Here is a 60,948-nt window from a genome sequence, read left to right on the forward strand (position 1 = left end):
CTTATCTTTTATACTATTATCTCTTTTTCTTTCCATCTTTTTTCCTGTGTTTTCATTTCAATGTATTTTGTAATTTGTCTTCAAGTTCAGTAATCCTGTGCTCAGCTGTGTTCAATCTGCTATTAAACTCATCCAATGAGTTCTTGATTTCCATTAGTAGACTTTATAAGTTCTAGAGTGTGCATTTTATTTCTATTTTTATTTGTTGTAGATTCCACGTATCCAGTGACATTTCCTTTCCTTTTATCTATTTTACCTACCTCTTCTTCTGTTTTATTCAACATATTAATTGAGGATATTTTGAATTTTCAAAGTATAACACACATGCAATGGTGCATGAAGTATGCTAATCGTGAATGCATAGTTTGATGAATTTTCATACTTGTATATACCCATGTAACCATCACCCAAATCAAGATACATAATATTTCTGGTACTTCCTTCCCTCTCAGGCATCGCTCCCTTGCCCCAAAGAGATAACCACTATTCTGACTTCTATCACCATCAATTGGTTTTACTATTTACTGGACCTCATATATGTTGTCTTTTCCATCTGGCTCCTTTCACTTAATATAATGTCTGTGAGATTTATTCATGTTGCTTATGTATCAGTACATCATTCTTATTTATTGCAGTATAGTATTCCATTGTATGAATAGACCACAATTTATGTATTCATTCTCCAGTTCATAAACATTTTGGTTGTTTCCACGTTTAGGCCATTATGACTAAAGCTGCTATAAATATTTTTATATATGTTTTTTGGTGAACATAGTTGCTCATTTCTCTTAAGTATGTACCTAGAAGTAGAAATGTTGAATCAGAAGGTAGATGTATGTTTAGCTATAGTAGGTTCTACTTTCAAGGCTGATTGTGCCAGTTATCAATTTATCACCGTTCAGTGCCAAACCCATCCTTATTACCTGCCTGTGATAATGAAGCTGGACCCTGTAAACATTTTTCTTCTGCCATCTGGCACATTGTTAAGCTTTGTCAGGAAAGGGTACTGACTGCCACTGCAGGAGAAAGTGGCTTCTCTTCCTGGCTCTGATGTGCTCACTTGCTGGGTTCCTACAGCACATGGCTCCTCCACACGTGGCAGCCAGAAACACACAGCACGTCTCCACTGACAGCTTCCTCCATCACCACAGAGGTCAGCTTTTGAATGAATCATTCCCGTGGGAAGTTTTCCAGCAAATTCCATAGTGCAGCACCTTTCCCTGGATGGCTTCCCTCAGTACCCAAGAGGAATGCTTTCCTTGCATTCCATCTGCATGGAACTTCAGCAAACTTCTTCATCATCCAGGGAGTCATGGCTACACTGTCTCCAACAAGGTATGGACCTCAGCCTGGGGGTAGAGTGTGAGGAGGGACCTCATACAGGTTTGTTCCTTCTTTGGGTTCTCTGCTTCAGCCCCAGAGGCTACTCCCTGTATCTGCTATAATTATATTCCTTAGAATTCTCCTTTCCTCTTAGCACCTTTTATACTTAATAATTCTTTACGTTAAAATTTCCTTGTCCAAATTACTGTGTGGTTTCTGTATCCTGAGTGAATGCTGGCTGATACATGGATATACAATTTTACACCTCTACCACCAATGTCTGAGAGTTCCAGTGCTTCTATAATCAGTTATTTTAGAGTCCTATCTACTAACTCCTACATCTGAAAGATCTGTGTGTCTGCTTCTATTGTCTATTTTTTCTCTTATCAGTTATCATTTCCTGCCTCTTCACCCGATTATTTTTTATTATATGCAGACATTGTATGTAAGAGGTATAGGGACTGCAGATGATATAATTTGCTACACAGAATGTTCCTTCTTTCCTCTGTTAAGCAGATGACCATGAGGGATGATTGTCTCAGTCTGGTGAAGGATTAAGCTGAGTTGAGGCTGGATTTCAGTTTTTGCAAAACAATCTATCTCTCTTTACCCCTATTCCTCACACGTGGATTTTGATTGAGAGACTTGCAGGTCTCTGTACCCTCAGCCATGAGGGACGGTGGAGATTCAGTTGTGCCCTTCAGAGGTTCCTAATCCAACTGTCTAGATTCTGTCCCCTTGTAGATTCAAAATCTGGCAAATGTCACAAGGTAGGAGCTGGCCTTGTGTTTGAGGCAGGCCCTTTCTTCTTGGTGAGACTTTGTTTTCTAAGTTCTGTAAGACTGTGGAAGATTTCACTCTGCTTTTTAGATGGGGAACTCAGCAAATGTCCTGTGGAGAAAATGGGGTTGTGTTTTTAAAGCCTCCATGTTCCCATTTTTCATTCTAGTACCATGTAGCCACTAATAGCTTTACTGGTTTCCTTTCCTCCATTAGAGATCTTTCTTTTGGGCAAAGCTTGATTGTTAGGAATGCCCCAAATTGGCAAATGTCCAGGGAGATGAGTGAGGGGCCAGCTGGAGAGACTCATCTCATTTTGTTGCGGTAGGACCATTGGCCTGCCACAACCTACTACATCCTGCCTAGAAGAGGAGATCTAGGCTTTTTTTTTTTTTTCTAAAGATTTTATTTATTTATTTGAGAGAGAGAGAGAGATAGCGAGAGAGAGCATGAGCAGGGGAGGGTGGGTGGGGAGAAGGAGAAGCAGACTCCTTGCTGAGCAGGGAGCCCGATGTAGGACTTGATCCCAGGACCCCAGGATCATGACCTGAGCTGAAGGCAGACGCTTCACTGACTGAGCCACCCAGGTGCCCCAGAAATCTAGGCTTTTGAGATTCAAAATTTTTTTCTTTTTGAACTTCTGTCTGTAGCATGTATTTCAAAATCTTAGAGTTGACTTTTCTTTCTTGACAAATTTGTGCTGTAATATCCCTAACTGGAGGCTCTGAATGTCAAAATATCTGGGCTCAATGTTCTTCAAACTGTAGGTCACAACCCATTAATGGGGCATGAAATCAATTTAATAGGTCTTGATAGCATTTTTAAATGAAACAGAATAGAATAGAATATATCACATATAGTAAAGATAAGTATTGTTTCATTAAATTTTTGTTTCACTTGTGTGTGTATGTGTTTGGTTTCCAGTGTAAAACCTATTTGTTTCTATGGGTTGCAGCCAAAAATGTTTAAAAGCCACTGGACTTTAGTTTAAACAGAGGAAGAGCTAAGGGGGAGAAAAACAAATGATCAGAAACAAATGTATTAATTGAGTATGGACACCTTTTTGGAGAAGTGTGGCCATGCCTGGGAAATGGACTGATTCTCTTCTGGCCCCAGTGAGCAAGAGGGAGTCCATGAGAGGGATAAACCACAAGCATCAGGAACCATAAGCATCAGAGAAGAAAATCCTATGAGGTCTATCTCCTCAGGGGGCTGGGCAGTTGGGGATGTGCAGAGGGGGTAGCAGGGAGAATTGAAGATGAGAGATGACCGAATTTGGATTGGTACGAGCCATGAGAACCCTGAGAGAAGACCGTGTCATTCTTGGTGCCATATCATGGGCAGCCCAGGGAACAAAAGCCTGTGCTTGGCCCAGAAGAAAAGTCAGCTGAGGGGATAAACAGGCATGGGGGTGGGGTGAGGCTCTTCTGCTAACCCATGGTTGGTGCTTTGGGGTCAGCAAAAGATCTAAGTCTAGCCACAAGCCTGAGGAGACTAGTATCCACTTCACCTTCTCCCTGCTTTCCTAACACCAAACACAAACACAATTGACCTGCCTGTCGAGGCCACCAGACATAGGAGAAAGAATATGGGCTCTGTGGTCAGAACCCTGACTCTGAGTCTACTGGCTGGATGGGATTGGGCTTGTGTCTCCTTATATCTAAGACACGGTAGGTAAGACCAGCACAGGTCGTTGGGAGATGTGCAGACTCATCATTATGCCCATGTCCAGCACGCAGTGAGTGCTCAGGAGTTCAGAGCTGCTTTTGCCCCCAGAGACCACAGTGGGGCAGAGAGTTCTGGAAGAACATTGTGCCGCAATGACCAGGCTGGCTCCTGGCCCTTGAAATCCCCAGGCCCTCTAGGCTTGTGCACTGAACCCCCAGGCACCAGTTTGGGTCTGCTCTGAGGCATGGCACTCAGCAAGCGTTGGGGCAGAGAGACCAGCCCAAGACACTGCAGTGGATGTGGTACATTTGCTTGTGTCTCTGAGCCGGAAAGTTCTGCTCTGGGTCAGGCAAGCAACTCTCGTCTTTGCCCTATTGCAAGAGCTGGCTCCTGGCCCTGTGGCTGGCCTTGGACTTCAGGCCCTGAAACTTGGGCCTGAGCCCAGTCTGGGTTTTCGGCCAGGAGTCATTTGGGCCAGGAGTCTGGCCTTCTACCATGCTGCAAACACACCTGGTCAGCCACGCGGATCTGCGGGAGTTTTGCAAGACTTCAGCTCAGTCATACCTCAGCATATAAGGGTTTCTCCTTTCTCAGTCTAGCTGAGCGTTATTTGTCCCTCAAGCCCTGGCTCAACCATCACCTCTCACAGAAAGCCTGTGCTGGGCACCCACACCCTCCCCACTCTGGGTTGGGTGCCCTTCCTCTGGGCCCCCACAGGCCCCGGGACGTCTCTCTTCCACACCATTTACCCTCGGCTGGCACTCACAGTTTGCTGGCGGCAGGCCTCTGCACAGCACCCGGCACACAGTAGGTGCTATGGCAGTGTTTACTGACGGAACTGTCAAACTCAGGCCTCATTGTCCTGCTCAGTGCCCCTGTCTGCCAGCAACTGAGCCATACTTTATTTCAGGGTTCAAACAGCAGAGGAGGCAGCCCAAATGGGACAAGGGCCCTGTTGTAAGCCCTCAGCCACAACCTGCATTAGAGAATCCCAGGTACCTGTGTGTGATTACTAGCTGTTTCAGTTCCATTTCTGAGGAGATGGATTTTTATTTTTTTTATTTATTTTTTTAAAAGATTTTATTTATTTATTTGACAGAGAGAGAGAGAGAGACACAGCGAGAGAGGGAACACAAGCAGGGGGAGTGGGAGAGGGAGAAGCAGGCTCCCCGCCGAGCAGGGAGCCCGATGCGGGGCTCGATCCCAGGACCCTGCAGTCTCAGGCACTGTCTCAGCTCAAGCTGAGGGCAACAGAGCCCTGTGCCAGGCAGGGCCCGGGAGAGGATGTTTCTTGACAGACGGAGCCCAGGAGGGGCTGACAGACAACCAGGACACACAGACCTCTGCCAGTCTCCCCCCAAGGCTTGTGGTAAATGGAAGGAAGAGGAAGAAGCAGGTTCAGAGCAAGACCCAGCCGGTCACGATGAGCATCTCTCCCTCAAGCCCCCTCCTCAGCCAGCTCTTTTACTCCCTACCAAGGTGCGATACTTGATAGCACCTAAAGCATGGGGACTCTTGGGGTCCACGGGGACGTCAGAGCAGCAAGTGGAAGTGGGGGGACACAACGGCTCTCACCAAATGGCTGCATGGGTACCTGGGAGGCCAATCAAAACCTGCATCGGATTGGAAGCCCCAGCACGGCAGGAGGCAGGAAGGACTCGGTAGTAAGCTCCCCCTGGGCTTGGGGTAGAAGGTGAAGCTCTCAAAATGACAAGCAGGTGAGGGGCGCCTGAGTGGCTCAGTCAGTTGAGTGTCTGCCTTCGGCTAGGGTCAGGATCTCAGAGTCCTGGGATCGAGTCCCACAGGGGCTCCCTGCTCCGCGGGGAGTCTGCTTCTCTCTCTGCACTCACCCAGCTTGTGCTCTCTCTCTCTCTAATAAATAAATAAAATCTTTTTTAAAAATGACAAGGGGATGAGTTCCCTGGATGTGTAAAACGGTTCCAAGTCATCATCAAGGTCCACCCACAAGAAAGTCCTGAAAAATGACACCAGTTATCAAAATTACAATGAGCTATCACTTCACTCCCAGTAGGGTGGCTATAATCAAAAAGACAGCATTGGCAAGGATGCGGAGCCATCGGTCCTCTCGCACATCCTTGGTAGGAATGTGGTGCAGGTGCTCTGGAAAGCAGTCGGGGGTTCCTCAAAATGTTAAACATAGCTAAGCATATGACCCACAGTTCTATTTCTACTTCAGTTCTACTCTAGTTCTACTCCTAGGCATACCACCAAGAAAAGTGAAAACACATGTTCCTATAAAGATTGTACACGAATGATCACAGGAGCTGTTATTCCTAACAGCCCCAAAATACAAACAACCTAACTGCCCATCACCTGAAATGGAGAAACAAAATGCGGTGTATATATACATTGGAATATTATTTGGTCATAAAAAGGAATGAGGTGCTGCTTCATGCTGCTACATGGATGAACGCTGAAAACATAATGCTAAGTGAAAGAAGCTGGTCACAAAACACCACATGTGGTAGGATTCCATCTATATGAAATGTCCTGAGTAGGCAAATCCATGGAGACAGAAAGTAGATGAGTGGTTTCCAGCGACCGGGTGTGTGTGGGGGGGGTGACCGCAAATGGGTAAGGTATTTTGGAGGGGGGCAGCATGAAAATGTTCTGGAATTAAAAATCGTGATGGTCCAGCAACTTTGCTGATATACTAAAAACCACGTAATCGTACAGTTTTAAAGGCTTGTTTTATGGTATGTGAATTATATTTCCATTTTCTTAAAATAAGGAAAAAATGTCATCGATGGAGAGGAGTTAGCAGAACTGAAACAATGACATGGAGCACGAGTGTCGCCTGTGCCCGTCCTATCCATCTGAACGAACTTGGGGCGCAGGAATGGTGCACCAAGAAGGCCTGGGGGTAAGACACGCTGGGTCAGGATCTAGGAAGAAACACGTCCCGGGATTCGAAACGAATGCGGTTGAGGTGACGGCCGGCATCGCTAAGGACTGGGGAGGCGTCGGGAGGCTCAGAAGTTGGTCGGGCCAGAGCGGAGACTCCAAGGTTGGGGCACAGAGGCTCTTAAAGAGGCCCGAGCGATTTCCCATTCGGCGTCCACTTTAAAGCCAGCGCCGCGGAGCTAGGCTCTGACCCGGTAAGTGCGCGGGGTCGCGGGGGAGGCGGCTGGGGCCCGGCTCGGAGCCGGGGGCGGGGGCGCTGGGCGGCGGGGGAATCAGCGCGGGTGGCCAGGACTGAGCGGGCCGCGCGTCCCGGGGCCCGGGTGCGCGCGGGGGCGGCGGGGTCGCGGCGCCGCCCCCCCACCCCCCCACCCCCACCGCCGGCGCCCGCCGCGGCGCTCTATTTTTAGCAGGCGCTGTTGCAATATAAGGAATGCGCGGCGCGCGAGGCGCTCGGGGCGCGCGCGGGCTGCGCGGTCGCTTTAAGGAGGCGCCGGGGCGGGGACGGGCCGGAGCGGCCAGAGGGCCGGCGGGCCGGGAGCCGCCAGTCCGGCGGCAGCGGGGCCGGCCGGGCGCGGCGCTGCCTCCTCGGCCGCGCGAGCGTGAAGGAGGCGGCCTGAGGGCCGGAGCCGAGCCGGGGCTGGAGCGCGGGGTGAGTGGTCGCAGCCGCCCGGGAGGGGAGGAGGGTCCCGCCCGGCGCTTTGTTCGGGCGGGAGGTGTGGCCGCCCCCGGGCCCTGCCGCACTCGCGGCGCGCGGAGTGCGCCCGGGGACTGGCGGGGAGCGGCCTTTTGCCCCCCATTGCAGGCTCCGGCGTAACGTTGTGCGATCGAGAAATCCGCCACAATAGAGACCCCAAGCGGGGAGGGCCTGTCCACCGCCCAAAGAGCCCCTTTCATGGAACCGCCCTTCGGTTTCTTGTCTGCCTCGGCGAGGACCAGCAGGGGGGTGGGCGGCAGGACTGGAGTGGCGGGGGGGGGGGGGGGTACTCTTTCTCCCGTTTTAAAATGGCGTTAACGTGGGCAGGGATCCGCCGCGGGTGTTGTCAAATTTATCTCAATAATAAAAAGCAGCCTGCCGCACAAACAACCCTTCACTGCGCCCGGGGCTTGGGGTTCTGCTCACCACTGGGGCCCGGCTCATTCATTGACCGGACCTGGCTGGGGCAACTGAGTGGGGCACGGTGCCCGTTCCTGCTCTGCGGGGAAGGTAAGGACAAAAAAATGAGCGACAGCGCAGTGTGGTCAACAACAGGATCAGGGAAGAGAAGAGGTTGTGGGACAGACAGCGTGGAAGGTCAGGGAAGGCCTCCTAGAGGAGGTGATGCCTGGCAGGAGCGTGGGCGCTCAACACCCAATTACACTCTGTGGCTGGAACTGAGATCTGTGCTGGCCTTGGAGAAAGCTGAGTCTGGAGAGATGGACAAGGGCCACTTCATGGGGCCCTGATCTCAGAGCTCTGGGATTCCCCTACCACCCCCACCACCCCCACGGGCCCCTGCTGGTACCGAACCTCCTTGAGTTAAATGGTTCTTGCATCTACAAGACACACACTCTATCCTGGACCTGATCAGAGAGAATGACTGACAAGGCTCAGAATTCTAGCCTCAAAAGAGTAATAAGGGAGATCTTACTTAAAAACCCTGAAGCCCCGGGTGCCTGGGTGGCTCAGTTGGTTAAGCGACTGCCTTCGGCTCAGGTCATGATCCTGGAGTCCCTGGATCGAGTCCGGCATCGAGCTCCCTGCTCGGCAGGGAGTCTGCTTCTCCCTCTGACCCTCCCCCCTCTCATGTGCTCTCTCTCATTCTCTCTCTCAAATAAATAAATAAAATCTTAAAAAAAAACAAAACAAAACCCTGAAGCCCCACTGTAATAGCTGCACCAGCAGGGCTCACACAGACCGGGCACTTGACCAGAGTGTGCTTGCTCTTGCTGGTCACTTGACAAGACTCTCCCAGAAGTTTATTGTAATCCCCACATGCAGATGGGAAGCTGTGGCTAGAAAGTATCAGTAACTTGCCCAAGATCCTACCTTGAGACCACGTGGCTCTTCAGGCCCCTCACCTTAGAGTCGGGCTGTCCAGGCTTGAGGGTTCCAGGTGCAGCCTGTCCTAAGCTTTTGCTCTGTTGACAAGCACGGGTTGGTTGAAGTGTGGGGTGGTGACCTCTTGGTATTAATAACTGACACGTGTCAGGGGCTTTGCAGTGAACAAAGCACTTCACGGAGACAGTTCTTAGAGTTTCTTCTGCTTCTCTTCCCAGGGAAGAAACTTGAGCTGCCTAACATTTTATAAATCTCCTAATTTCCTGTAAATTGCAAGTCCCTGCTGACTGGGGCTGAAAATGTTTCGGGCCCTGGCTTTCAACCTTGGGTCTGTTCTCACTCTCAGCAGCCAGTGAGTTTCTCTGTCTGCGGTTTATGGTGTAGTTTGTACTTTCTCTGCCAGGTCAGGAGGTATTGGGCTTTGATGATCTGGGGTTTTCAAGGCTGCAGGGTCTGCCAGCCTCTTGCGGAGGCGGGTGGTGTTGAGTAAGCCAGGTGCTCTGGTAGAAACTGCCCCCACCCCCGACCCCTGGCCTCAACATTTCTTTATGGAGAAGAGGATCAGAGCCCCCTGCTGAACCCCAGTGAGGCTGGGGTTTGCCTGCTTTGCTCTCGCAAAAGGCAGTTTGCACTTTCTGCTACTCATACTTTCACCTACAGAAGACATTTTTGTGGCGGGTATAACTTTTATTATTAGCTCTAACCATAGGTATTTCACAGTTTGAGTGGATCTGAGCTGCTTATAAAGTGACAGATCTCTGGGGTTGGTTCTGAGTTTGAGTGATTACCTGGAACCAGGGAGGACTACCAAACTCGGATGAACTGAGCTAGCTCCTGGGGTGACTGGTCCTCACATCAAGTCAGATTTGCGTGGTGACCAGCCCGCTGGATCAAGTGAGTTCTCAGGGAACATGACCTCTGCTTTATATCTCACACCTGGTGTAATCAGTTCTACCAGTGAAATGCCCCCACACAGAGTGTTCCTCCCTGCAAGTGATTGAAAACGTACTGCTCATGCACTCTATATAGTTTGTACAAACCACACTTATGTGACCTAAATGCAAAGCTGGAATATTCTCAAGCATCAGGGTGTGCACGGAGTCGCAGAGGTTCTGTACCTGTCAGGCTCAAGGCACGGAAGAGGTGCAGTTACCCTTGTGTGGGGATGGGACAGAGGAAGAAGCTGGGAGAGCACCCTGTGCCCTGGGGCATCTGGCAAGTATCCATTGTCTAGGGACTATGCAGAAAATTCAGGGTCTGAGAGGAATTTTGTTGGTGGACTCTGAGGCCTTGCCAAACTTCATCGTCTTGGTGTTACCACTAGGCCTTATGGTACTGGATCGGTGGGGCTGCTTTTGGCTGCAAATAACAAAACCCAAGGAATAGTACGTTAAGCAGAGTTTAGATCTTCCAAGGATGCCGAAGCTGTGAAGTTGCTGTACAAAGACACTGGATATTAGTGCCACTTCCAGCGAGCTCTTGCATGGGAAAGGCAGCCAGGAAGGCTGAGGGTCTGGTGACCAGAGCAATGGTTTTACCTTATTGGGTCACAGCCTCTTCAGTATGCCAGTGAGAAGCCCAGAGAAGAGTTGCCTGGATGTACAGAGTGGGCATACAATTCAGGGGATTCACGGATCTCTGAAAACAAGCCCTAGATTCCAGGTTAGATGCCCTGGTCTAAGCCACGTTGTGTCACTAGTGGTTCCTGAGGACCCACTCTAGGCTCTGCGGCTCTGCCCTCACAGCTAGGCTATCGGCCTGGGATGGTAGAGTCAGGTGTTAAGAGTGAAAATGAGCAGGCCAGTTGTTGGTGCCGACTTCAGACAACAGAGCTGAGCTGAGGGGAGAGGACCGCTGTGTTGCCCCCCTCGGCGCCTGCTGTGCATACTTCGGTGCTCATCTGCCGTCTTCTGGGTGGTGTTTCTGTTGCACGTGATGAGATTGGCATCGCCTGCTCCCAGAGACTCCACCCCCGGGCCCCCACCACTGAGCGCTGGGTTGGCACCATCCAAGGCAGCTTTCTGCAGCCATCCCTCTTGGAGGGTTCATGAAGTAGCAGTGTGTATTTAACTTCTTAATGTCCCTCTCATTGACCTTTGGTATTTTGGGGTAGCTTTTCTAGGTGGGGCCTGCTGATGGCCAGAAGGCCAAATGACAATGTAGGTCATTGCAGGTTGCTGAAGTGTTATTGTGGGTCTCAGAGGGCATATTTTCATCTCTAGAGCTTGGCATCTGGCTACCTAGATGGATAAAACACCATGATTTACATCTGGGTTGTGGTGCTAATGAGATTTGGGAGAGCACCAAGGATGGATTTGAGTTTGGCTGTGCAGCGGTGTGGTGGTAGCATGAGGAGAGGATGGAGAGGTGGGGGCTCTGCGCCCTGGTTCTGGTCTTCTGTGACTATCTAGAGGGCCTTGGGCACATCCCATGCTACAGGGACCCAGGCGCCATCTGTGACTTATCTGCCTGCCCTCAGGGTTGTCATGGGATTAGATGAAAGACACAGAAGAGAACATGCTTGGGAAACCAGAAAGAGCCATAAGGATTAAGAGCATCATCAATATTCAAGCAACCTCAGATAACAGAATCATAGATCCAGAAGGGACCCCTGGAGCGTAGTTAGTCTAGATTCAGATCCTGTAGAGCACATTTCTCAGAGCGGTCAGGGAGATAATTTTAGGTGGGGCACATTCAGCATCATTTCATTTTAATACACCTATTTATGTGTATTATAAAAATACAGGCATCACATCAAACCCATTTTTAAAAAATGGATATTTTGTTCAAATTAAGGCTAGAGAAAGATTTTAAGTTACAAAATATGGTGGGAGCACCTGGCTGGCTCAGTCGGAAGAGCATGTGACTCTTGATCTTAGGGTTGTGAGTTCAAGCCCCATGTTGCGTATAGAGATTACTAAAAAAATAAACTTAAAAAAAATAAAAGTAAATGAAAAGTATGGTGATTTTTTTTTAAGATTTTACTTATTTATTTGACACAGAGAGAGAGAGAGAGAGAGCAAGAGAGAGCACAAGCAGGCTCCCTGCTGAGTAAGAAGCCCAATGCGGGACTCAATCCCAGGACCCTGGGATCATGACCTGAGCCAAAGGCAGACGCTTAACTGACTGAGCCACCCAGGCGCCCCAAAGTATAATGATTTTAAGGTAAAGATTAAGCCAGTAATAGTTCAGTAGTAAACAAATACGGCCCAAACAGGAAAGTGACCCCTTGAATAAAGCCTGGGAAACTTTCAAGGGAGTCTCTCCCTTACAGTCCCTCCCTTACTCCCTTGGCTTCAGCTGGACCCTTCTAGAGATAGGAAGCTTGCTGCCCCCAAATCCGTCCACTTTTCCATTTGGGGATTCTCTCATCCTTACAAAGTTCTTTCCTTTCTCCCCTTAAGCTGCCCCCACTGGATGTGTCCCACATGAATCTCTGACAGTCATGCTTTTCTCCAGCACCAGCTCCACTTTTTTCAGCGGCTTCTCAAATGGCATGGTTTAAAGACAGTCTCTGTCTGTCTTCCTTTCCTCCTTCCCTCCCGTACTTCTCACTCCCTCCCCTCCCCCCTCTTTCCCCCCTCGTCCTTCCCTCCCTCCCTTCAACAAAGACTTGTGGACTGGCCCTAGGTTAGTCACCATATTAGCCACATCTAGGCCTCACAGCAATTGCCAATAGCCTTTTATGTATGTGGAAACTAAGGCTCAGGAGGTTGAACAGGCCACGTCCAGTCAAAGCCTGAGAAAAGCAGAGCTCCGGAGTCTGACCAAGGTCCATCTGGTCCCCAAGCACATGCTCCTTCTGTTACACTGTGCCACTTACAGAACTGGATGACCAGAAACGACACATCTCTTGTTTCCTGGTGCTCATGGGGCCTGCCCCTCAGCAGTCTGACCACACATGACCGGTGCTGCCGGGGAGCAAAGCCCTCATGAGGAGGGGGGACAGAGCAGCCTATGCTGGAGGGTGTGATGAGGCAGCTGGTTGGTGAAGAGAGGCGGAGCGCCTGGCTGGCGGTGGTTTTCCCTGACTCCTGTTAATCTTACAGTCAACTGCCAACCCCTAAATCTTTTGGGCACTTGGTCTATTTTTTAATTTTGAAAAATAAAAAAAATGAAAATATAAAGGATCGTATAACAAATACCACGTGCCCATACCCGAAATGGACAGATGCAGCAATTTAGTCTACACTCAATCCATTGCGCAGGTAGGTCAGGACTTCAGCCCTATCCCTGGTCATTAGGCCTGGCTGGTTTGGGCCTGTCCTCGGCCTCAGGCGGGCTTTGGAACCTGGCTCCTGAATTTCGGTGTACGGGCTCTTTCAGCTTCCTGTCCCCCACTAATTCAGGTGCCGCCTGGGCCTCCCCCGAGGTTGCCCATAGCTGGGGAGAAACCACCGGGGAGCAGGGGGCGGGGGGTGAGTGGGCGCTTTTGGATTTAACCCTATTCCAAAAAGTTGATCTGCTCTCAGAAGCACCTGCCTGGACCACTGCATATTCAGGCCAGGCTGCAGAGCGGTGTTGTCACACCTGCCCAAAGCGAACACCGTTTAAATGGTAGACCTATATATTTAGAAAAGAGAGAGAAAAAACATGATTTTATAATTAGATGGCAGTGATTTGCTAAGCAGCTCATTTTACACAAACCTCAGCAAAATCCGTCTTCTATTCCAAAGTGTAGAACTACTTTAAAGCGCCGTGTGGTACCTTTCGGATCCCAGCTCTGCAGGCCCAGTGAGGAGGGAGGAGCAGCTGTTCGTAGCCTTCTCCTTTCCACCCCCAACAGACTCCAGGACCCCCGGGCTGCAGCTGGAGCCTGCCTCACCCCTCGAAGCTAGAGCCTCAGAACAGTTAGAGTAGTTCTTTTGAAAGCCATGCCGAAGAGATTCAGAAACTTCCAGGAAAGCCTTCCACTCCCAGGCAGATTCCATTTGTAGGGAGTCACGACGGGGGAGGAAGATTTGAACTAGTTTCCTAAGAGAACATGGGGACCTGAGGTGGTCCCCAAGTCCTTTTTATTAAGTGGTAAGAATGAGTTGAAATATTCTCTGTCCCTGAGTGGCCCAGAGAGAACAACACTGCCTGCGTCCCTTCCCCTGAGTCTGACGGAGATGCTGCAGAGGGACCTGCTTGTTGGGCTTGCTCTTCCAGTAAAAGCAATCGGGAGACTGCACCAGTGAAGGCAGTGAAACATGCCGTAAAACCAATTCCTGGTTTTTTTTATTATTATGTTAGGTTAATCACCATACATTACATCATTAGTTTTTGATGTAGTGTTCCATGATTCATTGTTTGCATATAACACCCGGTGCTCCATGCAGTATGTGCCGTCTTTAATGCCCATCACTGGGCTAACCCATCTTCCCACCCCCCTCCCCTCTAGAACCCTCAGTTTGTTTCTCAGAGTCCATAGTCTCTCATGGTTCGTCTCCCCCTCTGATTTCCACCCCTTCATTCTTCCCTTCCTGCTATCTTCTTCTTCTTCTTTTTTTTTAACATATAATGTATTATTTGTATCAGAGGTACAGATGTGTTTGCACAGCAAAAGAAACAGTCAACAAAACCAATTCCTATCTGACTATACAGAAATACACAGACCTGTTATGTTTACAGGCCCACTTGTCTCTTTTTTGAATCTGATGATTTGGATTATTTGTAATGAATTCCTCCCCTTATTACTAACCATCTTTACTCTGGCTCCAGGCTTAACATCGCTCTTAGATTACTGCAGTACCATTCTAACGGATTTTCTGTCTCTAATTTTGCCCCCTGTAAATCCATCTTAAAGTTGGACAAAAAGAAATATCAGAATCAAATCTGAGCAATTTTACTCCTTTGCTTATAGACCCTTAATGAGTAAGGAGAAAGGGACTGGTCCTACCAGATACTAAAATACTATAATACCAGAATAAAGTGGTGTAGGCCTGGCTCAGGAATGGATAGGTAAATGAAACAGAATAGAATGCCTCCCCTGAAGTCCCTCCTCCCCCAAAAAACCGCTTTTTATTTTTTTTATTATTATTTTTTAAAGATTTTATTTATTTATTTGAGAGAGAGAATGAGAGAGAGAGAGCATGAGAGAAGGGAGGGTCAGAGGGAGAAGCAGACTCCCTGCCGAGCAGGGAGCCCGATGCGGGACTCAATCCTGGGACTCCAGGATCATGACCTGAGCCGAAGGCAGTCGCTTAACCAACTGAGCCACCCAGGCGCCCAAAAACCGCTTTTTATTTTAAATGAGACCTACTTTCAAAAGAAAAGTTCTGGTTTCATAAGAATCTGCTGTATATACTATGTGTTAGGCGGCCCTGACTATACCCAAGTACCCCAACAGTGACCATGTTTGTGGGCATGTGGGGCTGTGTGGAGGTTGCAGGACGGGTGGTGGAGGTGGGGAGGCCCACCCACCCCATAGAAACGAATCATTCTCAGGGAGCTCTGGGAACGGGTTCTTTTTTTTTTAAAGATTTTATTTATTTATTTGAGACAGAGAGAATGAGAGAGACAGAGAGCACATGAGAGGGGATAGGGTCAGAAGACGAAGCAGACTCCCTGCTGAGCAGGGAGCCCGATGCGGGACTCGATCCTGGGACTCCCGGATCATGACCTGAGCCGAAGGCAGTCGCTTAACCAACTGAGCCACCCAGGTGCCCTGGGAACAGGTTCTTGCCTCTCCAAAGCAGCATATATTCATTCAAAAGCAAAATTAATTTTCGTTTCATTTAGGAGGTGTTTTTTTTTTGTCCCTTAGAATTTCAACATACCTTCTTGAAAATTCCCCCTTTCAGATAACCCACACACTCACCCCTTTGTATTTGAATTCTGCTGGAAATGTAGGGCCCGAGGAGGAGATTGAAGCGAGCCCATCTCTCTTGGCGAGGACCATTCTCTCACAAGGCGGCTCAGCAACCCAAAATAGCCTCTATCATGTTCTTCTTTCAATGCGGGCTTTATTGTAACCAGGGATGATGGAAAAGGGTGGAGCCACCGTCCCAAAGCCTTGGGGGCATATATTAAAAAAATAACTATGAGATCTGTCTTCTCAGCCATCCCTCCACACCCACATTCCTCAGGTTGAGCTTCCTTGGGCAGCGGAGCTGGCAAGGCCTGGTGCTCCTCACACCCAGCTCTTCTTCTCCAGGAAGCCAGACCCAGCCCCAGGTGCCCTGCTGGCCTCCCCGGGAGCTTCGGTCAGCTGGCATCAGAACCTCCCCGCCCACCCCTCCTCACTGACCCCCCGACCCCGCCCACCCGCAGTGGACAGCGGCCTGAGTCCACTATCTGGACTGGGTGGGTGTTTCCTGCATGTTTGAGATTTTACAGAGGAAATCAAAATAAAGAAACAAAGCCTTTGTTTTACTTCTGGACTCAAACTGGGGACGGCTGGAAGGATGGAAAGGGGGAGCTGGAGTAGGTCACTTGGCACTCCAACAAAATAACCATTCTAATAAAGCATTTAACAGGGACTTTTTTCTATTTGGGGTTGGTGTGAGTGAATAGGAAAGACAGGGCGGAGGGCTGGGAGAGCCTCTGTGTGTGCAAGGAGAGGGCCCCAGGCAGGGTCTCTGGCAGGGGTCTGGGGCCACCAGCAGGGCTGCTGAATTGGCAGCCAGAGGGGCCAGAGGGGGTCTCAGTCCTCCTTTCTTTCCTCAGAAGACCCACGGGAGAGCAGGAAAGAGCGTGGACTGCAAGGGCTAGAGGAGCCCTGCTCCAATTTCTGCCCTACCACCTGTTGCATGTGACCTTGGGCAGTCCCCCACCTCTGTGAGCCTCCCTTGCCTGGTCCCCAACAGGGAACGATGCAGCTGTAATGCAGATGTCCCAGCCACCCCATCCCAGTTTTTCCTGACCCAGTTATACCGGGCCAGGCCCTCATCCCACATACATGGAAATGGGGAGGTGCTCTCTCCAGTATTTCATCATTCTTCCCAAAGGATTTTCTTTGTAGAAGTTCTCTGAGTGTATTATTTATTTTTCTTTCTTTTTTTTTTTTTTTTTAAAGATTTATTTATTTATTTGAGAAAGAGTCCAGGGGGCAGGGACAGAGGGAGAGAGAGTCACAAGCCGACTCCACACTGAGCATGGAGCCCAACAGGGGGCTCGGTCTCACAGCCCTAAGATCACCACCTGAGCCGAAACCAAGGGTTGGACACTCAACTGCCTGCACCACCCAGGCGTCCCAAAGGTGTTTTATTTATTTATTTATTTTAAGTAGACTCCACACTCAGTGCAGGGCTCGAACTCATGACTGTGTGATCAAGACCTGAGGTGAGATCAAGAGTCAGACACTTAACCAACTGAGCCACCCAGGTGCCCCTATTATTTATTTTTCTTTAAAAATTACCCAAGCATTGATGAAAATGCTCCCCACCTGTAGTATTTCTGAGACTTTCGAGGTGGGGACCATGTCTGCTGGCCATCTGGCCTCCCGGGTCAGGTGCCCCACTTTGCCCCGTGCATGTGTGCAATCAGCTTGGCTTCCTCATTCCTTAAGCCCTATTAAGCCATAGCTAACAGGCTTTCACCAGGGGCTTATAAGAAATGGGGTTACCCATTGCTCAGAACAGGGCAGAAGTTAAAATTGAGTAGCAGACCTCTTCCTCTTGACCGTACCACTCATTTTCCTAGACACTTTTCCCCAGAGCTTCAGAGAACTCCAAATTTCCATTACTTTTGGTGGCAGAGCAGTCATGAGATCTGTCCTGGACCAGGCTCTATGCTTTTGCCTTAGGAAAGAGCCACTGAAGAACTCGTCTCAGCAAGAGTTACGCACCCTAGCCTTACACCGCTAGCCAGGTGTAACTTAGCACTAGGCACTAGACACATCAAATTCCCGATGACCAGGGCGAACCCAAGAGTAAATTTTTTTCCTTCCTGTTAGAACGTTTTGCAGAGTACCCCCGAGGACTGGAGCTGATGTAAATCAGCACATATTTATTGAGCACCTTCTTGGTGTCACACGTGTGCTGGGCACCCGAGGTACCGTGGAGAGTCCAACAGAGGACGGCCCTGTGCTCGTGGAGCTGACACATTAAGGGGAGTGGAGTGGCCGCGTGTACAATGCCATCAGGAAGGACAGCTGAGTGTCCGGGAGAGTGTCACAGCAATCTCCCCCAGTCTGAGGTGTGGTAGGGGGTGCTCGGGGGAGTACATGTGAAGTGCTGAGTGTGTGGTCGGGACGTAATAAACAGGCACTATAATGATCAGTCCCGGCCACAGGACTCAGCCCCCGTGCATCTCCAGCATCCTGCTACTCCCAACAGCAGTTTTGCATAGAGGGCTTTATAATTTTTCCAAGGTTACACAGCTAGGAAGTGACACACCCAGGATTCAAAACTGGATGTGTCGGACCCATTTCCAAGCTCCTGACCTCTGCTCTGCCTCCGGCTTTCTGCCCCTGGCATGGCCCCCACGAGATGGGCTATAGCATGGGGCATAGCTCTGAAGCTTCCCCCTTTCTCCAGATCCCTGAAGGAGGCGGCACAGATAGTGGATTCTGATCATTTCTCCATCATCAGAAATAAAACACGCTTCCTTGTTAAGTCCTGGGATGGCCAAGCGGCAGGAGCAGTGATACTTCAGTCCCGCTGGGGGGCTGGGGTCTCTCTGTTGAGCGGGCTGTGCTGAGAGCTTCTTGGGCTGAAGGAGGTGATTCAGAGGGAGCACCTGCCTCCCCCACCCCCACCCCCGCCCTGGGTGCTTTGGGGCAACCTGGAAAATACAGCTGTGTGTGGCCCCAGGCACCCTTCTGCACAGCTTGGGGGAAGGGGGCATTGGCAAGAGTTCCCACAACATACTGGTAATGATAATGGTAACAAGAACAAGAAGAATAGCAACCCTTTATGTGCCAGGCACTGTTCTAAGCACTTGCCTGTATGAGCTCATCCTGTCCTCAAAACAACCCTGTGAGGTGGATACTGGTGTTAGCAAGTGAGGAAACAGGCACACACGGATTGAGCCATGCGCCTGAGGTCACACCTAGCAGAGGGGCCAAAGCTTTGATGCAGGACTTTGTATAAAAGTGCTGTCTGTAGGAAAAAGGGAGGTGGGAGGCCAGTAGTGGCTCCTGGGGACGGAGCGGGTCTGTCAGCTCAGCCCATTGCTCCCTCCCTGGTCCTGGCCAGGCTACTGAGGAGGGGAGGAGACCTGCAGCGACTGTTTTGCATTTGGGGAGAGGGGTGTGAAAAGTTGCCTTCTGCCTTTCCAGCTGAGTGGGCTTAACATCTGGAGTTTGGGAGGGTCCCTGAAAAGTCACCGGCCCCCCTCCAGCCCTGGTTCACCCCTCCAGAGCCAGGCTGCTGGACCCTCCTTCCTCCATCCTGCTTCAAGGAAAATCCCACACCTCCCCAGCTGCTCATTGTCATGCCCACCTCGTTTTCAGGAAGTTTCCCTTTTATTTTGCTCAAGCCCAGCTCTCTACAGTCTGGTTATTCTTTTAAAATGGAGATTGGCTTGCCTCTCCCCACCTCAGGCAGGAGCCTGGACTGTTTCTGTCTCACTGTTGGTCAAACAAATAAATTTTTATGTTTTTCATTAATTGTGTTTGACATCGAATATAAATGATAGAATGAAAGCAGTGGTCGTTTTTGAATGTGCCTTTCTGCCCTTCACCTCCCCGGGTCCCGAACACTCCTCGGGTGGGCCGTGTGCCCTCCCACTAAAGACTGCTAGCCTGGAAAGTCTCCAGGCTGAGTAACCCCTGCTACTGCTACTCCTCAGTGTCCTTTTCACCTCCTTTAATCTCACACCTCTTTGTGGCCAAAGCCAGGCCAGGCCACGGCAGTGCAGAGTGAAGATGGGGCCCAGCCCTCAGACCCCTGCCTGCCCCAACCTAGTGGGGAAATGTGACGGGAAAATAACTCCCAGCTCCTAGATTTGAGGGGAGGAGTAGAGGGGCATGCTCCTGAGAAGAGGCGGAATGGCCACGGAGCTGAGCTAGGAGCTTTGTGGTCAGACTCGCAGACGGACAAGCCACAGAACCTCTATGAAATCAGGGTTCATCACTGACAGGCGCTAAACAGTGCCTTCTTGGTGTGGTAGCTGTGAGGAGTCAGTCAAATGGCCTAATGGCTGCAAAGCCCCCTGGCTGCCCCCTGCCACCTGGCCAGCACTCCCCAGACGCAAGCATGGTGGCTGAGTGGAAGGAGATCTGGAAGGTAGGAGAGGGCTGGGGAGGAAGGGAGCACTTCAGGAGGCTGTTCCTCAGAGAGGGAATGTTCTCACAGGTGGAGGAAAGGGGAAAAGGCAGAGAACATTCATTGGCAGACTCCGAGGTGCCCTGGTAGGGGCTGGAGCCCCTGACAAATTAGGCACCATCTCTGTCCTCAAGGACGCCATACTAGGAATCAGGAGCAGAGGCTGCATGAGGGGCAAGCGGTGCTGAGGGCAGTTCAGGGAGGGCCTGGAATGCTCCGGGCAGCAGGGAGAGAGCTTCAGGCACCCACGGGGGCTGGCTGAGGGGTGATAGCACCAGAGCGGTGGGAGGATGATGCGGGGTGGGGGGGCAGGCAGAGGGCAGAGCCAAGCCACTGAGTGCACCTGCCATGAGCAGCGGACTCCTTGGCCTTGGCCTTGGATTTGAGGTAAAGGGTTTTTTGAGCTGCTAGGGGAAGGAAGAGGGGAAAGAGTGCCAGGGCAGAAAGGTGGGACGAGGGGTCTGGAGGGGGTTTGGTTGTTGAGGAGTGGCCGAGTCCATGTGGTGAAGGGTTGAGCCTGAACAGCCCCGGGGGAGCTGTGAGGAGACAGCTGCATCACAATGGGGAGAGAATGGGACAGGGGCCTGCCAGGCTCTGGGGAGTCTGAAGGACCTGAGTATCCAGAAGCCACCCATCGCTGGTGGGGTGACTGCCAGAGTGGCTTTTCCGGTGGACATGCAGGCTCCTGTCTAAGGCTGAGAATTCTTGCCTGCAGGCATGACTGCCTCAGCACTAGGAAAATATTAATAGGCCCCCAGGGCTGGGAGTAAGAATTTAAACATAAAGCTGCTTCTTCCTCTTGAGCCCCTACCTGCCCCTGAAGGAAGCTGTGACCCAGGGAGCTACGCCCCGCACCCCTGGATTGAGGTCACTCCCACCCTCCCAGTGGCAGTAGGACATGGGGACATGGTGGGGGGCGGCGCTGGGGTGGGACCTCTGAGGCTGAGAGGGCCAGATGGCAGCACCCCAGGAGCTGGAGATGCCAGTGGGGTGCATTGTTCTGAAGGGCTGAGTGGACCCTGAGACACTGGCGCCCTCGTTAACCCCTCAGTTTCCAAGAGCCTCAGACCTTCCCAGGCCCTGGACTAGCTGGGGGGTGAGTGGGGCAGTTTTCGTTTTTACTCGCTAAGTCTGAGCTTCCCCCTTTACCAAGCTGTTGCCCTGGGCAAAGGCCTTCACATTTCTGCCTCTGTCTCCCCGCTGGTAAAACTGGAAGACTAAATGCCACCGTGCAGGGTCGTGCCTGGGGCCTTTGTGCCCGTGCCGGCCCGCCTGCATCACTTTCCTGTGCCCGCCTGACCCTGAAACCCTTCCCCGTCTGCTTCCCTCTCCTCTGAGCTACTGCAGGACTTGGAGTTTGTCCCATGCAGGTTATCCAGTCTCCCCTGGCTTTTCTCCCTGGTTAACTGCACTGCGGGCAGCAGAAAGAGTTGGGGATCCATTGGATTGGGTCGGCCAAGATGTGAATGCTGCCCTCCAGGGCAGAACTGGGTGGGGGGGTTGCTGAGGCCCACACACAGCATGAGAGCACACTGAGGAAGGAGTGGTGAGGGCTAAATTCTGTTGAGCTGTTACCTGTGGAACCAGCCCATTCACAGGGCATGAGCTCAGGCAGGACTCTGGAGAGACAGGAGGGCTTCCTGCAGGAGGAAGGCTTAGGATGGATTTTGAAGAATGCTGGTGATGGTAACAACTTGAGTGTACTGAGCACTCACTATGGGCCACACACAGGCAGGCAAATCAGTGCAGCCTGCCATAACCACCAGGCGGCAAATGATGCTGCTCTCCCTACTTTTATTATTTTTTAAAGATTTTATTTACTTATTTGTCAGAGAGAGAGCACACAAGCAGGGGGAGCGGCAGGCAGAAGGGAAGCAGGCTCACCACTGAGCAGGGAGCCCGATGCGGGACTCGATCCCAGGACCCTGGGATCATGACCTGAGCTGAAGGCAGACGCTTAACCGACTGAGCCACCCAGGTGTCCTTGTCCCTGCTTTTACAGAAGAGAAAACTGAGGTGCAGAAGATAAGTAACTTGCTTAAGGTCGCAGGCTGAGTCAGTGGCTCAAGCTCCTTGATGAGGGGTTCCAGGGGAGGGGCCAACCCCAAGCTGGGCAGGGAGCAGCTGGTGTGCAGGCACAAGGAGACAGGCTGGGGCTGGGGCAGCAACCAGCACAGTGGAGAGGGGCCCAAACAGAGGGGCTGAAACATGGGTCTCAAAGCTGCCTGGTGCTTCCACCGTGCTAGGCAGTTGCCTGACTCCCCAGCTTCCTCCCTGGTCCTTGGGGCAGCAGCATGCGGCGGCACAAGGCCTGTGCCCTGTTGGGCAGACTGAGTCCCAGTTGGGATGGGGGTGGCGTGTCTGTTCCCAGTGACTAGTATCTGCCCTGGATGCCTCCCCCACAGGGGCAGGGATGTGGCCTTGGAGGTCTCTGTGACTCTGACATCACCTGCCTGGCTCACTGCTGACCTGTTTGCAGCACTCTCAGATCTGCTGCCTCTGGGCTGGCCTGACTCTGCCCCCGCTCACCATTTTGCCAGCGATGAGAAAATGCCCAGTACGATGGGCTGGCCACGGGCTCTGGAGCCATGCGGCGTGGTTTCCGATCCTGGCGCTGCCCCTCTCGAGCTGGATGACCTCAGAAGCGTTATTTTACTTTGTTGTGTCTCAGTTTCTTCAACCGTAAAATGGGGCATAATCAAAGGCATGCCCCAGAGGGCTGTTGTGAGAACTAAGTGAGTTAATGTGGTAAAATCTTCCAACAGCGTCAGACCGTTCGCTTACGTGAATGAATGAATTGTTCATTGTCTTGAACACTGATCACTCCTGTAACTCTTCCAGCAGTATTTCCACATACCTGTTCTGGGACTTAAATGGCTAAGCTCCAGGCCCTGTCAGGAGGCACTCTCAAGCTAGTGGGCAAGACCCAAGTGTCAACGGTCGTGATATGAGGAAGTCCGTGGTCCTCGGGGGTCGTGAGTAAGGCCAAGGGCACTGCATCCCTCGACTGGCTCACGTCCAGCACTGGCCTTTGCCTGGATCTCTGGATCCCTGTCTGACCATTTCTGCCCTGCTGCTAGCAGTCCAGGTGTGGTCTCGGCAGAGGAGTTTGGATTTGATGGGGGTAGAAAAGCAGGGGCTGACGTATTAACCCAAGACTCAGCTCATAGAGTTCTCCAGAGATAACCAGGCAGGCTCCCCCTAAAGGTCCTGAGACTCTCCCACAGAACAGGATGGCCGGTAAGTGACATGTTTTCGAGGGAACCCGGAGAGTAGTGGGTTAGATCTGGGGTGCCACACAAGTTTCCTGTATGGATCAGTCACCTGCTTCCAGCTGCCAAGGTGCTGCCTTACAAAGGGTTCTAAGACTGAGCAGGGAAGAGGACAGTGGTCGATTATGATGTCTGCCATGGTTTGGGAATGGGAGGGGCAGCACCCCTGCCACATACTCACCATCTAAAACCAGTGGTGTTTAAAGCCCTTTATCGCATAAAATAACACCCATGATCGGGTGGATGGTGAAGTCTTAATAATGGAGTGAGCTGAATGCACTGGTCGCTTCCCTGAGGGGTGGAGTGGTGCAGTGACAGAGCTGGGCTTGCATTAGCAGAGATGTGAGACAATGGGTCGGAGCAACGTCTTGGGGAGGGGAGAGTGGAGAGTGAAGCCTTAGGGGATAGCGAGTGGCCTAGACCCCTGACAGGACGGCACCATCTCTGCGCAGCCTGCAAGACAGCTGCCCTGGGGAAGCTGCCCATTTCTGGGAATTGTGCAGAAGGGAAGGGCAGCTCCTGGAATGCAGAGCCATTTCCTCCTCATGGGTTGGGTCGCTCCCCCCAGTGTGTCCTCATCCCCCTGAGCTGGGCACACCCAGACATCATGGAGATGAGATTAGCTTCCCAGAGCTGATTCAGCTCAATGTGATTGAAAATCCATTCACTCTCCCAAGAGCTGCATTAATAGTGAATATGTCCCTTTCTCTTCGAGCCTTATTTACCAGACAACTTGTAGTTCAACTGCTGGGATTGGAGGAATCTTTAAAAATAATTAGTACAGAAGTAGAGAAGCAAAAAGCAGTGAAAACTAAACTTTCAATAAAGTTAGCAGCGTCTTTGGGTGAGGCTCTGGGTTGGCCACTGCCCCAACTCCAAGAATCTTTGGTCCTATAGTCAGGGCGAGGGACGCAACCAACAAGAATGAAGAGTGCCCAGTGGGTTAGCGAAATCACGATGACAATCAAAGAAAAACTCTGTGATGCTGTAAAACTAATCACCCAGAGAATTTAAGGCAATGTGTTGCGATCGTTCCCAGCGTGACCTTTGGTGTCCAGCCAGTCCACTGCATATGGCCACTGAATGGTGGGGAGCGTGATTGCTGTGGAGCCTCTCCTGGGCATCAGTTCTTCTGGCCAGGACTGTCTGACACTGCTTTGGAAGTGTGCTGGTTGGGGGGATAGGGTGCATGGAGGGGCCAGGGAGCCTATGAACCCCTTGACAATGTCTGCAGGCAAAGCTATTTCTTTTTTATGGGCCTGCTAATAAAAATGGGCAGTATTGGGGGCTATTCTTTTGGGAAACAAGCTCTGTAGAAGCCCTAGAACCTGGGAATCTGGGAGAATGCAACACATTGGTAAGGGATCATAGCCACTGGGCACTGCTGTTTTGGGGGCTAGAGCTCTGTTTTCCCAAGCATTTATATGTGTTGCTGTATTGGGTCCTGCAACAGCCCTATGTGGTACAGATGCTCTTAGGGCTTTCGATGGGGGCAGGCAAGTGGTCCAGATCACTGGGGTCTACCTGGTTGGAGGGAGACCAGGGGACCAACTACTTTGCCTATCAGTGCAAATACGCCCGTACTGGGGCTTTTCAGTTTTTTTCACTGGCACCTCACACATTCTTGAGCGTCCTATTCTCCTGTTTTATAGATGGGGAAGCAGGCTCCTGGAAGTTAAGAAACTTGTTCCAGGTCACACAGGGAGTCCATATCAGAGACACGAATGGAACTCGAGCTGCCTAACTGCAGTCACAGGCTATTAATGACACCCCCCCCCCCCCCCCCCCCCCCCCCCCCCGTGAGAACCAAGGGGGGCTTTGCACAGGACTGTCCCCAGGAGGTCTCAGAACCCTCCCAGCATACTTTGAAAATGGCTGGGTGAAGAGGCTATTCTGGGGTCATCTGTCCACCCAGCCCCGCACCTCCTAAGAGCATCACCTCCTGCTTCTTGGCCCAAGGGAGGGCTGGCTGGGTAGAAGGCTGCCCTGGGGCAGTATCCAGCAGTCAGTCAATGAATAGACCCTGAGCCTCCCATGTGTTGGGCCCTGCCTGGCCCTGTAAAAGGCAAGGGAATGAGGAGATGTGGCTCCTGTCCTGGCGGAGCTTCTGAGCTGCTCGGAGGAGACGAAGCTGCCATTCAGGAAACAAAAATTCACACCTCGCAAGACGGTGCTAACCCTGAGAGAGGAAGGGAGCAAAAGACAGCCGCCAAAAAAAGTTTATTTCTCTGGTTAAAGATGCCCGGAGTTTTTGTATACGTGTGATTAAAATTGTCCAAGCAGCGACGCTGCCTTTGAGGGAACAGTTTCCAGCCTGTGGGAGGGGCTGGGCTGCCGGTGCACAGGGAGGGGCGCCGGGAGCGGGGGTTGCCGTGGGAACCAGCGCTCAGCCGCCCCCGCGCCCAGCGGCGGCTCTTCCAAAAGTTGGTTTCTGCGGGGAGGGGGCTGCCTGAACCTCGGAGCCATTCCCCGTGGAAACGACGTTCTGAATGTTGGGCGACGTTCCCACACAGGCCTGCCTGCCCTGGAGCTGAGGTGGCAGCGGGACTTCTGATGGGGGAGTCTCTCCAGGGAACAAAGTAAACAAGGCGCGGGAACAAACATTGGCGCACCTTCTCTAAACTGGGCACATTTCATACATTTTAATTTCATGCTTAGAGCAGCAGTCCTGCAAAGTATAATTTTCTAATCAGTCCCATCTTACAAATAGGAAACTGAGGCTGTGAACAGTAACTTGCCCAGCAGGGTCACCCACCTGGTCTGTGGGAGAGTATCTAGCATCGAAAACTGGTGGGGGAACTTTCAAGAGAGACCCTAGGTCCACCTTATACTACCCTCCCACCTCAAAGGGGCCATCCAAGACCCCCAAAAAGTAAAGAACCGAAATTCTAGAATGATCTCCCAAAAGATCTAGAAAGATCTCTGATCTTCTAGTTGAATAGTCTAGAGAGGAGGTGGGTCTTGTGAATGTAAGCAGTTTGCTCCTTAACCACCAACCAACTTTTTATCCTGTGGTGTCTTTCGTCATAGCCTGTGGTGACTGAAAAAAAGTCTTTCTCTTTACCACTCGAGTCCAGCCTATTTTGTAGGAGTGTGGTGCATTTTGACTGCCCTCCGCACTTACAAAGACATTGTTTAGTCAGGGATTATTTGGGGGGAGGCTGAAAGCCTGGAAAAACATGTCCATCAGGAGAAGAGCCTTTATGAATTGGGGGGAGGGGCCTGGTCTGGACTCATTCTCTTGGCCGTGCAACACCTTCTCTCCTTCCTGGGCCCACGCTTGCTTCCAGAAGGGCTTTTCTGTGTGATTGGTCTGACTTGGTAGAAGGAGGCTGGGAGGGTTGCCTCTTGGCCCTCTCCATGGTCAGGCCCAATGCTGTGGCTGGTAGGTGGTCTGACAGTGGTTCAGAAATGCCTTCAGCTAGCCTTTTGCTCCCTGCTGATGCTCTGCCAGGCTTTGGCGATACAGAGAGGACGAGATGCCGTCCCTGCCCTTCTGTGCACATTAAATGTAGACGGTTTCAAGGATACCGGTGGCCTCTGCACCAGGAACTGCAGGGCGCAGAGTAGAAGGAGGTGCCTCCCATAGGAAGTGATTCCTGGGCCCGGGCCTGACCTGTGAAGAGGTATGTGCTCTCCCAGGGGTCTGCAGGGCACTCGGTGTGACCCCAGGGCACACTGGGCGAACATAAAGCTGGCTGGGAGAGCGAGCAGAGTGTGAGAGGCTGTGGTATAGCTACCACTGGAGAGGTCAGCATGGTGACCAGTGACAGCCTTGAATGTCCAGTGAAGGAGCCGGGACTTGGCCCATCAGCGATGGGCAGCACTAAAGCGTTTTTCACCAAGGGGGGTCCGGTCCAATTTTTGTGCTAACTGTGCATTCTAACCTGCTTCCATTGAGTCTTGGTTGGGAGGGAACCCCGAGTTGGCTGCCTGTGATCTCTCAGGGGCTCAACCCCTGAGTGCGGAGCTCTGTGAAGGGAAGGAGCCCCTCGTCTGTTTCCTGGCAGCTGCCTTGCTTGGCAAGCAGGTCCCCAGGTGATTCTGCTGTGGCTGGTCTGAGTACCAACACAGAGATTCAGTTCATGTCCTCTATCATACTTACTAGTGGAGATTTCTTATCTTGTTTCATTTTGAGAAGAAAATCAAGAGAAATAATTTTCCTTCTTGATATCTTCCCACCCACTGAGTATTTTTTATTCATGTCGCTGCCAGCAGAGAATGGAAGGGAGCTTTAGAAACAGCCTCTCTCACAGGCAAACACGCCCACCCTGGCCCAGTGTCATTGTCCACCCTCGGCCAAGATGGCGGGTAAGGAGGGGCTGACACCTCGATCCCCTGACCTGAGAGGCGAAGGAGAGAGGGAGCTGGCCCTTGCCCTCCTCTCCGCATTTCTGTTTCCTTCCAACTGCCCTGTGGCCCCTTTGGACCACCATCCCTTGTCATGTGGAAGATCTCAGTTTGCCAAAGCCTCAACTTGTCCCCACCTTTACCCTTCTTAGGGAGACAGCTGAGGCTGCAGCCGGCCCCTGGGCCCAATATCCTGCACCAAAGGAGCTTAAAGCCCCACCTGAAGGACACAGAGTCCTACATTTTCAGGTAGCTGGAACATTTATTTGGCGGGAACATTAAAAAATTTTTTTTTATTTGAGGATAGTCGACACACAATGTTACATTAGTTTCAGGTGTACAACATAGTGATTCATCAACTCTATACGTTCTGCTCCGCTCACCACAAATGTAGCTATCTGTCACCATGCATTGCTGTTACAGTACCATTGACTATGCTCCCTATGCTGTGCCTTTTATTCCCATTGGTGGGAATATTTTAATATTGTTAAACTTTCCCAGTATACATATAAAATATTAGCTTGTTATAGCAAGTGTTGAGAAAAATTGAGAAAGTGCCCCCAAATCTGCCAGTCCTCTCTATGCCTAGAACCACATCTAGACATATAGATTCATTCATGGAGGTGCAATCATATGTACTTGTGGTTTTGCAGCCTGTTTGGGGCTTTCTTCATGCATAATATAAACTTTTCTAGGTTAGGGACTATCATCCTTTTTAATGGCTGCATAGTATTGCATTGTGTAGATAACTTTTTCTTTAACTCCCCCGCAACATTTAAGTGATTTCCATTTTCCCCCTGTTCTTTACATCTTTGTACACTTGTCTGATTATTTCCTAGAATAAATCCTCATATACCAGATAGCTTCGAGAGGTGGTATGTCATTTTAAGTTTCGATATATTTATGCGAGTGTATTCTCAGTCCAGTCGGGACAGATTTACATGCTCACCCGCAGTGTATACAAGCACGTATACTTCCTCAGGATGCAGGGAAGTCCTAAATGTCAACATCAAGCTTCAGTAACTGCAGAGCGTTTTTGCAATGACTCTCTCCCGCAGCCCCATGCAGATCAGTGTGGCCACATAACCCACACTTGTGTCGAACACCCTTTCTGTTGCTCTCTAGAACTGAGGACTCTTTCAGGGCTGCCAATAACTGTAAAAGAAAATCCAGCCCTTTCATCTGTTAGGTAAGGAAGGTATGGCTCGGCGTGGCCTTCCCAAGCAGCAGCGAGGAACGCAGGACACCCAGTCCGCACCCTTGAGTGTCCCCGTCACACCTGCGCCATGCCTTTCTGCCTCCCAGCTTGTGCAGAGATTCTTTTCTAGTACCGTGAGGCAGGATCAAGCTTGCACCCTCTTGGCACCGGGTCAGTGCTCCTGCTACCCGGGAGTGTCGCCATAGCAGGAGGGGGCATTGTTCTCCCTGGCACCCTGGCGGGGTCCACAGTTAGCAGCCCAGAACCCTGGGCTGAGCGCTCCGTCCACGCTCCCTGCCTCCCTGCCTCCCTCTCCTCCTTGTCACTTTATGACGCTGCTTCCAAAGATCACTCTTCGCTTCTCTGCTGTCACCTCTTCACAATCAGTCCTTATCTGTTAAGGCTCATTATTCTTTAGAATCCTCGCCCCACGTTTCGGGCTCCTGCCTAGTCCCCTTAGCTCATTAGCACTATTGACATCTTAGGGTGGATAATTCTGTGTGGTGGGGGATGCCCTGTGCGTTGTAGGATGTGTAGCCACAGCCTTGGCCTCTGCTGACTGCATGCCAGTAACACCCACTTGGTTTTAACAACCAAAATTATCTCCGGATATTGCAGATGTCCCTGGGGGGCAGGATTGCCCCTGGTTGAGAACCACTGCCTTAGCTGGACTCAACATCATTAAAACAAAACTTAGCCCTGCTCCTCCTCTTCCTCCCGCCCAGCTAACACAGGGGGTGACCAGATGCCAAGAGATTCCAGCACAACTTTCTGCATGACAAAGGGCAAGGAGACTGAGGGAAAGGAGCCACAATCACTAAATTCAGGGGGCGGGGGGCGGGGTGCACGGAGATCCTGAACTCTGGCGCACCAGGCTGTTATGGCCAACCTTCCCTTAGCTCAGGCAACCTCAGATCCTTCTGGGCACAGCAGGCCCGTGGCCAGAGCTGATGTAAAAGGTGCCATCCCTACTCGGACTAGCACCCACATGTTTACCTGTATGGGAATAGGGCAGACTTTAGTGCTAGAAATGCTTCTTTGACCTGGCTTTTGGCTGTACTTGTTAAAGACCTCATGGTGTCTAGTAGTACTGTGTCCCCAAGACCAGGTGTGGCACATAGTTGGTATTCAATGAATGACTGAATCAATATATAATTGGGAGTATTTATTACTCTATAAGGTCAGAAAGGAAAAAGCCCCCGGCCTCATTACACATGTCTTGCCTCCCCAGGTCTGACCTACCATAAACATGGCAACCAGTGCCGTCCCCAGTGACAACCTCCCCACGTACAAGCTGGTGGTGGTGGGAGATGGGGGTGTGGGCAAGAGTGCCCTCACCATCCAGTTTTTCCAGAAGATTTTTGTGCCTGACTACGACCCCACCATCGAAGACTCCTACCTGAAACACACAGAGATTGACAATCAATGGGCCATCCTGGACGGTGAGACCCAGATGGCAGCCCTACAATGGGGGGGCATGGGGGGGAAGTAGTGGGTGGGGACGGGGGTGGGCGGAGAGGGGAGGGGGGTGGGGGGGAGACGGAGGGTCAAAGGAAGTTGATGAGCTTCACTGCGGCTGGATGGCTTCTTTCATGTTGTCATTGTGACATGGCTGGTATAAGGCCGTGTATGTTTTCCAGGGTGAATTCTGAACAGCTTTGTGGAAACCAAAATGTGTATTCAACAAAGAGGCAAGGCTAGAATCATGCCAACTCAGTGATGTCATGTTTGTTATTGCTTGCTGATCAGAAGCGCTGATTAGCATTTACAGATGTCTCCGGCTAATAAAAAAGAAGGTGGGGGATAAATTATTTTTTAGTGAGCATAGTTTATTTTCACTTGGAGGGAAAATCTTGCATTTGACTTTGTTTCAAGTTTAGTCTAAATTGGTCTAGATGAGCAGTTCTCAAATTGTGGTAATCAGGCCAGCAGCCTAAACATTACCAGGATGCTTATCAGAAATGAAAACCCTCAGGCTCTACTGATTCCGAGATTCTGAGGGTGGAGCCCAGCAGTCTGTGTTTTAACAAGCCTTCCAGGTGAAGCTAAAGTAAACCACAGCTCCAGATTCTTACTGGTTAGGACTTTATACTGTCTCTTAAACAAAGAGCCATTAGGGGTAGACTGTCATTGTAGGAGGGGAGCTTGGAAAGCCACTGGGATAGAAGTCCTCTGTCAGCTATGTCATTTGCAAGTGTTTTCTTCCAGTTTGTGGCATGTTTTTCATTCTCTTAACTGTGTCTTTCAAAGACTAGAGTTTGTAATTTTGAGGAAGTCCCGTTTATCAGTTTGTTCTTTTATGGATTGTGCTTTTGGTGTCATGGCTAAAATATTTGCCTAACCCAAGGTCGCAGAAGTTTTCTCCTAGCAGTTTAATGGCTTTAGGTTCTGTATTTAGGTTTATGATCCACCCTGAGTTAACTGTTGTATATGGTGTGAGGTATGGAACAAAGTTTAGTTTAGTTTTATTTTGTTTGTTTGTATATGGAGATGCAACTATTCCAGCACTATTTGTTGAAAAGGTTGTCCTTTCTCCACTGAATTGCCTTTGTACCTTTGATGAAAATTAGTTGCCCATATATTCTGTTTGATCTGTCTCTCTTAGCATCAATACCACACTGTCTTGATAACTATAGCCTTATAATAAGTCCTAAAATCATGTCCCATTAAATCCCCAATTTTGTTCTTTTTCAACGTTGCTTTGGCCCGTCTAGGTCCTTTGCATTTCCGTGTGAATTTTCGAATCAGTTAAATTCAAAAATTTTAGATTTTGACTGAGATTGTGTTAAATCTGTAGCTCTATAGATTTGAGAAGAATTGACATCCTAACAATGTTGAGCCTTCCAACCCATGAACACTGTATTTCTCCATATTTTTAGGTCTTCTCTAATTCTCTCATCAGTTGTTTTTGCAGATTTTCTTGCATAGGTCTTTTACATATTTTGTCAGATTTATATCTACAATCTGTATTATAAATGATACTGGTTTTTCATTTCAGTTGTCAATTTTTGTTGCTAATATGTAGAAATACAGGAGCATTTTGTATATTAACTATAACCTGCAACCTTACTAAACTCACTTATTCTAGTGGCTTTTTTGTAGATTCCTTTGGATTTTCTGCAGAGATGGTCACGTCTATGAGTAAAGATAGTTTTACTTCTTCCTTTCTGATCTGGGTGGCTTCTGTTTCTTTTTCTTGCCTTATTTTGCTGACTAAAGACATACTTGTCTTGTTCTTGATCTTAAGAAGAAAGCTTTCTTTCAGTCTTTCAGCACTAAGTATGATGTTAGCTGTAGGTTTTTTATACATTCCCTTTATCAGGTTGGGGAAGTTCCTTTCTATTTCTAGTTTGCTGAGAATTTTTATGAGGTGCGGATGTTGGCTTTTGTCAAATGCTTCTTCTGTGTCTACTAAGATACTCAGATGGTATTTCTTTTTTAGTATGTCAATATGGCAAATCACGTTAATTTTTCTAATGTTAAACCAACATTGTATCCCTGGGATAAATCCCACCTGGCCATGATGTATTATCCTTTTATATATTGTTGGCTTTGATTTGCTAAAATTTTGTTTAGAATTTTTGAGTTGATGTTCTTGAGAGCTATATTGGTCTGTAGTTTTCTTGTCATGTCTGAGTAATGTTGGCTTTACAGAATGAATTGAGACGTATGCTCTCTTCTTCAGTTTTCTGGAAGAGTTTGAACAAAACTGGTATTATTTCTTCCTTAAATGTTTAGTAGAATTCACCTATGAGGACATCTGAAGCTGGAGTCTCCTCTGTCAGAAAATTTTTAACTTCAAATTCAATTCCTTTAATAAATGTAGGGCTATTCAGGTTATCTGTTTCTTCTTCAGCGAGTTTTGGTAGTTTGTGTCTTTCAAAAAGTTGTTCAGTTCATCAAAGTTACCAAATTTATTGACATAAAGATGTTCGTGATATTCTCTTATTATTTTCTTAATATCGGTAGAGTTCGTAGTGATGTTGCCTCTCTCATTCCTGATGTTGTTAATTTGTACCTTCCCCCTTTTCCCTAATCAGGCAGGTTAGAGATGGAGCAATGCCATTGATTTTCAAAAGAGAACCAGCTCTTGAGTCCTTTGACTTTTCCCATTTGGCTCCATTGATTTGCCACTCCTACCTGCATTATTTCCTTTTGTCTGCCTACTTTGGATTTAATTTGTTCTTCTCTAACTTTTTAAAATGGAAGCTGAAGCCACTGACTGGAACATTTCTTTTTTTCCAGGATACTCGTTTGGTGCCACAAATTCCCCCAACTACGTCTTTAGCAGCACCCCACCTATTCTAATACATTGTATCTTCATTTCCATTCAGTTCAAAATACTTTCTAATTTCCCTTTTGAGATCATCTTTGACCCATAGGTTATTTAGAAACATTTAGTTTTCAAGTGTATTTAGGAATTTTCCAGAGATCCTTCTGTCATTGGTTTCTATTTTATTTTCATTGTGTCAGAGAACATACAGTATATTATTTAAATTATTTAAAACTCATGGACGCTTGTTTTATGACCCAGGACTTGGTCTCTCTGGCTAAATAGTCCATATGCACACAAAAAGAATGGGTATTCTGCCATTGTTGGGTGTGTTCTGTGGATGTCTGTTACTTTGGATGTCTGTTATTTTGTCTGATTTGTGGTGGTTTGAGGCGAGAAGATAAATCTGGTCCCTGTTACTCCATCTTGGTCAGAACCAGTACCAAATCATCACTTAAAAAAAAAAAAAGCGACAACTTTGTATATATACTGAATTGTGTACTTTAAAAGGGTGAATATTATGGTATTTTAATTGTATCTTAATTTTTAATTTTTTTTTTTTTTATTTGCAAGAGAGAGAATGAGAGACAGAGAGCATGAGAGGGAGGAGGGTCAGAGGGAGAAGCAGACTCCCTGCTGAGCAGGGAGCCTGATGTGGGACTCGATCCTGGGACTCCAGGATCATGACCTGAGCCGAAGGCAGTCGCTTAACCAACTAAGCCACCCAGGCACCCTGTATCTTAATTTTTAAAAGCACCATCCTTCAGGGGTTTGTCTGCAGCCCTGAAACTTTGAATAGTTCACCAGGAACCAAGCATATTCCCACCTCAGGGGCTTTGCATTTGGTATTATCTCTGCCTAGAATGTGCTTCCTTCAGAAATGTATTCTCACTTCGGGTACCTCTCCACTCAAATGTTAACTTTATCAAAGAGGTCTTCCCTGACCAAACCATCTCTACTAGTTACCCCCCCATCATTCTGTCCCCCTGAACAACTCTTTTTCTTTATTCTACCTTTTACTGTTGAACATATATTTATATTTGTTCAGTGTGTTTATTTGTTTGAGTTTTTGTTGCTCCCCAATAAAATATAAATTTTTGAGAGTAGGGACTTTATTTACTGCTCTATTCTCAGTGTCTAGAATACTGGTCCTCAGTAAATGTGTGTGAAATGAATGAATGAATGAGTCCTGAAGAATATATGTGCAGTCACAGGTTTGATCTGTCAGTTGTATTACATAATAAATATATATAACCATTAAAATTTAAAACTTACATTTATGCACTTTCTAAATTCATCTCATGCATTACCTATTCATATATATTCCACACTTTGAGATATACTGAGTCAAAGAAATATAAACAGTTTCTTTACTATGGGACTTAAAAGAATCGTCCATATACAAACATAATATTGGAGATATACTGGTAGGATATATTGTCCTTAGGGTTTCCCAAAAGACCACATTTTGCACATCATTCTGGGCTATTTCCACAGAAAACATTCTGGAAAATGTTGCATAATGCATATAGGAGAGAGTAACACCATGCCTGGTACACAGTTGAGCTCAATAAATATTATTTCTCTATATAGCCATATTGACTTCTTTAACTTTTTCTTAAAGTAACTTTGGGTATTAGATTAGTTTCTGAGGGGGAAAAAAGTTTTCAAGGGTGATTTTTAGGAAGATTTTGTGATTTTATTTTTGTTTCTTAAATATTTTTTTTAATTTATTTAAGAGAGAGAGTGAGAGAGCACAAGCAGGGGAAGCAGCAGGGAGCCCGACTCAGGGCTCCATCCCAGGACCCTGGGATCATGATCTGAACCAAAGGCAGACGCTTAACCGACTGAACGCCCCAGGTGCCCCTGTGATAACATTTATAGCAGCTGCAACAGCAGGGAAAAGGGAAGCATGGCCAAAGCATTACTTTATAAGCATGAACTTGCAAAGCTTTTGTTCCGAAGCATCTGGGCTCCCCTTGGGTGCTATGCCTCTAAACCTGCCACTGAATCCAGCCTAATTTAGGGCACTGCCCACCCAGCGCCTGCCTCGGGCACAGATACCGGATTCCCAGATTAGTACATTTCCCCACTCATTTAGGTCTTGTATTAAGAAAGGGAAGGCTTAAAACATTACAGCTAAATATTAATTAATCTGGCATCTACAAGGATGCCCCATATTTTGGGAACTTTAATCAAAGGCTGGTTGTATTTAGACATGAATGTAACTCTGACACCTTTTGGGGCTGGACTCTTCTGGGGTGGTTTGCAGGCCTGGAATAGACAGGACTTTCCCAGGGGCATCTAGAGCCCGGACATCCTGCTTTCCTGGAGGCCATACCATCCTGGGGGAAGGGCTAAGCCTGGGATGCCTTCCAAGTGCTCTGAACTCTGGGGTTGCTCTTCTTCCATATTCAGAAAAAGCAAAAACATGGCAGCCTGAGCATGATGATGATGAGGAGGAGGAGGATAATTATGAAGGCAGTAATAATATTTATTGAGCAATTACTCTGAGGAAACCCTACACTAAGCACTTTGTATGTGCTGTCTTTTAATCCTTACAGTGCTGTTTTGCTAGCTACTGTTGTTATCATCATAAAAATAGAGCACAGAGAGATTCACATAGCTAGCAATGGCTTGAACTCCCCCTTTGTGTCCTGGATTCTCTGTTAGTCTCATTGGGTGGGAAAATCCTCTCCCACCTCACACACTGATCCCTGTGCCTCTGGGAATGGATGTTGAAATCCTGGGGAGAGGGGAGTGTGGCCTGGATTATCAGGATCAACAGACACCCTCACCTGCCCTTCTTACAACTCGCCCAAGGCCCCTCAGAGGGCCGGGTGCTCTTCCTTAGCTTGCTCAAAAAGCCTTCTCTGTGGTTGCCACACTGAGGATTCTCACAAGCTTCCAGCTTACTTACAGACTTGTTTCTTGCTTTCTTTGAAGGGACCTCATTGCCCTGGTTCTCCCAGAATCTAAAATACAGGAGGCAGCTGACCTCAAGGGCCAGCAGCCGGGCTCCCCAGTGTCTGGGACCCCCAGGCTTTGGAGCAAGCCTGCTCTGAGTTCTCCTCCACCCCCCGGGGCTTTGGGACCCCCGTCTCACCTGTCATTGTTGCAGGTGCATTTCTGGAAATATCTCCTCAGTGTCTGGTGCCCACCTCTCTGCTGTGGGCTTGCATCAGCTTCCCCATCTCCCGGCTCTCCAGCCCTCTCTCGTCTGGTCTGACTCTGAACCGCACCTCACACTGACTTTCAGCTACGGGACTCACCCCACCCCAGTGCTCAGGTTTCAAACCATCAGGAAGAACCAAGCCTTAGGCAGAGTCTTGAAGTTTTGTATTTATTCTTGTGGGGGTTTTTTTATTGTGGTAAAATACACCTAAAACTTACCAGTGTAACCATTTTTTTTTTTTAAGATTTTATTTATTTATTTGACAGAAAGAGAGAAAAGAGAGATAGTGAGAACAGGTACACAAGCAGGGGGAGTGGGAGAGGGAGAAGCAGGCTCCCCGCAGAGCAGGGAGCCCAATGCGGGACTCGATCCCAGGACCCTGGGATCATGACCTGAGCTGAAGGCAGTCGCTTAACCAACTGAGCCACCCAGGCACCCTGGTGTAACCATTTTTAAGCATACAGCTCTGCGGCATTAAGTCCGTCCACTCTGTTCTGCAGCCACCACCACCATCAGTCCACAGACTTACTCGTCTCCAGCCGGCACTCTGAGCTCACTCACTGTGATAACTGCCGCTGCCCTCCCCCAGCCCCGGCAACCACCGCACCACGTTCTGTCCCTCGGAAGCTGACCGCTCTAAGTACCTCACATATGTGGGCGTGCACGGGACTCGTCCTCCTGTGGCTGGCTTCTTTCACCTAGCGCAGCGTCTTCAAGGTTCATCCGTTTTATAACGTGGGTCAGCATTTCTTCTTTTTAAAGACTGAATACTACTCCACTGTATGTATATATACCACATTCATCCAGCAGCGGACACAGGGGCTGTTTCCACTTTCTGGCTATTGTGAATAATGCTGCTGTGCACACGAGTGTACAAAGATCTATTCTAATCCATGCTTTCAGGTGTTGTGTCTTTTAGTTCTCGTGTGCCTATTTTTTCTGTTAGCCTAGGGCTGGAAGGCTCCTGAGCTCTATGGTACCACCCCCCTCACCTTACACCTGAGGAAACTGGTGCAGGTGGAGAAGGGGCTCGCCCGAGGTCAGACCTAGCTAGAGGCAGAGCCAGGCCTGGGGCCTCTTGGCTCCGCCGGGCACATTCCCCATCCTGTCCTGCTTGCCTCCTCTTTGACCCAGACCTTGGTCCTGCAGGGTAGGATGTTGACCACATCCTCTGCCCACTTACAGTAGGGGCAGGTGTTTCTGGGCCTTCCCTCCTCTACGGTTCCCAGTCCTGCCCTCTGCCCAGCCTTGCATCTTCCTTCCAACAACAGAGAACAGCAGTGGGCCCGGAATCTCCTGACACCTCTTCCCACTAGGGGCTCTTGGGCCCAGTTCTGCAGCCTCTCTGTCCCCCGCTCTCCCCAGCAACAGCTAGGTCTTTGCAAAGAGTGAAAACTCCACCTCTTCTCCTGCACCCTCAGAAGCTGGGAGGTTTCCACTCTGGCTTCTGCCCAAACCTCAGACACAAGTGCTGTTGTCTTCTTGGAGTGGCCTGGACCTGGCTTTTCCCTGAACACTTGAATCCACATTCTTTCTGGGGAGGGGGAGGGAAGGAGGACATTGGAAGGGCAGCAAGAGCAAAAGGAACGTTTATTAAGTGTATTTTTCTGGCCTAGAGGCTTTACTTGAGGGACCAGCTTCCGAGTAAGCACTTCCCCATGGCTCCCCCAACTAAGAATGGGGCACAGGCAGAGCGGGCCTATTTTTCCACCTGTCCAGCCATCCTCCCGTTTTCCTGCTGGCAATGATGTGGGAGGAATTACCCTTTTTTCCTTTATGAGAGAACATGGCCACTGGCCTCAGATTATGAAATCCAGCCCTGCGGGCCTCTGCCTGACCCTTTATCCTGGTTCCATCAGCCATCACTGCTTGCATGCTTCCAGTAACGTGCAACTCACTGACCTCCGAGCTGCCTAGGGCAGCGCTTCCTGGTACACTGAAGCCAGATCGACCTCCCAAACCTTCTCTCACTGTGGCTCCTTCCCCTTCATGGCAGTGGGAGCAGTTCCTCCTGACCAGACTCTTCTGGAAGGCCAGAGCCTGTGCTCAGGGATTGTTTTATTTCCCCCTTGTAACAGTTCTGCCACGTGGAGATTAGCGTCTCCAGCTTCCAGGGGAGCAGAGCCGGGCCTCCACCGGTGTGTACCAGCACTGCCCTACGAGTTGATCAGATGGTGAGCTACATCTGTGCCATTGGAAGGTCGCTGCCGCCGCTGTCCTCTGTCCCCGAGGGCCCTTCCCTCCTGCCGCAGCGCCTGTCCCGCGGCCCTCTGATCAGTCAGGGCCCTGCAGGGGAGGACCAAGATTCAGCGAGGGGTAAAGCATGGCCAAGGTCACACAGCTGATTAGAGCCCCTTTCCTCTGACCCCGAAGCGAAGGATCTTACTCTTGCCCTGTGCCAGCTAAACCCCACCTGCCAGCCTGGCTGCTGAGGGGCCCCCATCAGCCAGTGACCTAGAGTCAGCTCAGCAAGGCTGCATGATGATGGCGTGTGTGCAACGCGCACCCCCCCCCCCCCCCGTCAAACAGCACAGCACAGCCAGGAGTCAGTCTGGGGGTTTGCACCCCAAGCCCCAGGTGGGGTTCCTCTCACATTGCTGACAGGTCCTATACTCCTGCAATTACTTTCGGGTTTTGCCCTGACTTCAGAACTTTATGCCGATTGCTCCTGGTCCTGTGACCTGTTTGGGCTGAGTGCACCAGCCAGGTTAATAAGTTTGAGATCTTACCTATCCACCCGTGCGTAGCATGATGCCACCTGCCCCCAGGCCCCAGTGCAGCCCCCGCCAGCCTGCTGTCACCTTGCCCTAGGTGTGAGTTCTTCTTTCCCTCCGGCACAGCCAGCCTCTGCACCAAGCCCATGTGCCCTCACTGGTGGGGCTTGTGCCTCAGATGGGATATACCCTCAGCGTTGTTGCAAAGCGTAAATGAAGCAACATAAATGATGAGCTCCTTGAGGGAGAGACTGTGTCCTTTGCCCACCATCGTATCTCCAATGCCAGCCTGGCGCTGGCACCCATTTACTGGGGGAGGGAGGGAATAGGTACCTTGTGAGGGGCTTGGCGCATAGCAGACCTCAGGAGATGCCTATCGTTGCTGTGACTGTTCTGATATGATTTATAGTCCTAGTTATGATGGGGGCTTGGTGCTTTCAAGAACAGGCTTTATCCCACGTGCAGATGAGAGACCACCAATCCATCCGCCTGCTTCTGGGGAGCTCCAGGAGTGAGGCTTGAGCCCCTGACCTGGAGCTATCACCTCTCCTCTCCAGCGATGTGTGGATTGGCCCCTGAGTTTTGTGTACATGGATGTGTTCACTAATTCACTCAACAAATACTTCTGGGTACCTGCCATGTGCCTGGCTCTCTTTTGGGCTCTGAGGATGCAGCATTTGACAAAGTCAAGTGCCTGCTCTCGTGAAGCTTATGTTAGAATGGGAGGGACAGAGCATAAGCAAATATGTAATGTGTCAAGTGGTGATAAATGCTATGAAGGAGAATAAGGCAAGGTAAAGGAAATAGACAGTGAGGAAGGGGTTGCTATCTTACGTAGGCTGGTCAAGAGAAATGAAAACATATCCCACAAAAACTTGTGCAAGAATGTCCAAAGCACCTGATAAGGTGATGTTGGAGCAGAGATGTGAAGGATAAAGCTGTACTTATACCTGAAGGAAGAGAATCTCAGACAGCGAGAGCATCAGGTGCAAAGGCCCTGAGGCAGGGGTGTGCTTGGCCTTTTGGGGGAATAGGTAGGAGTCCAGGGCGCAGAGCAAATGAGGGAGCACTAATAGGAGAGGTCAGAGAGAGAGCTGCGAGGCACTGATCTCCTAGGTTAATGTAGAAAAATAAGAAGCCATTGGAGGGTTTTGAGTAGAGGAGGGACATAGTCTGACTGACGTTTTAAAAGGAGTGGAGAATAGACCACAGAGGAACCAGGGCAGAATCAGGGAGACCAGTTAAGAAGCCAGGCAGACTAGGGCACCGCTGAAGGAGATAGCTGGAAGGAGTTAGCTTCTCGATGTGTTTTGAAGGAGGAAATAACAGGATTTGTGGATCGAGTATATGGCATGAGGTGTGGGTAGAAAGGGAAGAGTCTTTGGCCTGCACAACTGGTAGAATAGTTATGTTTATCAACATTAGGAAGACTGGTGAAAAGCAAGTTTGGTGGGAGAATCAAGAGTTTAATTTTAGACACGTTAAATCTGAGATGCCTTTCTCAATACAAATAGAAGTCAAGCAGGCAACTGGATGTTGGAGTCTGGAGTAAGGGTAAGGGGAGATGTATAGGCTGGGGATGGACATTTTGGAGTGGACATGTAAGCCATGAGATGAGAGATGGCCAACGAAGCGAACGTGGGTTTGAGAAGGGGTCCTGAGACTGAGTGTGGGGACCCACCATCGTTTAGAGGGTAGGGAGATGAGGGGACAGAGCAGGACCAGTCACTTCAGTAGGAGAAGAACCGAGAGAGAGTGATGTCCCAAGGCCAAGTGGAGAAGGCTTTCCAACCAGGAGGGAACCATCAGCCACTTCCGGTGTCAGTAGGTGGCCCAGAGGGATGAGGACTGAAACGTGCCCGTTGGATTTAGTGACGTGGAGGTCGTTGGTGACTTGACAAGACCAGTCTTGATAGAATGACCAGCAATGAGAGTCTGATTATAGTGGGTTCAAGAGAGAGTGGAGGGGAGGAAGAACAGGCAGTGAGAACAGACAAGTCAAGGGGTGTGCCTGTAAAGAGGAACAGAGAAAGGACAGAAGCTGGAAGGAGATGTGAGCTCAAGGGGCGGGGTTTCTACTCTTAATTTTTTTGGCTTTATTTTTTTTTAGGTGAGAGAAATTATAGTATGTTTTCATACTGGTGGAAATGAACCAAAAGAGAAATGGGTGATGCCAGAGAGGGAAGGGGCCCCAATAGTAGCAGTGTCCTTGTCTGGGTGACAGAGGATGGGACCCGGTGCCCGCTGGAGGGCATGGTCTTGGACAGGAGCAGGGCCAGGTCATCCCCCACAGCCAGAAGACAGTGGCGTGTGTTGCAGAGAAAAGGGGGGGGGGGGTCCTCCTACAAGTGTTTTTAATTGAGATGTAACTCACCTGTAAAGTATACAATCGAGTGTTTTTTAGTGCATACACACAGTTGTGCACCCACAACTGCCAATCGATTCACAAACCAACAATCACTTGGGTCACCACGGATTCCTCAACAGTTCCATCGCCTCTCCCTAGAAAGCTCACCCATTAAAGCAGTCATTCCCCATTCTCCCCTCCCCCTGCCCTAGCCCCTGAAACCTCTGATCTACTTTCTCTTTCCGGATTCGCCTGTTCTGGACATTTCATGTGTATAAACAGCACCATATAGTAAGCGGCCTTTGAGACTGGCCTCTTTCACTCTGTGGACTGTTTTCAAGGTGCATCAACATGTAGCCCGTATCAGAATTTCATTCCTTTTTAGACGTGAATAATATCCACTCATCCGCTGCTGGACATTTGAGTTGTTTCCACTTTGGGCCTTTGGGAATAATGCTGCTTTGGACATTCTTGTTCAAGTTTTTGTGTGGCTATGTTTTCACTTCTCTTGGGTATGCCCCTGGGCATATAACAGCTGGGTCAAATGGTAACTCTACGTTTCACTTTTTGAGGAAACTCGAAACTGTTCTCTGCAGTGGACGCGCCTGCCTCCTGTGGTGTGTGAGGCTCCCGCTGTCTGGGAGGTGGGTTGGTTTGGAAGCTTGTGGAATTTAGCTGGTGATCTCTGTTTCACACCCTCAGCTGGGAGTGGAGGCTGGAGGAGAGGAGGCGGTGGGAAGCGGTGGCCCTGGGAGTGGGAGGGGACTAGATGGGGATGTGTTCAAGTTTGTTGGGTGTTCGAAGGGCCCCAGAAGTTGGTGCTAGGACTTTAAAGGGAGCCAGGTGCAGAGCCATGAGCCCTCTCCTCCCAGCTACGTGTGGCCACGCAGGGGCAGGTGTGGAGTAGGTGGAGGGTTTGGGGTAAGCAGGTGGGATGGGTGTCAGACATATCACCTCCAGGCCTTTGTCTTCTGTCTCTGTGGACCTCAGGTGTTCTGTCCTCACCCCCTCCATTTAGACCACCTCTTCACAGGCCTTGGGGACCCTGCTGGCTCCTCGCTCAAAGACAGGCTGGTGCCAGGAGCAGAGCAAAGCTTGGCCCCAGACAGCCTGGTATTCCAATCTGCCTCTCCTGCTCTCTAGCAGTGTGAACCTGAGCAGGTCGCCTGTGAAATGTTGCCTCCCCCACGCCCTGAGTGGTTGTGGGAAATGGCCTTGTAGGCCAGCGCTTTCCCTCCCCGTTTCTGTCCATTGCCAGGCCCCTCCCAGGCTAACCTCTCTCTCTGGGATGTTCCTGGTGACACAGCTGAGGCCCCCTACTGCCCCCTCTCTCTTTTCTTCTCTTCCCTCCCTAAAAGTGACATTTGTTTGGGGGTGAGGTGTTCCCAGCTCTTCTGAGAATTCCACAAAGCCGTGGACCGTCTCCCTGAAATAATGTGCACCCACACATGTGATGTGTTTACCAAGTCAGGAAATCTAGGGACCTCATGAAAGGGTATCCCAAGGCCTCCTCGCGCCATTCCCCCAGCTGCAGGAGGGTGGCCTCGGGAGTAAGCATCCCCGGGGGCTGGTGGCCAGCACTTCTCCCCTGATGCTATCCTGAAGTCAGTCGAGGCTGGGACCACTGCCAGAGGGAAGCGTCCCCATTGCCAGGGAGCCAGCCACATCCGCCCCAGGAGTTAGCCCCCTCCCCCTTAGAGAGTCCCAAGTGGCGTGGCTTTCCACACCCTGCCAGTGCTGTGGAGAAGAAAGCAGCCCTTTTTCTGGAAACAGTGCATGGTCAATGGGTCTAGCCCTTCTGCCTGGCACCCAGCCCACTCCATACACACTCTTACCCAGAATGGGGAACACAAGAAAAATAGTCAAGTGCCCTCATCACTACCCATGCTCAGCTAGGTGCCATATTTTTATTTGAGTCTTCTCCTAGGAAGAGCATAGGCTTCCCCACCTGACTCCCCTGTAAAATGGGCATGATCACTCCTACCTCCCACCATGGTCCTGTGCATTAGAGAAAGGTAGAAAACATGAGGCATGGTCCTTGGAGACATTTTATGTCTAGAAATTGTCATCTGTATTGTTTCATATTCCAGAGCCCTTACCTCACCATGAGGGGTGCATTACACAAGTGAAAAAGTCACTTTTTCATGATTTCCCTTAAAGTTGGCAAGGGCTGATTGGACACAGCAACTGCATTTCCTATAGTGCGCACATGATTTGTCTAGTCATTCTGCAAGTATTTTTTGAACCTGCACTGGGTGCTGAAGCTTTCGAGAGACCGAGGGAAATGAAAGCCTGGCTCCCCTCCCATCCCCCCCTGTAGAGCTCCACCCCACGGTGGGGAGCTGAGCCAGGCCTAGAGGCAGTGACTCGGAAAAACCCACAGAACTCACAGAACCCAGGACACACAAAATAGGACAGGTTCAAAGACAGAGGTCAGGGGCTGGAGCTCTCAGGAGAGGACGCAGAGTGCAGCCGTGCTGGGGGAAGTGGGGGGAGGCTGGGGTGGCTGGTGACAGGCCATTCTGGTTGGAGGTCATGGCTTGTGCAAAGGCTTGGAATTGAGACACAGCCCGGCTGGTTGTGGGTGGCCAGACCCACACCCTCTGGTTGAAGATAAAAGACTGGATGGGCAGGGACAGCTGGGCCTTGGGGAAGTTGGAGTGGCCTCCTTCCCAGTGTGTGGCCTTGAGCAGATCCCTTCAACTCCCTGGGCCTCAGTTTCCGCATTTGTTCTAGGCCATGAGGAGGATTCAGAGGGTGTGTGTGTAGAAAACCCAGCACGGTGTCTGTTGCCAGTAGAATGTGGTGGGCAGGACTATTTTCAGCCAAAGAGCTCAGACTGTACCCTGGGCTGCCGCCAGTGTCCCAGCCCCGAGCCCATGCCAGGGTGTGCCTCCCTCCGGCAGCCCTGAGGAGGAAGAAGAGGAGGCAGAAAAGAAGGAAGAGGAAGAGGGGACGGGGCAAGGAGGAGAGCTCAGCTGGGACCCAGGCTGGTGCCCCCACACACTGGCTGCCCGCCTGCCGGGGGCCCGGTGCCACGCCAGCCTGTGGGGCTGGGCTTCTGAAAGCCACACGATCTAAGACCAGCCTCGGGGTTTCCACTTAAACCCTCCTTAGCCGCACAGCTGGCCCCATCAACCTCTGGGTGGGGAGACTGGGGCAGGGCAGACAGGTGTGCAGCTCTGACCCCCTCTGTCTCCAAACTGTCTTCTTCCTCCTTCCACAGTCTGGCTGCCTCTGGCTGTGTCTCTTTCCCATCTTCTCTCTCTCTCTCTCTCTTTCTCACACACACACTGGCACAACACCTCTTCTCCCACAGTGACTAGTACTTTCTGTCTCCGGAGTCCTCCTACCTTCATGACATCAGGATGGGAAATGCAGGCGGCATCATAATTTCTTAAAAGCCTAGCTGCCTGTGATCTTCAGCCTCCCTGGGGCAGAGCCGCTGACAAGGGGCTTGTGCCCAGGCACTTCCAGGTGTATGTGTGTGGAGGGGGGGACGAACCCCAAACCAGACTAGGCCCAGCTCAGCCCCCACCACGTCTGCACCTCCCAGGTTGCACCTACCCTGCTGGGGCTCCAAGGTTTAGAATTTCTACGGCGCCCTCCACTCTCCTCTCTCCCCTTGGCCCCCATTCCCGGTGTCCTATGTCCTCCGTGTCTGCCCATTCACTGTTTCCTCTGCCTCTCAGGCCCATCTGCCTTCACTGATGCCCTGGTTGCCTCTGCCCTGGCCCCTCCTCCACCTCCTCACAGCCTCCCCCTCCAGGCCCTTCCCTCTCCGGCTGCCACACTCACCCCCTTCTGACTGCATCTCTTCCCTCTCTGAACCTTTGGTAGATCCCCAGCACCCACTAAGTTCAAAGATTTTAGTTCAGGATCCAAGAGGCCCAGCCTCTAGTCTCCCTGTCTCCTCTCTCCCACCTGCTCCCCCATCACAGAACTTTTATGCCAGCACACCGACCCCCTTTTCTTCCCAGCCTCCAGGCCCTTGCTCATGCTGTTTCTCTGCCTGGAAGGCCTTCCCCAGACCCTATCTTTTTTATGTCAAATGCTTTTCTTTAAAGGACAGGATCAATATCCCCTCTTGGCTAAACCCTTGCATTATCCCCTCCAAGCTGAAGGGACCTCCCCGCCTGACCTAGATTTTCCCAAAGTATGTATCACTTTCTGTCCTGTGGTGTTATTTTTCTTTAAGTACCAGCCCAGCTAGCCTCTAAGTACCTTGATAGCGAGATGCAGCTTATTCTTTAACTACCCCAAGTACCAAGCAGAGTGGTGGGCACTGAGTATGTGTTTAGAAGAGGGTTGGCAAATGGATGACTGAATGCTCCTCTTTGGGTCCCACACGCAGGCTGCTCCTGTCCCCAGAAGGTGGGGCAGGCCTGGCTGTTAGCCCACAACCACATGCCACCCCGTCCGCTTTGTTACTAGGAGTATGCTTAGGCTGTTACAGTGAGCTGGAAAGTTCCTTTATTTTCCAGGCTCTGGAGCAGTTTATAGATAGATAATAAAAAGAGCTTTGTGCCATTCATGGGGGAGATTTGTCTCTTCAATTTCATCGATAATCATTGGCCTATTCAGGTTTTATATATTTTCTTGAGCCAATTTTGTTTATTTATATTTTCTTAAATTATCCATTTCATCCAGAATTGAAATTTTTTTGCTATGAAACTGCATATAGTTTTCTCTCAGAATTAAATATATGTCTAGATCCATAGTCATAGGCCTTTCCTCATTCCAAAGGCTTATTAGTCTTTTTTCTCTTTTGTCGCTGGTAAGAATTGCTAAAGGCTTTTTTTTTTTTTTTAATTGGTCCTTTCAAAAGTCAGCTTTTGATTTTTAGATATCTACTACTTTTCTTTCCTCTCATTTTCTTAATTTCTACTTTCATTGACAATTTCTTCTTTCTTTGGTTTTATTTTTCCTTTCCTAGCCCCTTAATTTAAATGCCTAGATAATTTTCAGTCTCTCTGGTTTTTGGAAGTGTATTTAAAGCTGTAATTTTCCTCTGAGTACCACTTTGGCCTCAAACCAGAGGTTTTATTATTGTTCATTGTTGTTCAGTTCTAAATTGTTTGTAATTTCTGCTTTGCTTTTCTCTTTAACTAGAGCATTATAGAGCAGTATAGCTTTTTAAACTTCCAAGTGGATAGTTTTTATATTCATGTTGCTGTTAATTTCTGATCTTACTGCGTATAAGCAAAACATAGCCCATGTGACATCGGCTTTCCGGAATTTGTTGAAATTTTTATTTATGACCTAATATGTGGCCAATTTTTGTGACGATTTCATGTGTGTTTGAAAATGCTTATTTACTGTTTGAGTGTAAAGTTTGTTCTCTCAGATTAAGTTGTGTTGTTTTTTTTTTTTTAAGTAATTTCTACACCCAACATGGGGCTCAAACTCACAACCCTGAGATCAAGAGTTGCATGCTCTTCCGACTGAGCCAGCCAAGCACCCCTCTCAGATTAAGTTTTAAAATTGCATTATTTGGATCATTACTTTTCAGGGGGCCAATTGTTCTGTCTCTCTAAGAGAGGCCTGTTCAAGTTCTCTCACAGTGATTATGGGATTTGTCTATACCTATTGTGTTTAAAAATCAGGTTTTTATACATGTGTATTTTAGAAAACATTCTTATATGCTTATGATTCATGACTTTGGCACTTCTTGATGCTTGTACTTTTTCCCATTATAAATACATTGGTTTGTCCTGTTCAATGCATTGGCCTTGAATCCTATTTTGTGGATGCATGTGGCTGACATATCCTTTTTTACCCTTTCACGTTTCATTCTTTCTGTGTCATTTTGTTTTATATGTGTCTTTTGTAGTAGCAGACAAATGGATTTTATATTGGGTGTCTGCTTTAATGGGTAGATTTAACCCGTTTGCCTTTACTGCTGTTAGTCATAGTTAGATTTACATCTGCCATCTTCTTGCATGTTTCCTTTTTTAGCCTTCTGATTTTCGTGTAGTTTGTTTTTGCCTTTTGTTGGATTGGTCCCGTTTACTTTGTTCTGTTGTTTTTTTTTTCCCCCTCTGATGACTAGGAACTTTTGAGTTTTATTTCTAGTGGTTATTCTATATACATACATGTGTTTGTGTGTGTATAATTCTATTTTTTCTATCAACATCTGGATGTAATTATTATCTTTAGCCTCTTCCCAAATGAGGCGAGAAATTTAGTAGTAACTTACTTTTTCCCAGCCCCTACCCTCACATATGGATCATCATAGATTTTAGTTCTAAATTGCCATTCGTTTTCTTTAAATTGTGTAACGACATTTATTTAAACTTAACTTAGGTTTGGCTGTCTTCTTTGTTTATCATTGTTTATAATACCACTCATCTTTTTCTTTCATGGATCTATTTTTCACTCTGCTGAAGTATTTCCTCCAAGAATTCTTTTAGAAAGCATGGGTGATATTATTTTTAAGGCAATCAGTGTGTGAAGTAACCATTTTTCCTTTCCAGAGGGTCCATTTTGACTTTCAGCTCCCCATTGAACTGGGTTTTTAAAATTCTGAACCATCATATTTTCACATATCCTAGATCTCTAGTTTTTGTTTTGGACAATACACACCTTCAAAATCTGTGAATCCATTAATTACATATCACCTGAATGTCTTCTGCTGTTCTATTCACCTTCCCATCCCTTCAGCCAGATCTGTGACATTTTCATCTGTTTTGCTGGTGGGATTTATTTAGTTGCCCTTGGTCCTTACCCAACGTGACACCAACTTCCACCAATAAGCTTCAGCTGGCTATATTGTTCTTCACAGTATATACTTGTCTCCACCAGAAATTATATTACTCATTCATTTGTTCGCCAATCTTCCTACTAGATTGTGAGGCCCAGTAGAGAAAGGATTTTGTCTCATTCACTCTGGATCTATAGTGCCTAGAACACTGCCTGGCACATAGTAGGCTCTCACATATTTCTTCAGTGAATGAATGAATGAACAAAATTGGGTAGGCTTTACATTCATTTATTCATTCAGCTACTATTTGAGTTCTGTTGTGCCAGGTTCCAAGCAGACCAGTTCCTACCTCTGGAGCTGACAGTCCAACTGGGGGCCTCTTAAATGCGCAGGAAGGACAATGTGCCATAAAGGGTTTGTACAGGGGTGGGGAGAGTCCCCGGGAGCTCAGGCAGCAGAATGCAATGAGTCAGAGTCAGCTGGCCAAGGTAAGGGGAGCAGGAGAGCAGGGGTGGTTGGGGGATGGCCTAGAGGTGGAGAGAGCACCCCAGGTAAGGTGAACAAGCTCGCACCAGACCCTCCTATAGGGCTTCTTTGTATCAGGCACTGCTCCAAGGGTCTTAGTATTGTTTTTAAAGATTTTATTTATTTATTTGACAGAGAGAGAGAGAGAGCACAAGCAGGGGGAGGGAGGCAGAGTGGCAGGGAGAGGGAGAGGGAGAAGCAGACTCCCCGCTGAGCAAGGAGCCTGATGCGGGACTTGATCCCAGGACCCTGGGACCATGACCTGAGCCAAAGGCAGATGCTTAACTGACTAGGGCCATCCAGGTGCCCTGGGTCTTAGTATTTTAACTTAAAACAACCCTTAGGATTCTCATCGTGGAAATAAGGGCACAGAGAAGTGAGCTTGCCCAGGATCATACTCTAGGAATGAAGAACCAGACTCAGCCCAGAATCTGGCTCCAAAATCTATAGCCATTAGCTCCACTGCCTCCAGGGAGAAGAAAAATGGGTCTGTCAGAGAGTGGAGTGAGCTAGGAAATGGGAAAGGCTGGATGGTGAGCAGGGGTTTGCAGGATGCTTCGGGGCTTTAGCAGGCCTGAGGGGGTCAGGCCTGTGCATCTCAAAGGAGAGCCCCCAGCAGTGGCTGTGGCCACTCTGAAACAGCCTGGGGGGAGGATTTTATCTCAGCAGGAAGGAAGCTGAAGGGGTGTGGGCTTCCGGAGTCCAGGGGTGGAGGGAGGGAGAGGGGGATGGATGTGTTGGGAAGAGAGCCTTTGCTGAGATGGTTCCCCCCTCTTTCTCCCCAGCTCTTCCTACCACCCCATGATAGCCCCATCCTAGGGCCAAGTGATCCTGGCTCTCAGAGGCCTCTCCTTCCCTGCGCAGCCTGCCTGCTATCTGTCCGCACAGGGACTGAGGACCCTACCTGACCAGCCTTTTCAGGGCTTTCCCAGTGCATGTCCTGGGGCTCTCCTCCCTAGAGGCTGCAAGGTAGAGGCATTGTTTCTATCTTATATAGGAGGAAAAGGGGCTCAGAGAGTCAGGTAACTTCCTGGGAATCAGTTTGTAAGGACCAGCAGGGATCCAAGCCCGAGTGTGGGGGTCCCAGAGGGATTTTGTGGCAGAGCTGATCACTGGCTTTATGAGGCTTTTCTGTAGACAGGTAAGTCCCAGGGGGCAAGTAGGTTGGAATCAGCAGGTCCACAAATGAGTCTGTTCGGGCCTCACACTTGGAAGGGTCTGAGGCCCTGCTGGGTCTGGAAAGTCATGCAGCCTCTTGGGGCCAGCTTGGCTGGAGCCACCGGGGGGCCAGCAGAAGCAGCATGGGGGTCTGCAGGCCATGGGAGCTCCACAATGGGTGGTGACAGCCCCTGAGTGGCCTCATCCCACCCCAGTTCTGGACACAGCCGGGCAGGAGGAGTTCAGCGCCATGCGGGAGCAGTATATGCGCACGGGGGACGGCTTCCTCATCGTCTACTCAGTCACGGACAAGGCCAGCTTCGAGCACGTGGACCGCTTCCACCAGCTCATCCTGCGCGTCAAGGACAGGTAAGGGCAGCTGGGCCAGGACATCCTAGCTCCTGGCTCAGAGCGGCCTCTGTCTGTCTGTCTGTCTCTCAGAGTCTCAGGTGAAAGCTGAAACACAGAGGGGCAGAGCTGAATTCACACATTGGTCCCTCCGCCTCCTACCCCAGTTCTTTCCGCAGGGCCAAACTGCTTCCAGGGCCTTAAGTCAGCCCCCTCCCATCTCTCCTAACCAGTCCCCACTGATGGCCCCAATTTAACCAAATTTTATCACGTTAAAAAAAAAGTGAATTTCCTCTCCGGTATGCGTTGGAAGTGGTTACATCACATTTGACTGTGAGATTTACAAGCCCCTAATCAAAGGCTCATTTTTTTTCCTTAGCATTATATGGAGTAATTATTTAAATAATTTGTAGTTTCTTTTAAGCCTAACTGGTCTTTTCAGTTAATGCGCTCTTAAAGAGGCCACATAGGACAGTAAAAGGACAAATTAAGAAAACAGCAAGCTTTGAACAAATCTCAGTAAATTCAGAAAAATCCAGTTAACACCTGTTCCAATGGCAAAGTGTTAATAATTTTACAATCCCTTTACAGGCAAAGGGATTCACACTCACACACACTCACATATATACATAAAACTCAGAGCCGTAAATACAAGTTAAGCCCCTGACTATAGGAATTTCAAAAGAGAAAACATAAATGACTCTGAAGTAGGAAAATATTCGACCTTTGGCTAACCCAAGTGCAAGGGAAAATAATAAAGTATTATTTTTCACCTGTTAAATTATGAATTTTTTAGATGACAATGCCCAGTGATGTTAAAGATGCTATAAGACTGGCATTTCTTTCACCTTTGGACAGCAATATGGCCACATGCGTCGATGGGACTCTTTAAGGCAGACGTGCCTTGTGATCCCACCCTTCCTCTCCTGGGAGCCATCCTGCTTTTGCAGCTGCCATTTACTGAGTGCCAGCCCTATACCAGACACGGGCCCTGGGGCTCTTTCCCAGCCCCTGCTGATGGCCCACAGCAGCCCTGCATGGGAGGGAGATGGGAGGGAGCAGGTCCAGGAAGCCAGCCCCTGCCCAGCAGCCTCTTGGGAGCCCTCTCTGATGGTGCTGAGCCAGGGGTTTCCCCGGGGGGGGCAGGGGGGACCTCTTTGCTCTCTCTGCAATAAGCCTAAACCTCCAAACCAAGACACAGTCCTGGGGCCCCCTTCCCCTGCCTGGAGACGTGGAGGGAAAGGGACTCAGGAGTCAGCCCCAGGCCCACTGGGGAGGCAGCGTGGGCTGCCTTATGCCTGAGGTGTGGCTGTGTTGCCTTCAGCAGGCGTGGGGGCAGTGAAATTTCATGAGCTGCTATTCCTTTATTCCCCAGAGAGTCCTTTCCGATGATCCTCGTGGCCAACAAGGTCGATCTGATGCATTTGAGGAAAATCACCAGGGAGCAAGGAAAAGAAATGGCGACCAAACACAATGTAGGTGGCGTGCGTGTGCGTGTGTGCACGTGTGTGTGTATGTGCTGGGCAGTCAGGGATGTGTAGGAGGCCGTGGCCATCACTCCTGCGGGACCTTGGGCCTCCTGGGTAGTGGGTTAGGTCCCGCAGAGAGGCCTGGCAGGGCGTATGTGATGAGGGCTATGTTGTGAAACAAAACAGCAGACTTGAGAGAAAACACCCTCTTATCGGTCATGAGGAGCTCTGATGGGGGGACCAGGTCCCTTCACAGTGGCCTGCGAGCTTGGTGTTCAGGCCACCTCCTGGCCCCCAACACAGCAGATTCATCGCTGGGCTGTGCAGAGGGCTGGCTTCTATCGAGTTCTCTGAGCCAGCCGCCTGATTATGCTCAGAATCATCGGACCAGCGGCAGTTCACCGAGCCCTGTTCTATGCCAGGCCTTGTGCTGGGGAACGATCACTCCTTACCACCACATGCTGAGGTAGGTATCATGATGCCCATCTTACAGTTGGTCAGACTGAGGTTTGCCCAGGCCGCACAGTGAATATCAGTGGACATCTTTGTTTTCTTTTTTTCAGTTCATTGTGATGCCCCTTTGCCCTCTGGAAGTGCTGGGTGGGGTCACCGGGCTTCTTCCCACCCCTCCCCCGCACAAGCACAGCCCAGGCCCCTGGCCTCATGGGTCAGTTATGTAGAAGTCCACTCTGCCTGCTGGGAGGTCTGCTGCAAGGCTGCCCCTTCCCTCTGCCCGGTGGGCCCAGCTCTGTGAGTAGAGGAAGGGGGCTCACTGCAAGTTACTTATGCTTGTCTCTGCCTTCTGCGTCCATTCACATGTTTGTGTAACTGCCCTAGGCCCTGGGAAATAAAACTCTAATGACAGGAGACAGATAATAAACCAAGCAAATTACAGTGTCCCCCAATTACAGTGTGACATGTGCTATGGAAAAAAGTAAATCAGGGAAGGGGGTCAGGAATGTAAGGTGGAGGAGGATGCTTTTCCAAATAGGGTGGTCAGGGAAAGCCTTGCTAGGGAGGGTGCATTTCAGCAAGGACTCATAGGAGCTGAGGAGGAAGCCCTGCAGATCTCTGGGGAAAGAATGTTCCAGCTGCGGGAATAATCAGTGTAAAGGCCCTAAGGCAGGAGTTTGAGGATCAGCAAGGAGGTCAGCTGGAACTGAAGTGGGAGGGGTGGGGAGCAGGAGGCCAGGTCAGAGAAGGGCTTTAAACTTTATGGGCTTTTGCTCAGAGGGAGGGGGGAAACCATTGGACGGCTATGAATGAGGAGTGATGACGAGGTCTGGCTTATGGCTGCACAGCTTCTCTCCGGGGGCCATGTTGAGAAGGGCCCCATATAGGCCAGTCGTGGGAGCAGGGAAACCAGTTAGGGGCTGCTGGATAACCCAGATGCAGGTCAGCACGGCCCAGAGTAGTGTGGTGAAGGTGGCAAGGAGGTAGTTGGATTCTGGACGTGTTGCTAAGAAAGCCAACAGGATATGTGCACAGATTGGATGTGGGGTGTGAGAGAAAGAAGGTGTGGCGGGTGATTCTGTGGTTTGGGCGTGAGCAACTTTCAGAAGACCAGAGTGTCGGTAACTGGGCAGGAGAGACAATCGGAGGAAGTGTGTGCGAGACAGGCGCTTGGTTGCAGATCTGTGGAGGCTGAGGAGCTGAGTGGATAATCAGATGGAAATGCCAAGGCGGCAGTCAGATACAGCATCTGGGGCAAGTATTGGCAGCGGCAGAGTGTGGATGGCATGTGAAGCCATAAACGCCAAGGGAGCAGGTGTAGATAGGGCAGGGGTCCCAGGACTGAGGCCGGACACTTGACCTAGTGATGCGGGGAGGTGAGGAGGAAACCACAAAAGGGCCTAAGCTGTGGGTGACGCATGAGGGCCAGAGTAGGGCGTCGTGGATGCCAAGTGAAGAACATGCCTCAAGGAGGAGGAGTGATCCACCAGGACAGAGCTGCCCCACAGTCTCCAGAGGAGAGCTGGAAACTCACCGCTGGGTTCTGAACAGAGACAGGCCTGAGAAGCCGACTCCGTTTCCCAGTGTCAGGCTCCCTCAGGCCTCTCATAACACCTCTGCTCGTCCCTTCCAGGCAGTGGGCGGGGGGGGGGGGGGTGGAGAGCGGAGCCTGCCCGGCCCCCGCTGCTGCAACCTGGGCCTCCAGTCTCTCCGCCGCGTTTCTCCTGCAGCAAATGCCACTACCTCATTTACCATTTGACCAAGCGATTCTGCGAGCTACTATCGACAACATGCTATTTTAGAGCTCATAAGGCAAGTTCCTCTTCAGCTGCCAAGGCGGGCGCCCCACCCGGCGCCGGAAGATGGCATTTCCTAGCCCTGTGGTGGAGTCAGACGGTGCTACCATTTAGTGCAGCGTTCCCTTTAGTTTAAGTCTCCTTGCTACTGAAATCCTAGGATTCCAAGAACCCAGATAATGCACCCCAGCCTTTCTTCAGGGGTGGAGGCAGGACCCCCAGAAAGAAGGCCGAGGGCACCCAAGGACCTGGGGGTCACTACAACTCCTGTACTTCTGAGTGGTGGGTGGGGCGGCACCAGTGGCTGTCTCAGGCCCCTGGAACCGTGCCCCTGCTGAGCCGACAGGGCCACGGCCTGTGAAGGGGCTCCCGGTGGGTCCCAGCCCCAGCTACAGGCAGCTGCCTGCCCCTGCTCTGGGTGTGCGAAAGGAAGCACGTTGCCCTGGCCTCACAGGGTATCACAGGACTCTGGCTTCTAGGCCCTAGCAGGGGTGCCCTCCGTGCCTGGGAGGGGCCCTGAAGCTGACCTCGGCACCCCTAGCTGTCCATGGGCGGCCAGGCAGGGAATGGAACAGGCACCTGCTTCAACCCTTGATTCTCTGCCAGCTGCGGTGTGGCTCTGGGCGAGCACATCACCACTCTGAGCTCACAGTGTCCCCCCGAGGCACAGTGGAGATACTTGCTTACCTCCGAGGGTGAAGGTGGGGAGTAAGTGAGCTCAGGGCTGCTGAGACCTGGCAGGCGAAGGGCCCAGAGGCGTCTCAGTAAAACAGCCTACAGTGGAGGGCAGTGGTCTTTCAGTTTATCAGAGCCTCGAAGATTGGTTCATGACTATTTGAAAAGTCTCAGCCTTGCTTCGTGTGCTCTGCCCTTTGCCTCTAGCCACCCTCAAGACCTCTGCCTGTGGCCACAGCGATGCGCAACGGTCCTTTAGGATGTGTCCTGGGCAGTCGCCTACAACATTCTCCTCTAAAGTAACAGCTCACCTTGTCACACAACCCCCTGCCCCGACCCATGCATTTGAACTGCTGGTCATTTTTATTTTCTTCACTGGGCTTTTCTTTTTTGAAAGTGTTATAATGAAATGTCTTAATTTTGTAACCAGGGAAAAGTAATGAAATACACCCGAGTTCTTCAGTCTGACCACAGTCGGCCTCCCTCTCTGGCCTGGGGAAGCCTGTATATTTTGCACAAACCCCACACTCTCTCCACTCAAGCGGGAGTGCACACAAAGCCTTCCCGCCTGTGCGGGGTCCCTGACTCAGGAGGAGAGGTGTGCTCAGAACTGCGTCCTGACCTCATGCAACCTTTGTCCTCCTCCCTGTGCCAGCCCGAGACTTGGGGTGGACACGGCCCTCAACACCTGTCCTCTGGGGGGCCACCTGAGCCACATCTGCCGGTGAGCTGCTGTCCTTCAGCTGGGGTGATGATTCCTCAGGGTCAGACGTGCAGGCACAAGCCCTCTGTGAACGTGGCCGAGCTCCCGGACTTGTAGATGCAGACCAAACAAGAGCTGAGCCCGGCAAGCCTGTTGGGGGCAAGGAGGCACAGACCGGGTAGAGGTCATGGGGCTGCAGCGTTCTGCCCATGGCCCAGCCTCGCTTCAGCCTCTCCCACCAGAGTCTGCTCTGGAGCGCCCGGGAAGAGGCAGAAGTCCCCTCACGGTGGAGAAATAGGCCTCAGAAAGAAAAAAGAATAGCATCAGAACCTATTTTAGTTTGATAAATGAAACAGTCTTTAGTCTTCAAGTATGTAAAAAGATCTTTTTTTTCCCTCTATTTTTAGGGGGCTATTAAAGATCTCTATGACTAGAGAATAAAAGGGAATTAGACAAGCTGTCAAAATTTTCCACCCTTAAGGAGCAAGACGCCACCAAGGGGCTTGAGGTTGTTGGCGCCAGGGTTCTGTGGGGGTCTCTGAAGGCAGGTGGTTCCTTGGGACCCCTGACAATCTGCAGCTTTAGGGAACGGGGCTTTGTGGACCTCAGTGCTACTTTTACCAAGTTGAGCTTTGCCTTCCAGATTCCGTACATAGAAACCAGTGCCAAGGACCCACCTCTCAACGTCGACAAAGCCTTCCATGACCTGGTTAGGGTAATTAGGTGAGCATTGCACGCTCCCCCAGAAGCAAGCCCTCTGCAGCAAGGTGGGTCGCCGGGAGGACTGGAGGGACGTGGCTTCTTGTTCCAAGGCCGGGGCCGTGCACTTCTGGGCCTGTTTTGTATTTCTTATCCCTCCACCCATTTCTTTTCCCCGCCCTTCCCATCTTCCTTTGCACACACCCCCTCACTCCTCCTACCTGTGGGGGAAGCCCAGAGCTAAAGGGAGGGGCCTTCCTGCCTGGGGTACTATAGCTCAGCCTCCTCTCCGGCCTCCTCTCTCCTCTCGGCTCCACAGCCTCCACCTGCCTTCCGTGTTCTCCCAACACCACACCTGTCAACACCATAGGAAGTAGGTCCATGTCCTCTCCACCGCCCCGAGGTCAGAGCGCCCCGTGACAGTTTACCTGAGCCACCACCGTTCTGATTCCTCAGCTCAAGTTGCTGGGGCGTTGCACACGCACCCGCTTTGAAGACCGCACACCCTGCCAGGCTCCAGGTGTGGTCGGAAAGCCTCGTCAGCGGTCTCGCTGCGTTCCTTTACAGTCAGGGTCCCAGCCCGAACCGCCTCGTGCTTAGAGGGCTGCCACAGCCTCCCGGCTGCTCCCCTGTCACCCATGTGCCCATTTCCAAAGTCTGCACCGTGCGGAACAGCCTAACCCGCGGTCCTCAAATATCAGGCCCTTAGTGTGAGGCCATGTGCTGCAGAGCTCTACGGCTGTCAGTTAGTCATGAACTCACGGGCAGGGCCCTGGCAGAGTGCTTTCCCCCTGCTGCCTGTCGGCGCCCCAGGACACACACACACACACACACACACACACACACACAGCCCTTTCCTCTTCAGTCCCCGGCGTGCACTGTGGTAGTGCAGCCCCCCCTTTACGCCATAGCTGGTGGCTCTGCACTCGTGGAAAGGTCTTCTCGTGGGCATTTGGCCTCCCGTTGGGGTACGTGGCCCTGCCAGGAGCTGGTGGTATCTGGGCTATGGACCTGTAGTTCCAGGGCAGGCTTTAGACATAGGAATAGTTAACAGAAAGCATGCAAAAAACTTTTGGACTCAATGGGCTTGTCATTTTATTTAAAATATGAAACACAAAAATAGAGGCCAGTACTGAAGAACACATAATGTAGTTCACGATTTAAAGAACTACAGCCACAGTGTGATGTCAGGAATTCTTCCCAGCAGGGCAACAGGCTTTGCCCTGCCCTCCCTGCCTTCCTGCTCTCTCTGCCCCAGAGACAACTGGCCAGGCCAGGCCCTCCCCCAGCGTCCAGAACAGGCCTGCCGCCTGCACACCCAGGGCCCCGGGAGGAGAGGGGCAGGGAGAAGCAAAGCCCGTTCTGACTTTGTTTTTCTGCCTTTCCCTGTCTCAAAAGGCAACAGATTCCAGAAAAGAGCCAGAAGAAGAAGAAGAAAACCAAATGGCGGGGCGACCGGGCCACCGGCACCCACAAACTGCAGTGCGTGATATTGTGACGGGCCTGAGGCCCTGGCCACGGTGACCGCGAACTGGCTGGCCCTCGGGGCCCTCCACTGCCTAACCGCGCTGAAAACCATTTCTAACCACGACCCTCGGCCCAAGGACCTGGCTCAGGAAGGAAGGAAGGGAGGATGGGCAGGGAGGAGCGAGGCTCCGGCTTTGCCACAAGGGCACAGGCTTTCCCATGTCTCGAGAGAGACAGGGAAGCAACGCTAAACAGAAGCAGCATCCAAGCCCCTCACGTTGACTCAACCCGGTTCCTCCCCATCTCTCGGTGGCTGTGTTGTTTCTTTGAAGTACACAGTATTAGTGTGATGTGGAAGTGTGTGTCCACAGACAGAGTACCGAACAAGCCATGATCCACCCCCCACGCCCTTGCCCCCAGCCCAGAGTGTCTGAGCCTGGGGGGCTTTTGTAGATTTTTAAATTATTTTAGTGATTATTATTTTATTAAGGGGGTCTGTGCCCACGGACTGGCGGAGCTTCAGGGCTTCAGCAGGCCTCTCTGAGAACATGTCTGGAATACTGTTGTTGTTGTTGTTGTTTGTGACTGAGTTTCCCCAGCGGTGCCAAAACTCAGCTCAACATGCAAGTGGAGGGACCGAGAGCGCAGACGTGAATGAGGACGGTGGCCGGAGGCCGCGGGAGGAACAGCCCCCTCCCAGCCTCCAGACCAGACAGAAGAGAGATGCCCTCACCCAGAAGGTTTTACTGTGCCCGAGGGTGCAGGTGTTAGGAAACGGAGTTTTATTTTGCTGAGCGGAGAGGCTGGGGCGAGCATGTCTGTTTTCAGAAGGGTTTTCATGATCCTGGACATGCATGAGTTAGGTCAGCTGACTGGCTTTGCAAAAGCGTCCGTTCACTTGGCCGACAGTGCAGATTGAGTTCTGTGCTCTCAGGGCTCTGCCGGATCTGTCTCTTCCTGCTTTCCCACCGTCTGTGCTGCCTCGCGCCTCTTGGACACAAACACGCGGACGTGGGCATGTATGTCTCAGCTCGGCCCAGTAAGCTAATGTGGACGCCATCCAGAAAGCTCTAGTTCATGCTGAATCTTAACCAAAAACCATCCAATACTGTCGTTACTAAGACAGCACCAAGACCTGAAGCCATTTTCCCTTTGAGTCCACTGACTACCACTTCTTAAAGCCCAGTAAATAAGCAGACCCCGCTAAGCATTTGCAAACTTAGGATTCGCTTGCCTTTCTGGCACACACTTTTCTTAGCCTCTTGGATCTTAACCATAACATATAATTAAAGGAAAAAGAAAGGTTGGGGTGATGACATGGCCCCCATACCTGTTCCTATAAGGGGACACTCCCCCAACTTCCTGAAGATGTCACTTCCTTCTCAGGTGCTGCTGGTGGGATCCAGAGACTGGCTTTTCCCCAGCCAGGGAGGGTGGACCACAGCGGGTGGACCCCAGGGAGGGCAGCCACGACCACAGTGCCTACCCCTCCAGCAGAAGGTCAGAAGACGAGCTCGTGACCTCATTTTCCACTGACAAATCAGATCACTAGGCAAACCAGAGCATCCCTAGCAGGTGGCCTGGCTACTCTTTAGAGACAGAAACCCTGAGAAAGTGAACACCCCACGGGACCTGGAGACACCTGGCATCTTCTCTGGTTTTGAAAGCGTGCTGCGTTCCTAACTCAGCAAGATCACCAGCACCAGGGGGCCCAGCCGAAGAGCGATTCTGTGTCGAATGAAATCATTGGGACTTCAGTTAATTGGAAAATCAAACTTCTTTATTTGTCTCAATGGCCTTTTTTTCCCTGACCCTGAAAGGAAAGATAACAAAGATCAGGCACTTCAGAGTGTCCCAAGGTCCTATAATGTTAATGGGCGTTTTAAACACTAACAGGACAAGGCTCTTTCGGACACTTCTGCTCCTCTGAGCCGAGTCTACTGCAGCCCCGTGTGCAAAGGAGAGGAGGAGGCAGTAGCAAGACAAGCAGGAAGAAGTACGGAGGGAGAGGCTTTGCAGCGAAGGAGTGGTGGGGTGGGAAGGGAAGCCGAGCACCCAGGGCAGCGGCCACTGCTGGAAAGCTGCTACTGGGCACGGACCAGCACCAGCACACCCCTGCCCCCTGCCCTCTGCAGAGCCCACAACTCCTTGGCAGCCCTGAGTGGGGAGTCCTGTTGGAGGCAGATAAGCTGACCTAGAATGAAGCCCTTAGCCATGAAGGTAACCAGACACACGGGTTCCATCTGCTTCTGGCCCCTCCCCCAACACGGGCAGTGCTTCTGCCCACCCCGGCCGCATCTTCCAGGGCACAGTCCTGCAGTCAGCCTGCACCTCAGCTCCACAGTGCTCGAGGGACAAACTGGTTAAGGAAAGGCCAGCTGCTCCTGAGTCAGGGGTCAGGCTTCATCTTCCATGACCTTGTGTTCCCCAGAGGTGAGACAGATGGATAACATTTTTCAAAGACAGTTCTTTGTGTTTTAGGGAACTGTGGGCCCTTGTAGCAGTGGGGGCTTCCAGATAGGCCAGAATGGAGTGGACCCTGCGGCATCCCAGTACAGTAGCTTCTCCATGGCCACGTGGCAGGGTCAGTTGGAACACCAGTTGGCCACACTACTCCATGACTGAGGAGTGCAATGGGACTTGTGTCTTTGGTGACATTTTGGTGTTTCCACTGGTTTTCCAGACCACCTGAGTAGTGCTACCTTCACATTCCCTGGAACACACCCTTCCTGAAATCCCCTCACCCCATGCCTTTGCCACTATGTGCTCTCAAATTTTCTCCCAAAATTTTGACCCCCCCCCCCCCAATTAGAGGGCTACTTTTCTACCCAACAGGCAATCTTAGCCATCTTCCCCACCCCTCCAGCTGGGGGCTCTGGCCACTGACTTCTCCTATACTTGGCCACACAGGGGGCACTTGGATGGTTTCTCTTAGGACTTTGACCCCACCTTGTGTTGTTTGCTGTGGAGAGTGCCTGGTGGCCTAGTGTGGCCAATCTCACTTTCCTAGGAGACATGACCCACTAACACATGGCAGCTCTGACCCAAAGGCCCCTGAGACGTGTGACGGTAAATCTGGAACCACAGACAGATTCCCTCCATTAATCAGCCCATTGGGTTAGAAACTCCACGTTGGGTTTACATAGAATGAAAGATACTTGAATTGTTGAGCGCCCGTGAGCGCACAGCTTCTGCTATCCAGTATTAACAGATGGCCGTTGTTGTGAAACGGGAGTGATGCCTGAGGGTCTCGATGATGCTTGAGCCTTTTATGTAACTTTTTATTAAGTCTTTGTGTATCTCAACTCATTAATAAAGAAAAGAAGAACACTTGGCCTATTTCCTCTTATTCAGATATTCCTAAACTGTTGCTGAGAACGTTGTAAGTTGTCCGTGTCTGGCCGTGTAAGGAGCACCTTACAGAGCAAACCTAAAGTAGAGAGGAGACCACAGGTGGCCATGAGGAGGGTCTCCTTCCCACCTGGAGCCAGAGGATGAGGGCAAGTGAGCGTGGTGATTAGAGACACAGCCTCTTGATGTCTGGCAGCCCTGGGTTCGAGTTCTGTCACTGACCTTTACGTGCCTTTGAGCAACTTCCCTGTTTCAGTCTCCAGCCTGCCTGAGGACTGGGTAATAGTGTGCACCCCCTAAATAGACTGAGGACTGAAGCTAGGCTGTGGTACGGATCTCAGAAGTG

At 50.4% G+C, this 60,948-nt stretch overlaps 1 protein-coding gene across 9 annotated transcripts; it reads left to right on the top strand.

The window, feature by feature from the left end:
- Positions 1–6,828: 6,828 nt before the first annotated feature.
- MRAS (muscle RAS oncogene homolog) lies at positions 6,829–60,581 on the top strand. 9 transcript variants are annotated; one of them, XM_034995613.1, is made up of 7 exons: positions 6,829–6,890; positions 29,978–30,188; positions 49,857–50,010; positions 51,365–51,464; positions 55,038–55,106; positions 55,729–55,808; positions 57,183–60,581. In XM_034995613.1, exons 2-7 carry the CDS (start codon positions 29,996–29,998, stop codon positions 57,280–57,282), a joined length of 696 nt encoding a protein of 231 aa, XP_034851504.1. In that variant the 5' UTR covers positions 6,829–6,890; positions 29,978–29,995; the 3' UTR covers positions 57,283–60,581. The 9 variants fall into 9 exon arrangements, 8 of the variants coding, with proteins under 8 accessions (XP_034851504.1, XP_034851495.1, XP_034851525.1 ...); XR_004677536.1 differs by lacking the exons at positions 6,829–6,890; positions 55,038–55,106 and adding exons at positions 7,203–7,345; positions 51,836–51,924 and having other exon boundaries at positions 57,183–57,215; XM_034995604.1 differs by lacking the exon at positions 6,829–6,890 and adding an exon at positions 7,203–7,345.
- Positions 60,582–60,948: the final 367 nt, after the last annotated feature.

The sequence above is a fragment of the Mirounga leonina genome, unplaced genomic scaffold (assembly GCF_011800145.1).
Source record: "Mirounga leonina isolate KUSES-001 unplaced genomic scaffold, KU_Mleo_1.0 Mir_115, whole genome shotgun sequence".
Taxonomy (NCBI): Eukaryota; Metazoa; Chordata; class Mammalia; order Carnivora; family Phocidae; genus Mirounga; species Mirounga leonina.

Coding starts and splice junctions, on each gene's coding strand:
- MRAS (XM_034995613.1), top strand. CDS start 29,996: ATGGCAACCAGTGCCGTCCCCAGTGACAACCTCCCCACGTACAAGCTG. Junction 51,465..55,037: donor AAATGGCGACCAAACACAAT/GTAGGTGGCGTG, acceptor TCCCTGTGCCAG/CCCGAGACTTGGGGTGGACA. Junction 55,107..55,728: donor CACCTGAGCCACATCTGCCG/GTGAGCTGCTGT, acceptor TTTGCCTTCCAG/ATTCCGTACATAGAAACCAG.